The sequence below is a fragment of the Acinonyx jubatus genome, chromosome A1 (assembly GCF_027475565.1).
Source record: "Acinonyx jubatus isolate Ajub_Pintada_27869175 chromosome A1, VMU_Ajub_asm_v1.0, whole genome shotgun sequence".
Classification (NCBI taxonomy): domain Eukaryota; kingdom Metazoa; phylum Chordata; class Mammalia; order Carnivora; family Felidae; genus Acinonyx; species Acinonyx jubatus.
Genome location: NC_069380.1, coordinates 31376482 through 31448570, shown reverse-complemented (window position 1 = coordinate 31448570; position 72089 = coordinate 31376482). Strand labels below are relative to the sequence as shown.

The window sequence follows — 72089 nt, the reverse complement described above, 5'->3', positions numbered from 1 at the left end:
ATGAAATAATACTGATCATGTATCCATCCAAGGGAATAATTGCTATATAGTAAGACTACAGGTTCATTCCTGGACTTTAAATTGGCCCCAGATCATGTTGTTTAATGCCAGCAAGGTGGTACAAAATAGTCTATATTTGTATTTTCCTAATATTCAATAGGCCGGCTTTTTTACAGATATTTAAATCAACCTGCCATACACACACACACACACACACACACACACACATATATACAGTTCATATATATATGAACATATATATGAATTAGAACAATGAAGTCGGTGTATATGGATGTTAAATAAATATAAAATACTTTTCTCAAATACTTCAAGTCAATTCATTTACTTTATTAATTAAAATTAATTAGGTTAAAGATAGGCTACTGTAAAATTGAAAAGAAAAGAAAAGAGAGAGAGACCCAATAAAACAGGAGGTTAAAGAATAAAAAAGGCATGGGGCGCCTGGGTGGTGCAGTTGGTTAAGGGTCAGACTCTTGATTTTGGCTCAGGTCATGATCTCCTGGTTTTTAAGTTCGAGCCCCACGCCCAGCTCTGTGCTAAGAGTGTACAGCCTGCTTGGGATTCTCCATCTCTCCCTCTCTTTCTCTCTGCCCTTTCCTCTCTCCTCTCAAAATGAATAAATAAACTTAAAACAACAACAACAAAGGCTTTGTTACTGTTGTTTCTCTTTCAAACAATAGTCCTGAAATGTGCATTTTAAGTACAGAAAGCAGCTCCATTTCTGTTATACAGGATTGCTTCTAAAAAAGTAGTTGTTCCATTATCCCCTAAGAGATTTTAGTTCTCTGTCCTGGAAGGATGAGATTATCCAGGGCAAAGGCTTTCCTTTTAAGAAAGTAGATATGAAATACCACAGCAATTCTGCTTGAACTCCATTGGAAGTAAGCTAGTCACATGGTAACAGCAAGGGAAGACAAATGTAGCCTACACATGAGCAGTCATAACTCATAAAGAAAACAGCAATCAGTCATTCTTTCAAAATTACAGTGTTCATCTATTTTATGCTAACCTCTGTGCAGGACACTGTATTGGGTACTACATTATGGTGGAATATAAAAATACTTAAGAATTGGTTTCTGACCCACAGAAATGAGAGGATCAGATTTAACTGTAAGTGATGAATGATAGGGAGCTCTTATAAAGTATAGACATTTATTTCAGAGAAAGAAGGTCATATGGAACCTGAAGGATCAAGTAAGTTTTAGGAGTCTTAGAGGAAGACAAGGATTTATATAGATGGAAGTAGGAATGTGAAGCATTGAAAGCCATTCTTGTTAGGATGAGTAGAATGTGGGAAAATACAAATTTCCATTCTACAATTATATGCAATGCAATTATATTTTAGAAAGGATTCAGCTGAAAATTTAGAAAGTAGATATATAAAAGAAATAGAGTACTGAAAGCCAGAATATAAATTTGGGATGTTCTATAATAACTAGTACTAAAAAAATAAAAAGTAATAATCAAAATACCACCCATTTAAAATATGGCCTTTCCAAGAACCACGTATATTTTAACAAATAAAAGAAAAACAAACACAATCCAATTAAAGAAAATCTGCAAGAAAGAGAAAATTTTTGTGGCCAAAATAATGCCATAATAAAAAATAAATAAATAAAAGCAGTTTCCAGGAACGTATGTTTTCCGGTACTTAATTCAAATAACAAGCTATTAGAGCAGATACCCATGTTTCTCTGTGAAATTCTATATATCCAAGTGATAAAATATTGCCAGAGATTAAATCTGTCATATCATGCTACAGAATAACAGCAGGGTCCCTAGAACTTATTAGAAATACTAACTTGCTGCTATAGTAACCTAATGTGTCCCAGTTGTGAAACTCTTGATGAATTTGAAATTAACCCATGTCACTAAATAAAATGTCAGAAAATCACCAGTGACTTCAAATAAAATGGAAATAGCTGGTTACTTAAGTATAGAGCATCAAAATGTGTTTAATCACAGCTTTGTGGGGGGAAAAAGATAAAATCATTTAAGAACTTTCCCGTAATTGAAATGCAGCAACATGCCTCTATTCAACCTGATGATGGCCAACTGCAGTAACTGATGACCCAGGCAAAACATGAATATTATTTCACCTGAAACCTCTTGAATCCTCTCCTAAAATGCTTTGCTTCTTTAAGATGAACCTGACAGAATTTGACACTCACACAAAAGCCACGTATGGTAGGCTTGTACCAAGCATCACTGTGACATTCAGAGATATTCTGGTTTTGGCAACTGTTTGAGATTTGTGGCTCTCCTTTGACATTTACAAAGACTCTAAAACTATTTCCGAAAAGGGCTGGAGCATTTCACTAGATATGTGGTTTCTTCAAAGGCCACGTTCAGCTCAGATTAAAGTTTCTATGAAACTCTGGATGGAAATAATATGGGATCGGACTAGAAAAGTATTTATTTGAAAGGCAAAAGTAAACAGATGGCTGGTTCTACAAAAATCTAAATGACAGTGAAAAAATAAAAAGTCAACATTTCTTTAGTTGTTTTGTCTTTCTGATTGCTAAAGTTCCAACATGTTCTTGTTTGTCTTTTGTAGAATAACACTCATCATACAGAATAATTCTCAGGGCTCTTTGAGTATACTCACACTAATTAGTACATCTTTTCAGGACACTTTTTTTTTGGTACTATAACAAGCTTAAACTATTGTAGAAATTTATTTTGCTTTAATGGATGTTGAGGTTAAGTTAGAAATCTATAAACCTCCTTGTTGGGTGAACCACGTTTAGGAAATTTATGTGAGTAACGAGATTTAGAAATACAGCTAAAAATCCTGAGAGGATGTGAAATGCAGTGAGGGCAGTAGTAGGTTAGACTTTAAGCCACATTTTTGCTTCCTTCAGCTGTAATATTTTGATCTGTGTGAGTGTGATTTTGGTAACTAATAACTACCATGGAACATCTGCAAGGAAACAAGTATTTTTTATGTCAGAATTTAATAGGAAAGGCAGCTTTGAATAGTACTCAGAATTAGTTTTGGCAAGTGGAAAAACATCTCAAGTTTTTGCAGAAGAAAATATATATGTATATGTGTATATTCATAGTCATATTCATATTATGTATGTATGCACATATATCATGTATGCGTGTAAACTTGTACTGAAATGAAAGCTAGACAGGTATATATTTATGAAGGTGCTAATTTGGGTGTCTGTTGTTCTCCTCATAAAATTCACTGCCCTCTTTCTAGGAGAGATTGAACCTATGAATGCCTGGTGTTTAGCAAGGATACAGAGCCATATCAGAGACGAGTCGTGACTCACTCCATACCCAGGCCCCCCTCAAGCAGATGTTAGGTAGGGCTAGGGTTACACAGGGTCCACTTGGTAATAAATTTAATCTACATTAGGGCTTTCAAAGGTTGGTAATGGATTCTAGTAAGTCTCTACAGGGTAAGAGCCACACTGTATTTGAGAGAGGAGAGTTTTTCACAATATGATGCTGAGTTTTCTCTTTTATTCTATTATTTACACTAATGAATCATGATGTCGGGTTAAGGCTAGTTTCTTGGCTCAGGTACACTATATGTGGGCATGATTTGTGCATCTGAATTAGATGTATGTCCCTCCTCTCTTAGAATTTTCCACGTGTCCTTGAAAATACTCCTTCCTCTTGGCATCTGTTTGCTGTCAACACTGACCAGCTTTAGGATTTTAATGACTTTTACAATCTTCTAACTGAAGACTCTCCCATAATGAGGCCCATGAGACTCTCCCATGATAATAAAGTACCTAGTGCTCTTATATGAGTACCTATAAACAAAAAAAGTGAAAAAGGCAGCAGTTATAGTTCTTAATCCCCCAGACACAGACTATAAAGCAGGGTATTGGAGTGCAAGTAGTATATTTGGGAAGAGCTTCAGAGAACACCAGTTGAGAGGAGTGGAACGTAAAACAGGAAAGGAACACCAATCAGTAAAGGATGCTTTATCAAACACATTGCCACCATGGATAGCTGTAACTTAGCCCTGCTAGTTGCCAGTGAAGAATACAGCACAGGAAAAGTATCATGTATCATGGCCACAGCTGCAGTAAAATTACCTCAGTTCATTAATGCCTAACTAGATACACATATCTGTATGTATATATCTTTTATTTTCAAATCTCTTTCTATCTTGTCAATCATGTATCTACAACTATCTAATGTCATCTATCTATCTATCTATCTATCTATCTATCTATCTATCTATCTATCATCTAACTCCTTTATTTCTTTGCCAAAATACTGAAACAGCTTCCAGGATCAAGGGCAATACTGTCTCTTCCTGAAGAGGTAGATTTCAAACTTGTGACAGAAAATCTGGAGGAAAATTCTGTACTTTATGCAAAATCCTCCAAACTATATTATTTCATCAAAGGGAAGAAGATGTTGTTTCACTTTTAAAACTGCTGTCATTACTAGAACAAGTCACAAAAATGTAGCACCATAGCCAATGACCAGAACATAAAGATGAAATGGGGGGGGGGGGGAAGAGGGAGACATTCCATCCTTTCATCTAAATTTACAAACACATTATGTAAATTAAAAGAAAACAGTTAAGAATAAACGACCTAGGTCAAAAATACTACTTTGAAAATCACCTAATGTTATTTGAGAGAGACAGAAATGACATGTTTTTGAGGAGTACTGAGTGATGCAACTGTTTTAAAAAATGAATACCGTATCAGTTTGGCTGAATAAAAGTGGTATCTAAAAAACTGACCGTAGTTCTCTTTGTATTCACCACTGTTACCACATCTAGAACACTGGGTCTAGGAATGCGCATTCTTTTATTTGTTTTCACTCAAGGTATCTGTCCTTGTGAGGCCTATCCTTGTCACAAACCATGCCCCAGTAGAAATAAAAATATCTGGCTCTTAATCTGGCTTCTAGTATCTGTTCCCAACATCTTGGTTTTGACAAACCGTTCAGTCTCCTTTTTTATGAACTCTGGTTTTCCACCACATTAAAATTAATATCCCTGATTAATTTTAGTATCTTTCATACTTGGGATGAAAGATGTCTACTGTCTGCTCTGGCAAACAAGAACATTGTCTTTTGAGTCCACTTCATCTCTATTTTTATATAGATGAGAGTACATGGATATATTTGACTCGGAATCCAAGATGACCAGGACTTCTGCCCATTACTATAAGGAAAACAATGGGAAAAGAAGCAGTGAGGTATTATAGGATCACAACATGGGGTGACGCAGTCATATGATGGCCCTTTTTTGAGGCATCATGAATTAATACTACAGACTTGTCTGCTTCTTTTCTACAAATGCAATCTTATATAAAATCCCTGATTTGGGGGCAGGTCACATGATGAAGGCTGGCTCTTTAGCTGGAGTGTGTTATCAGAGTATGGCAGACAAATGGGATATTTCGCATTCTGAGGTACTAAGGAAATTTTCTTCTAGATCTTGAAGATGAGATCCTTGCCATTGGTAACTACACAAATTGCCCATGACTCCAAGTCTGCATTAAAAAATCAAGGAAGACTAATGGATTTTAATACAACAGAAAATGAAAAGTTCAGTTAAATCATTTTGATTCCACATTTGCAAGTAACCTTACCTTACCATTTGTCAAGTTTTGGTGTAGCATCAAAGCCACAGTTCTCTAGAAAATTTATTAAAAATTCTCTTTTTTTCTCTTTATATATACACACACATTTAAAAAAATGAATACAGTATCAGTTTGGCTGATGTACATATACATAGGGGGAGGAGAGTCAGATATTTAGGCACTTCATTCAAAATCACGTATCACAGCGACTAAAAGCAGAAGCAGTTGCGAGATGTTAAGGAGGTTCTGAAAAAAATGTTAATAACGCCACTCTTCTCACTCACTCAAAGACTTTTGGAGTCCTGACATTTGTTTTAATTATTGAAACAGACTTATTTTTAAAATATATTTTTATTTTATCATGTAATGGTTATTTTTTTGTGTTTAAAGAAATAAACATATAATTTCCTTTTAAATTTTCTTACTTTTATTCTCTAATACAAAGTGGCCTTGTTACTTAATGCTGGGTGATCTCTAATCTTCTCTAACATTACCCATTACCCAAGCAGAAATGGGGACACCTGCCTTGTTACCACTGGTAGAGACAAAGTTCCCGTCTCCCCATGTGGTCTGACACCAGGACACAGTGGGCTCCTGATCGCCAAGAGAAGATCTTGGTTCCCAACTCACATTTCTCCGGCATTGCTAGGGTGGAAATCTAGGTTTCCTCTCACCCTTTGCTAACTAGCTGTGACTGCAATGTTTTGCTCTGTTGTTTGGCAGTTACAGTCAAAAAGTTTTCTGTGTTGCTAAGTTGCACATTCCTGGTTCTTGGGCCAGAGAGAACATACTTCTCATGGAACTTGTTTTTTCTGTTTTTCTTTCTTTCCTTTTCTTTTTCTTTTCTTTTTTTTTTTTTTTTACTGTGCCCAATTTAATGTTTCTATACTGCTGACTTGCTGACTTTTCTAGCACTCAGTCCAGCATATGTGAAGACAAAAAGAAAACCCAGAGAACTTGCTACTGTGTCCTTCAACGTGTCCCAAGGTCCCTGGTTGGCCTACCTTCTCTCTGTATTTCAGAGTGTTCTTATATATCATTTCAGGGGGTTTCTGCTGTACTTAACAGGAAGAATAAGGAAAACTATGTCTATTCTATTTTCCCAGGAAAAGATATATTACAATTACTTTTTGAATTATCAACATATCAAAGCACATATGTCTTTTGGAGTCTTGACTGCTAATAAAACATCATGTCTTTGAAAATTATGTCCAATTGGTATGATGTAATAGGTTTATGATGCCTCATTGTGAGGCTCCCAGGAACCTATAACAGATCTGTTTTAAGTAATTTATTTATATTACAATAATATGAACAGCATGGATCACAAAGCAACCTTCTTTTGATTAGGTGACTTCATGGATACCAGCAATTATATAGAAAGATGTGGATATAGGACAGGGATCTGTCACAAACTATTTAGCCAGATCTTCAGCAGTATAATTCCCTGAATACAGGCATTGGTGATACCAAAATTCCTGGGCAAACCCACAGAAACTGAGAGAAAAATAGCACCATAAAGTGCTATTTAACAAGCTAGTCCTTACAGTATTTATTGAATGAAACAATTATTGGAAGGGAACAATCAGGTTTTAAAAGTTCAGGGATATGAAGAAAACCCTTTCAACAGAGTAAGCATTGCATTCAAAATTTTACAATATTTGGTAGAGAACTGAAATATATATTTAATCTTAAATTCTGTAAGAATATTCAAATTAAGTAGTAATAAAATGTTTAATTTCTTAATCTAACAAAGCATTGATATCTTATCTGTTTTTTTTCAGAATTCAAGTAGTAGAACCACATGAATTTCCATCAATTAAACATAAGGATTAGCAATGTTGAATAGATGCAGCTATATCCTGGTTTCTTCACAAGGAAATTGTTAAAAAATATTTCTAATGAACATTTTAATACAATTACATAATTATTTTGTTTGGAAAAATACCATTAAATTTAGAGCAAAGGCAAGATTTTTTTTTGATGTTATGGGAAGTTTACCATAGAAAAATTAATATGAAAATGTTTTCTAAAATATAAAATAACTTGCAAAATAAATATGGACAGCAATCTATAAAACATCAGATTTCTCTCAGATAACAATGGCTTTTCGGTCACACTGACATTCCATGTTAATAGTTTCATCAGCCAATAAGGAAATGCTCATTTTGATTTGTATTAGGATTTGGATACACATAACATTTATGGCAAACACACACACATTGCTGCTGGAAGGAAAATGGTCAAATTCTCTAAGTCTTATGATGATTTTGAGTGCAGATAATAAATTAATATTGACCCTTTTGTATATACTTACATATCCAGGTATTTCTATCAGTATTTGTTATGTTGCACTAATTATAGTTGAGTTTGGCCTTTAAGGTTCCTGGAAAAGTGTACTAAATCTCTGAACATAGATAGTTATAACTATTTTCTGAAACCAGTGTTTGTAAAAAAATTGGTGTATAGAATAAACATGCAAAATCAATAATATTAGTCATGTGGGGCTCAAAAATAATGGCCATTGGATGTGTCTTCAAGAGGACTTTCCATGATACGTTGAGATGTTAAGGGACAGTGAATAGTTTGAAATTAATGTGCCAAACAAAGGACTCATTTTATTCAAGGTATTTAAAAACTCAATCTCCTGGGGTTCCAGGGTGGCTCAGTCAGTTAAGCATCTGACTCTTGATTTTGGCTCAGGTCACGAGCTCATGGCTCATGGGATCTTGCCCAGTGTCAGTCACTGTGCTAACAGTGCAGAACCTGCTTAGGATTCTCTCTGTCTCTGTCTCTCTCTCTCTCTCTCTCTGTCTCTCCCTCTCCCTTGCTCACACTCTCTCTCTCAAAATAAATAAACCTAAAAAAATTCATCTTATTGTTATTGAGCAGTCACATCTATTGTAGCCAGAAAAAAAACACAGCAGTGAAAATAACACTATTTTGAACAAAAGACAGACTTCATTAGAACTGGCCCTAGAAATGGGAGAGTTGCGTAGGAGGTTTTGCATTAGTTTGGTTTAATTTTAATCTAACATACATCATTTTCATGATTATTGAACATTTATATGTAATATACACATATATATTTTTATATATTTATATATATTTATACATATATATATATATATATATATAATAGAGAAAATGTATACACATAAACTGTATAAAAATTGGAAGTCGCCCATAAATCCAACAGTGATAATTAGCCACAGTTAATAGATAGGGTTTACCTATTTGTTGCTTGTCTGTCCAGCTATCTAACATCTCTCCAAGTATACTCGTTTACTAAATTTATAGTTTTGAATTGGTTTCTTCTTGCTTTCTAATATTTAAGCATTTGTCCTCATTATTTTTTAAATATGAACCATATTTTCCTATCTATGGAATAGTGCCTGGTATTAGTTATGTACGGTCTTCTATAACTATGACTTTACTTTTGAATAAGGTAATTTCTAATATTTTGTTATGTAAAATAACACTGCAATATATTACATGTACATAAGCCTTTTGTTTCAACTTGATTACTTATTTAGCATGTATCCGTGAAGAGGAGTATATGATTGAGAGATTATTAAAACCTTCTAGTTTTCTCATACATATTTAAAAAAATTCAATCCTAAAATCTTTGTAACAAATTATTTTCCCATTAAAATTGGATGAGAGAATTTTTCCTTTGCACCCTCTTTGGCAATATGATGAGAAAAACTGTATAAAACTTTTGTATTTACCTAATTTCTGAAATATATATATTGAATAAATACTTTTTCTTTTCTTATAAGAGTTTTTACATAGTCAAAGGGGATTTATATTTTCTACAAATTACATATGCACCATTTTTTATAAGTTGTACAATATAATACTGACTTTCGTAAACTACAAATATGTTAATACATTAAGGATACTGAAAATTCAAAGTATTTGCCAGAGAGTATCTAGTTTGGGATTTACTACCTTTTTGACACAGGAATAGTTCAAAATGATCTTGACACTCAATATAGGCCAATCTATCTCTAAATGTTATGAATAAGGCTGAGGCAAACATCAAAAAACAAATAGCAGTTATAAAGAGAATATCCCTAGTCTAAGGAAACTTCACCAGCCACAAGTAATATAAGGAATATACTAATACTTAACAGGAGTAATATATCAGATGCTTGATTGACATCTGTGCCAAACATCAATTTGTGTGTTCCTTTAATACTCATAATACTGAAGCAGAGAGAAAAAAATGCCATCAAATAACACGAATGCTTTTTAAGCTGGCTTTAAATACGGCTTTAAATCTCATTAACAGCCACTGACAAGAGGTGCACTGAACCACGTTAATTGCAGATGTAACATATGAGACAAAAGGTCAGACATGTAGAGCTAAGCCCACAGTCTGGTTAAGAGATGAAACAGTGGCAGGCTGCTAACTTTGGCTTATTTCATTTCTTCAAAACCTGCATTCTAAGATAAGCAGAATTAAATCCAATTTGGGGTAACCTTATCTTTTGAAATGATTAAATATCTAGAATACTGAACAGCATTTACCTTTACCAAAAAATGGTGGTTTGGTTGTGGTGAGCTGTGTGTGTGTGTGTGTGTGTGTGTGTGTGTGTGTGTGTGCGCGCGCGCACGCGCGCATGCTGTTATCTGTATGTGTAAAATCTGCCTTTATGGTTATTATATTGTATAAATTTTATCTAGTCTACACAATTAAGTTATTTCAAAAACCTTCTGTTTCATACATAAAGCTAAAATGTTAGCTACTTAATGAACCATGTGAGAATGTGAAATTTCCCCTCTTCTAACTACAATGCTTTTCAATTGCCTGTCTGAAATAAAAGGGAAAAATAAAGAAAGCCAAGAGAAAAAGGTTAGTGTTTTTGATTCAAACAGTCTTGAAAGCACATACTCCTAAATTTAACTGAGTAAGAAAATAACAAACAAGTATATGTGAGCGATAGAAGTACAATAATTGATTTTAAAATGACAACTGCTTTATGTGAAGTTTGGAAGCTTAGAAATGCAAATACATCCAGTTTAAAACTCCTGAAACACTATAAATGGAAACCAAAGGAAGCAAGTGAAATATCATCAAACAGTTCAACACTTTTAAAAGGAAAAGAGAAAATATTTATTTTACTACTGAGTTGTATTTATTTCAATTGCTTTTTCAGTTGAGATAGTTTATTTTTACAGATAAATCTTGTTAAAAACTATAAGGCAAAGGAACAAATTACTTGATGCCATTATTCTTTCAACAATGTCCTCTAGTTATTTATTTTGGTCAATTTATGGATTCTTAGAAACATTTAGATGTTTCTATCTAAATTTATTGATACATTTTGTTAGAAAAAAAGGGCTTATTTAAAAACTCTATTGTACTCTATTCATACCAAATACATTACTGCAATTTCAGGACTTTTAGTTGGAATTTGCATTGTTAAAATCTGATAAATCAGTATGAGTCTGTAATAAAAGCAATGTTAAGTTTGTAATGATATATAGTTTAAGTATTGAATTTTCAGCGCAAAATACTTGGAGTTAACTAAAAACGATGTTGAGTCCAGTATACTAAAACTACAGATACTGCTGAGAAAAATAATGAAAATCTAAATAAATGGAGGGGCATGCCATATTTAACAAATTTGACACAAATGTGGTTAAGAAATCGATTCTCCCCAAATTGATCTACAGATTCAATTTAATCACAATAAAAATTCTGGCAGACATTTTTTCAATGTAGAAATTGACAAACTAAATATAAATTTCTATAGAAATGTACATAACCTAGAATAGACAAAGAACGTCTGAAGAAAAATGAGATGTGAAAGATTTATATAATGTGATTTCAAGAGTTATTATTACAAAGCTACACTGATCAAGCAAACATGGTATTGGCAAAAGGATAGACACTAGCAAAAGGAACAAAATAGATTCCAGAAAAAGACCCAATTATATGTTTTCAGGATTTTCCAGAAAAATACTAAAGAAATTAAATTGAAAAAGGGAAATCATTTCAAGAAACGATATTGAAATAAAATAGAATAAAATAAAGTAATATAAAATATAATAAAATAAAATAAAATAAAATAAAATAAAATAAAATAAAAATAAATTTAAAAAATTAAAAATGGGGGACCTGGGTGGCTCAGTCAACTGAGTGTCTGATTTCAGCTCAGGTCATGATGTCATGGTTCCTGGGTTCAAGTCCCGCATCAGGCTCTGCTCTGACAGCCTGTTCTGTGCAGAGCCTGGAGCCTGCTTCAGATTCTGTTTCCCTCTCTCTCTGCCCTCCTCAGCTCACACTGTCTCTCTCTCTCTCTCCCTCTTCTTCAAAAATAAACATTAAAAAAAAAAAAAGAAATGATACTGAACATCCAGGGAGAAGGAGAGAACATTAACACTTCACATCATTATACAACTATTAACTTTAAATCTCTAAATATATCCAAATTTAAAGGCTAAAACTGTACAATTTCTAGAAGAAAACATAGGAGAAAATCTCTGTGCTCTAGAGTAGACTCAATAATCCCAGGCTCCCTCCTTCTTAACAACAATCAAATGACTCGAAAATAAGATTTGGAGCTACTAAATGATAGTCCAAGAATGATCATTAATATCAAATCCATTAGTAGCCATACTGTAATGAAATAGAATGGCTCAGTAGCATGGAGAAATAAAAGGCCAAATTACAACTGATGTCATGTCCATCTTTCCTTTTGTTAAGCCCAGTGTTCAATAAATAGACTTTATTTTTAATGCCTGATGTTTAAAATACTTTTATTTAGCTGAGCTGTACCATTAGCTATGTGTTGTACAATACACACACACACACACACACACACACACACACACACACACACACATCTCTATCTAGTCAGCAAGTCTAGACAACATTTTTTAGTTTTCTTTGAGTCTCATTTTAAGAATCTATTACAGCAAGTGTTTATTGAATTTCTTCCACTCTTTCATAACTTAATACTTCAGGTAGAATAGGTATCTATCTCCTGAGCCCAATAGCATTCTGAGTATTCCTCTGTTAGAAAGTTCAGTTCAATATATTAAATTGTTATCTCAAGTGTCTGTCCCTCCACCTTGAATTACAAGACCATACTATATTGAATGCAATGCCTGAACACAGTGGTTAAAAGATTATGTACGTTCAATAAATATTTTTATTAGGGGAAATATTTATATTCTTAGCAATATTATATACTTATGTGTAATTTATAAATATTTTTCATTCTCTACTCTCAAATAGAAAATGTGTCTATAGAAATATATTTATTTTCCTAAAATCCCTAGTTACTTTCTTGGTTGTCTTAATTCTCCTTTTCCTTATTTGCTCTACCACTCATATATATTTTCATTCTTTTAGTAACCAGAAATTTCTGGAGGAAATAACTTTCTGTTGTCTCATATAAGCAAGAAGACTATGAGATTTTAAAAGTCAATATCAGAGAATAACAAATGTGAAAGATATTATTTCAGTTCCAAGCTTTGTATTGTGAATTGTACTCTAACATGCTAAGCAAAAAGGCAATGAACTATTTCTTGGATTTTGATCTATGAAAAGACCAATTAATAATAAGCTATGAATAAGATACAAGATTATCTTCCATAGTTTAAGAGATGAATAAGCATTGATCAGAAAAATACAACTTATATTTTTCCTTCAAACCTGTAATAAGATCCATATGCAAAACTGAAGAATTTAACATACACAAGGAAAACATCTATACGAACCTATTTTTAAATTTTTTTAATATTTATCATTGAGAGAGAGAGACAGAGCATGAGTGAGGGAGGAATAGAGCAAGAGAGGGACACAGAATCTGAAGCAGGTTCCAGGCTCTGAACTGTCAGCACAGAGCCTGACACGGGGCTCAAACTAGCAAGCCATGAGATCATGAGCTGAGCCAAAATCGGATGCTTAACTAAGCCATCCAGGCACCCCTATAAAAACCAATTTTTAAAACCTAGTAAATCAAGTAAATCTTTAAAATCTGGTAAACACACAAGAAGACATTTAGATACCACACATGTAATAAAATTGACTATTTTTAGTGAATGTGGAGAGATTAGCTAATTACGATAAACAGAAAAATGAATTTCAAAGTAAGGAAGAAGGCCCTTGACTATCATCACATTTAATTGAAATTGTTATAGAAAAAAACCAAACCATAAGAAGGAAATAGGATAAACAAGTACATTTAGTCTGATTTTTTTAAAACTCAATGATTTTTACTCTTTCTTCTATGAATTTAAGTATAGACTTGTTTAGGTTTAAGTTATATATATATATATATATATATATAACTTAAGGTCCAATCTAAGCAAAATATTAAGAAGAAAATATACTTCACTCGACATTTCAAGAGGAAGAACACAAGTTAACATAGGATCTCTCTCTGGCTTTTCTCTTACCATTCATTTTTACACAATAAAGGTGGAGAGCATTTATCCAATTGCTGAGTATGAGAAAGTAAGTTTCCAGTCATTTAAGGCTTTACTCCCTACTCCATTTCCCCCCTTATTAACTGGGACGTGAAAAGAGAAGACTTAGTTTTCACTGTCCATCATCTATGGCAGAAATAATATAAGAGGCAAATTCTGTTTCTGAAAATGGGGAATGGCTGACCCAATTCAATGTAGTTATTGGTGGATAATCCATCTTAGGGTGTTCACTTGGGTCTGTTTTCCCACAAATATAAACCATATTCTCTTTCAAAAACTTCACACATAATAAGTATGACGTGTTGCTCTTTACTTACCTACCTGGTTGAGTTGTTTCAGAACATAAGTGGGGAAATGTGTCACTATATTGGATGCCCTCACACCCACTAGATGTACATGAAGATGGTAGGGCCCCAGCCACACAGAATAATTCTAGAGACAGTAGGAATTAGAACTAATGTTTAAACCAATCTTATTATTTTACAAGTGAAGAATCTACTGTCTAAGGAGGTTAATTAGAATATTTAAGGGTTTACAGTTAATTCATGGCAGAACTATAAACTCCGATTTACTGACCATCAAGGTCATGTATTAAGGACTCCTTGCAACTTGCTATATTTGAATATCCTTGACCTACCAAGCCAGAAGCTCTCAATTCTATATCTAGTTCCTTTTCTTATTACTTATGCCATTCAGTTTTCTTTTCTGCAAAATGAAGCTCAAGTTCACAAAGTTATTATAGAGTAAAAAAGCATATATACATGAAGAGTACCCTGTAAATTGAACCATGGAGTAAATATCTAGTGCCTACATTATCTCACTATAACTTTTTGTTTCAACTAGAATCGAAATGAGTAAAATATGACTTCTTAATGAACGAATATTTTTAAATAATAGCAGTATTTCACAATGCTGCTTAAGATGACAAAGTATAACCAGATAATTTTAACTACATAAGATTTTAAAATAAGTCTGAAACATATAAAAATTAAAATATACTTCTATAATAATTGAGGAATTATAATTTTCTATATAAGATTAATTTAAGGGTATTCTAATATATTGCATAGATATTTTCCAAGCTTAACAAAAACACAAAAAAAATTCTCATTGACACTGCTATTCCCAAACCAGTTGCTCTAACTCTTGAATCCATCTTTCTTAGATACCCTGTTTATCATTTTCTACCCCTTTTCTTACCTTTCCAAACCAGATTCATATACATTGATTCAGTAGTACCTTCTATTTTTGTTACTATATTTGACAATCATTTTATTAATGAACACAGATCACAGAAAGTATTTCTCCTTAAATAAAAATATCCTAAAATGTTTTATCTTGCTCTTGATGAATAGTTTGAGAGAAGTAGACAGTTTCAAATGAAAAACTGCCATTTATTCACCCTTCTTTCCAGCTGTCAATCCTACCTGTGAGATGACTACCAATGGTGTCTCTGCATACATGATAATATCTCTAATCCCAATTTCCTTTTTTTTTTTTTTAAACCTCACACAAAACTAAAATGATGTGCTCTCAAAGAAAGGTCACAAAAGAAACTCAAGCTGAATATACTTAACTTTAAATAACTCTTTGCTTTAAAAACAACCTACTATTAAAAATATTTTTTTTTAATTCTGAAGGGTAGATTATAAACTTTACGGATTATTTTGTAAAGTACCCCCTTTAATTGTGATAATTTGCTGTAATTTTTAGAGTAGTCTCAGCAGCATTCTTTACTTAATGGTGAATCCCAAAGGAACACATGATAATTCTGTCTAGGACAAACAAAATCTAAAACTGGGTCTTGTCTAGTGAAATACAATTAAATATAATTTAAATTTCTTATGCTAACCTTAATTTTGTGATCACCCAAATCAACTGTACTTATTTCAAGGATACCAAATAATTTTTATTAATTCACTTTTTAATTCATTTTCAACAAGTATTTGTTGGATATTTGCTATGTTAGAAATTGACCTCTCCTGAATGGGTATAAGGTATAGCCTCACTGCTGCCATCACTATCCTGGATCATATGCACTGAGTTGGGAAAATTGCTGTTACAAGCTCACTAATCTATCAAAACAGCATATTATGCTGTGGCATATAGAGAGTTTCTTAAAATCCTAATATCCAAAAGTCAATTTATCTTTTTACCATTTGTCATCTGAGTTTGTTTCCTAAGTGACTTTTTATACCATCACAGTGGGTCAGAAATGGCTGCCACATGGAGTCAGTTCTGGTTCCACATAACTACCATGGAACTCACCCTGTATTTCTTCTCCTCTTGTGGCCTGAGTTGAGGTCAGAGATGAAGGCAAAGGTGAACAAACATAGTCGTCTAGGTCACTGTAAACAACAAAGACCTGAATTTAAGCATAGTAAAAAGTCGTTGACAGCTTTATACATGATTATGGGCTTGATTCTTATTGACATGTTTTAAATTATCAGTATTGTTAAAATTTAAATGTACATGATGTTTTCTACATGGATACGTTTATATGTCAGTGAGCAGGAGCAAAGGGCTATGTGTTGAAAATAAGCAAATTATTTTCAATTTATTTAATTTCAACAGATTTGCATTATAATATGTACCTTTTTTATTTCACACATAAATTATTTTCTGAAGCAACATTGGAATCCAGAGATCTTGCTTACCTTCTGCTATTTATTTGACTTTGGACAAACTGCTTCTCATATCAGAGCTCCTTTTTTAAAAAATTGTTTTTGGTGTAGGCATTAGCTTCCTAAAATGTTGGGCAGCAAAAACCACAGTGAGGGGTGTGATGAGTGAATAAGTAATGTGAAAAACGGGAGGGAGACAGTGTAGTTAGCAATAAAAAGAACAGTAGGTGGTCATGAAAGGAGAGAGGTGCCAAAGTAGCTGAACAAGAACTTGAGTCTGAGTCACTTTTATGTGTATTTTAGGAAGGGAGACACTTAACCATGCTTTAGTGATGATGTGAGGGAATCGGTTTCTAGTCAAGGTTTAAAATCATGAGGGAAAAAGCAGATAATATGGGGAGAAAAGCCTTGAATAAACTGTAGGGAACCTTTATCATATTAGTAGGAGGATCACATAAAATAAATAATATTCCCCAGAAATAATTAAGTTTTCTCTCCACCCATACTCATATAACACTATCATGACATTTACCAAGCTATATTTGTATATTTAGCATATATCTCAGGTTAAACTGTTAACTCTTTGAAATTTGAGAATTTATTTTACTAATCCTTTTTTCCCCTGGAACTTAATATCTTTTTATTACACTGACTAATGATGTGAAAGGGCTATGTGAAACTGTATGCATATAACTATTACAGCTATTACGGTTCAAATCAGTAAGTGATAAAATGCACATATAGTGCTTAAAGAATCCCTGTTGTTTTGCTACCTTTAGGACTGTATGTTTAGATTTGATGGTTACAGGAATCATCTTTGGCTCGACAATAAAAAGGAAAGCCACTTTTGAAAGACTGCTTCAAAACCTTTAGCATTTAACAGTTTCTCTTAATTTACCCCTTTAAAATAAGTTTTAAGGTAAAATATTCTAGCTTCTTTATTGAGATTCTACAGTGGAGACATTACCAGAATCTTCAACCAGTTCTGTGTCCTGAGCCCAATAAAGATCTTAAAATTCCTAGCTCTTAACTATCAAACAGGGGAGAAAAGGTTTTGTTTAACCTGGTATTCCCATCAGAGATTGAAGAATTGATTCCCCACTGCCAATCAGTTAGGCTTAAAATTTGTGTGTGGGCACTAGGTTTTAGGCATTATCACTGCTCTTTCAATAATACTCTGATAACGAAACTATCAGCAAAGAAGCACCAACCTTTCCATTCTTGATAACAAATTATAACACATCACTTTCAAACTCCAAAATTATCAAACTTAACTAGTTCCTTCTAGGCCTTTAGTATAATTATTTAGCTATTTTCCAATGTCCTAAAAGTTCTAAAAGTTGTAGGTTTCAGGTTTTGAAAGTTCTAAGAGTTAGAGATTTCATGTAAATGGAACTGAAAATAGTCCGTACACAGCAACAAATGAGCATTTTTTTTTCAATTACAAATATCACTTTACCAAACATACTTTTGTTTCCTAATATAGAAAATTATTAGTTTTCATAATTAGAGCTTTCCCAGCAGCATCTAAGACAAATCATAAATAAAAGATTTTAAATTTTGTTCACCTTTTCAAGTACTTAAAAAATATTTGTGATGATCACATCAACCAAGGTATCAAGAATTCAGTAAGAAACTGGGCTTTAAGGTTTAGATCTTGTAAGACAATTTTGTGGGTTTTTTTTTTCTTATAGAGAGGTCTGACTTAATATGACTCTCTCACTAAGCTTATAAGGAGCTTTATTCATATTCAAAAATGTATCAAATCATAGGAATTTCTTTGAACTTATGAAATTCAAAGGAAATGGCCCCCTGGAGAGAACAAGGTACCAACAATTTCTCATCAGTGGTTAATCAAGAAGGGGATCCAGCAGCAGTTCTAAGCGGCCCACACAATTACTTCTAGAATTTGCCTACAGTGAAATATCTTTCTATCTCGATTTCAAGTCTGTAATTGTCACTAAATAGATTGTTCAAAGTAGAATACCAAGTGCAGAACATTCCATTAAATGTTTCTTCATTTATGCTTTGGTATCACCCTCCCACTTTGTTTATGTTTTTACACTAACCATCTTATACACACCCTCAGGCAAATGTGCACATATCCGAGAATAGTAATACATAAAGTGATATAGTACACATAATTATTATACCAAAGCTTAAATTTATATTTTTAGAGTGTGCAAGAATATGTGAAAAATTCCTCTCCCACAGATGAAATGTACTTTGATATTCAGTTTTGAAAAGGTTATTAGCTTTAATAAAAACTTTAAAGCTAGAGAAACTTCTATAGAATATTCCAGTTAAATAGTGTTTGACAAACACATTTGGGAATGGATTCTAGAAATCCCAGGAAAAGAGGAAACCTTCTCAACATGAAAATGTACCACGCTGATGAGGTGGTATTTCACCTGGAAGCTATATTTAAACATTACATCACCATCATAGAACTACTAGCAGAATTTTGTGTTCATGTAGAAGATAGGACAAGTAACATTCCTAGAAAAGGGGTGTGAGATTCAAATTTGATTCAGAACCTCTAACAGAGAAAAGTGACTACACATATCCCATAACTTGTCTTATTTCCTTCCTACTTCCCTCTCAAGAGGGAAGAGGCACAAATTAAATAAGCAAGTGACAAACTGAAAAGAATAAAAATTACCTATTTTAAACTAAGTTGAGATGAGATTATTTTCACAATGAACAAATTATCCACTAAGCTCTTTGCAGTTTCAAGGTTCTTGTCTGGGCACCGAGATTCAAGGGATACAAGAAAAAAATGAAACATTTCCTGCTATGATCGATTTTTCTAGAATGCAGATACCTAAATGTTACCTTTGAATTTCAGGGTGCTTTATGAGCACTTAGTCTAACTTAGATTATGGAAGAGAGGAGGGTTGGAGGGATGCCTGGACAAGCAAAGGAATGATGCAACTTTACTTCTTAAATTACTCTTCCATCTGTTTGAACCTGGTTCAAATCATACTAAAAGCCTATATTCTTCCTTCTGTCACATTCTGCTTGTTTCTCTAAAATATTTTTCTCCCAATGTTTTCTCAAAACATTTTTTATATTAGCTAGATGTTTTATACACAATTATTAAATTGTGTATTTTTCTACAGAATGTGAAGCCACATTAATTGCATATCTATGACATGTAGGAATAGTAGTAGACAACATTCAGACCTCTGTAGCCATCCCCTTTCCCACAGGAAACCTCATGTATTGGGCAATAAATAACGTGTCCTATGGTCCCTTCTATCCAACATCCCAATCCCCTTTGCAAATGGAATAAAAGAAAAGCCATCTTCATGGAGTAGTATCAGAGAGTGTCAATAAATATGTAATAACTAAATCCTTAAATAAGAAATTGGCAAAATTTTAGGATCTCCTGTAGTTTTTCTAGGCCTTAAATTGAGTCTACTGAGGGAATCATCCTAATCCAAATCTGCCTCAGTCCTTGAAACATCACTTACTCATTCAGTCCCTCTAATCTCCAGAGTTCGGATTAAGATGTTGTCCTGTCACTGGGTCACAAACTCGGGAGTTCTCCGGGTGAAACCTGAAACTGGCCCCCATACATGGAGTGAAAGAAAGAGGCAGACCAGATTGGTTGGTGGCAGTTTTCACACACAATGGAACTTACATACTAGACTTGTCTTGAGCAGCCACAAGATGAGTAGTAGTTCTCTGCACTGTCCCCAGAATCTTAACAGTTTACATAGAAGCCTTAACTTGGTTCAGTCATATGGGCTCAATAACATCTTACTCTCTCAAAGCTGTGTCCTTAAAGTAGTTTCAAGTATGGGGACAGTGGGTAAAATGTACATTCCAAGGACAGGGAAAGAGGTGAGGAGCCTCCAAATGGGTGAGGCCAGCTCATGAGCCAACCAGTGGTCACATCCTCTAGACGTCATCAACATCGGCTGATCAAAACTGAGATCAGGAACGAAGATCTCAGAAATGATTCTTGGGCTCCTGGAAGTTTCTTGAGTCACAGGACACACAATTGTCAGTGTAATTTTTTCCTTCAGATTTAGCTTTCTGCCCTAATCCCACCTCCATGGACTGACTAGTTACCTGCGTTATCCCATCTTCCATATTCCAACCTCTTTTTGAACCCTGCGCTGCCTCACATCCTTTGCCCATCCTGACACACTCATGCGTGCAGACACAAACGTAGACACATGTTAGGGCATGACAATTTTAATTAGAACCATTAAGAAGTGCTAGATCTTCTTGCTCTTATTTTTCTCCCCATTCTACTCTGCACATATTGTTATGGATCCATGTATGAAATAACTTATTTATCAGAACCCCATTTCATCAACGTCCCTGTCCCCTTACCTTGCACTGTAAATCCTTGTGTAGCTATGAACCACCTCTAGGGAGCCCTGTATTACTCTTTGTGCACATTTAATTTTCATTTGTCATTTGTATAATCTTAATTAACATGATTTACTAAATGCTTTCTATATGCCAGGGATTTCTAAAGATTTTATATCCATCATTTTTTCCTTTAGTATATCCTTGTCAGATAGGATAGTATCAAATACATATGCTTAATTAATATTTGCATATTATGAAATTACCCCAATTGGAAGGACTAAAATTAACTTAGATTACACAGCCTGACTAAGATGCAGAAAACTCTTCTCTTAGCTGCCTATTCAAAACTAGTCTTTGTAGCTGCTGTTGTTATCCAGTTCCCTACGTCGACTACTCTTGCATTGTTCTTTTGTTTTCTGTGTTCAGCTTCACATCATGACAATATCTTTCCTTTTTCTCAGACTTTACAATTAAACCTATCAGGAATGTAATTATTTAACTGCACAGAGCCATGCGTGTTCCTTGTGAGCCAGGATATTGTTTTAAAATATTATCTAATATATTTTCCTTCTCAATAACTTTAGCTGCATTTTTACCATTGAAACTAATTTATCCAACTATAAATGTACTTTTTTTTTTTTTTTTTGCAATTCACTACATAGAAATTATAGGTCAGTTAAAAAGAACAAGCTGAGGGACATTACCCTAGAGAAGAGCATAAAAAGAAACTAGAAAAGAACCAAGACTCAAACTTATGGTTTTGAGTTCCAAAAGAAGTTTAAGAAACTGATTAAATTAAGCTAATAAAATAAAATATAATAATTGATAAGCAGGAGTATGCTTTTAAAATAAATGATTCTCAATTACTTCCCTTTATATAATGATTTATCATTTATAATTTTTCATATATTATTACATAGAATCATATCATCTGAGCTCTTTAAGGATATGTGTGTATGTGTGTATGTATATACATTTGGGGAATTTTGTACATATTTTTAAATTATTTATTAAAAAATGAAATTTCATTGAAAGATAAAAAATAAGTTTATCAAAGAATTCTAAAGAAAATACGATTGTTTATGTACTTTTTTCACTTATACTAATTAAAGTGCTCAATAACTCCAGTAGACCAGTCATTTTGTTTTCATGTGTTAATTAATTCACTGGTTGTATACATTCTAAGCACACATTAAGTCCTGAAAAATGTTTATCATAATGCGTGTTTATAAGCTTCATTGTCCAAATTCAGAGTCAGCATGTTTCTTTGGGGGCCTAGAAATCTGAATTTTCAACAAGTACCAGAGATGACTCTGATGTATATCATGCAAGTGTCACATTTGTGAAATATGGAATAGTTAGAAGGGCCCTTGACAAGGAAAGAGAAAGCCCAACTTACAGATCTTACTTTAACTTCACTACTCTTGTGATCATGACAGATCCTTTTTTGATTATTGATGAGAAAAACCTTTATTGATTTATTCTTACTATATTCTCTTTACCTGTAATATGAAAATAAATTGAATTAAATTGAATTTAAATTAAAACTGAATTTAAATATGAAAGTAAATCTGAATTTAAATTGAATTTAAATTTAAAACTGAATTTTAATGTCTATAACATCACAATTTTAATCAATGTATAATATCACATCATTTATTAAATCCAAAATTAAGCATACCTTTTTTCTCTCATCATCCTCTATATGACAAAGATTGATAATTCAAATTGTATTTAATTTATAAAAAAATAGGTCTCTGGATTTCAACATTGAGACCATAAGGTTTATGCATTCATGGTCTTGTGATCTGAGGAGATTCAAAGTGATGATAAGAGAAATTCTTTGAATTATTAAGTAAAAATAGTTACTTCAAAAGTTGTAAATCATATAGTACAGACACTTTCTGAATTGCCCAGATTCCGCTTAGTGAAATGCAATTATATACCCCCACCCTCTGCTTTTTTTTTTTTTTTTAACAAGGGTGATAGAAACATCAAAGAAAACAATGTGTAAGCTAAAAGAGGTAAGGCTATTAGGCTTCCTTAATTTGTTCGAGACAGTGTTCATTCAAAGCCAACTCCTACACTCATATCTGCAAAATGACTCTAAGATAGTATGTATAAAGTACAATGATCCAGAGGCACATTAGGACCTTATTTATAAAAGACAGCTCGACTTTGACCACAATACTCTATGATGGAGGAAAGCTTACTAATACTTGTAAACAATTCCCAAGTCATAAAGGCAAAAACAAAGGATGGTCATATCAACTCCTAAGTTTAGCTGAAAAATAAAAGTAAGTGAACAGAATTCTGGTAGGTTAAGTATTACTAATAATATCAAACATTTTTTGTGTCCTCTACAGTTTAAAAATATGTTTACAGTATGTCAGTACTATAATTAGAGAAGCTGTCAACATGACAGTGTTTATGTCCTTGCAGAGATCTCACATTTAATAAATATCAGATCCATTTCCAGAATCCAGGGCTTTCTTTTATAAACCATGCTCCCAGATTAAGTCTCTAAGAGTTAAGAAGAGATTTTTTTTAAATCACTAAGGGAGCCCTCTTTTAATCACATTCTCTCCAATCATCTTCATTTCCTTCATGGTACATATCATCACCTGTAACTTTTTTTTTTAAGTTTGTTTATTTTGCAATAGGGAGGGGGAGGGGCAGAGAGAGAAGAGAGAGAAAATCCCAAGCAGACTCTGAACTGTCAGCACAGATCCCAAAAGGGAGTCAATCTCACAAACCACGAGATCATGACCTGATCCAAAATCAAGAGTCGGACGCTTAACCGACTGAGCCACCCAGATGCTCACCTGTAATTTTTTTAATGTATAACTAGAAAGTCACTCCATAAATGTGGTACCATGCCCACTCTGTTCTCTATTTTCTTGAAGAGTCCATAGTATGAAGGAGACACTTTTTGGATTTGAATGATTAAATAACAAATGAAAAGTCATTTTTAAATTTTTTTCTATTCTCTTTCCTCTTTTTTTTTCTTTTCTTTGTTCTTTTAGCAAAAAAAAAAAAAAAAACTAGCATATTTCTATTCTCAACTTAGTTTTACTTCTAGAAAAAGAAGTCATGAGAAGACATATATTTTGGTGTAGTAGAGGAGATCCTGGGAATACATCTGTTTATAGTTGTCAGGAACTGTGAGGGGTCTGAGATTTTACCCTACACTCAAGCTAACAATTTAGCCTGCCACTGTTTCACAGATACTAATAGAAGCTACAAGATTCCTGCATCAGAGGCAAAGGAACGTATTACTCCTGGCACAGCAGGCAACATGAGCTTCAAGATCACATCAGTTCTCCTTATTGTCCAAGACCTGATACATAAAGGTCTAAATAATTCTGTACACACAGTGATGTGTGTCATAGCAGAGGAACCAGAAGCTTAGGAAAACCCAATCTTACAAAGGAGAGGTTGATGGCAAATTTTGCATCAGTGGCAAACATTACCATTGGTTTCTTCTTTAGAAAATAAATTTGCTATCTTCCCCGGAAAGAGATTCTAACTCTATCATCTGAGGCTGTTTGCTATACAAACATCCTGGGGAAAATAGTCCAGAACAAAATTAACAATGTCAGGCATAAATCAAAGAGATCCAAGGAGAACTATTCCCAATAGCCAAAACAAGCTAAAATATTACAGATTTATATGTCCTTTTATTTTACCCAGGATTCTTTTCCTCTTGATTAGCATGAGTTGGTATGCATTTAAATTATAATAGGTACACCCCAATTTGATAAAGTTCTTATAATTTTAGACACTACAAAATGAATGTTTCAAAATGCTTATGTCTCTTTATATTTTTTCTGTTCTCCACTGTGTGAAACTAACCATTACAGCTTTTTAAACCTAGTGAGTAGTCTCTTTAGCAATTTTCCAACAGAGACTATGTCACTTACTATGTTTTATATTCAGATATCTATGAATAAATAACCTTAGTAAGACACACTTCCAAAGTCAGCGTTGGTAAAATGCTTATAGATGAAAAATTGTTGATTGTCGCTGTGCCAAATGCTCAATGTGCCTCATCCCCGTTGTGATGATCTTACCAAACAAATGAAACAAGAGAGGAACTTCAAATAAATTTCATTTGATCAGAGTGAGTGAGAATGGGAATGGAGGTAGGGAATAAACTGACCACATATGAGTGGAAAGACAAAGTATTGGTAATACATATTCACTAGATTCAGCAATAAAAAATTTGCAGTATCATAATTATCAAACTACCAGTTATAATACAATGAAAGGAGCTGTATTTAAAAGTCAAAGAACTTAGGGGTGCCTGGGTGGTTCAGTCAGTTAAGCGTCCAACTTCGGCTCAGGTCATGACCTCATGGCTCATGAGTTCAAGCCCTGCATCAGGCTCTGTGCTGACTGATAGCTCAGAGCCTGGAGCCTGTTTTGGATTTCTGTGTGTGTGTCTCTCTCCCCCTACTCCACTCATGCTCTGTCACTCTCACTCTCTCTTTCAAAAATAAATAAACATTAAAAAGAAATTAAACGTCAAAGAACTTAAATATTTGTGATGCAGATATTGATGCATATAATGGTATCAAAGAGAGCATGGCACATCCTTTGAGAATATTGTGTCAAAGTGTCTGCTAATACTTTTTAAGAGACTATAGCTTTCCTGCACTGGAGAATCCATTTTGTCCAGAAAGGAAGTAGTTTAACTGATTTAGTAAGAATAATACGAACATATGATCATGAATGAATTAAACAAAAAAACGTTTTAAAGAGTAAGCGATGACAGGCACTTCTAAAGTAAGTAAAACGGAAATGAGGAAAAGTCTAAAGAGTTTTAACCTCTGGCCTACCTCAAACCCTTTAAGATCAAATTAAACTGGCACAATAAGCAGTGGATGAAGCAGAGGGACTTAATATAAGATCTCAAGTAACCATAATATGAAGAAGGAAAAAAGAATGCTTTAAGAGAAGGAAATATATTAGTAAATGGAAGAGGTTCTATTTTTTTATGTTAACAAGGAAAAAAAGAAACAAAGTTTACAAACCAAAACTTCGTCACCTGATATAACTGCACATTAGGCAATGAATTAGTAAATGGGAATTTATGGAACTAGGAGATCTATACAATAATCGGTTCATTACCAACGTACCTTTTAGTCAGAAAGTTTCAAATGGAGACAACTTCAGAGTACAAACAAAAGTGTTAACTACAGCACCATGAGTTGTTCCTGTAGTTGTTTTGTCTTGTTTTTCCTTAGTAAATGACACGAATGCAGCTATACACTAGTAAAATAGACTTGCTGTTCACTATGTAACTGCAGCAATTGTTACAACCAACTCTTTAGTGAATAAGTGACTCCTTTTTAAGGATAAATTTACATTAAAACATTCCCATTGCCAAGGAAATGACTGTCACTATGCTTTCAGATGATGAAACCTAATGAAAATAATGACTGATTCCCCTATTCACATCGCAGCCAAGGATGAATATAAGCCTAGAATCCTAGCCAAGTCTAGATACATAAAAGTTTTTCTAAACTGTAAAACAGAAAGGTTAGGCTAGGTAATATCGAACTTTACTTCATGCTAAAAAATAAACCCAGCATGTGACAATTCATAGTCAGATCAGTAGTTATAACTAAATAGCAAGATATGAACAAGATATAGTAATAACTGGCAGAAAAAATGCAGGTATTCTACAGCTAGAAAAAGTAGAGTAGACACAAGTTTTTATATGGTCATATCATCCTCTAATTCTCCTTTTATAAGAAATATAATGCTTTCAATTATTGTTAAATGATTCTCTTCTATAAATTCATTAAAGGCAAGGACTATCCCTGTTCTTTCCATTGCTATGCAACAAATAACTGACATTTTATAGAATTTTAGTCATTTTTTTTATTTGTTCACTTTGTTTTTGGCCAACAGTGAGATGCACATATGTAAAGTGTAAAGCTCAACAAGTTTTGACCAGTGTGTTCAACCATGCAATGCACACCTCTAAATAGAAATGACAAATTTCTATAGAGTTCCCTCATTTATCTTTCTAATCAGTCCTTTCCTTTTATTCTGACTTTTTTGAATTATCTTTATATATTTTTGTGATTTTTAGACTCCATATTTGAAAAGGGTCCCAAGAGTTAGTACATATTTATGTACTGCTTCTTTAACTCAGCATAATGTCTCAGCAACTGAACCATGATTTTGCATGCATCACAAGTGCACTTATCTTTGTTTTTCACTAGTATTCCATTAGATAGGTATTTCGGTATTTAGCAATCTCTGTTTGATAGGTTTATTAAATATATATTGGTACATAACAAATTATAACAAATATGGTGGTTTCAAACAACACACCTTTACTCTCTCTTAGTTTCAATGGGTCAGGAATTCCGTCATGGCTTAACTGGGTCCTCTGCTTTTGGGTCTCTCACAAGTCAGAATTTAAGGAACCAAGCAGGACTGAGGCTTCATTTGAAGGTTCCACTGGGGAAAGAAATGCTTCCATGTTCACATGGTTACTGGCACATTTCAGTTCCTCACAGGTTGTTGGGACTGTGGGCCTCAGTCCCTTGTTGGTCAGAGGCCATTCTCAGTTTCTTGCTTGCGGACCTCTCCAACATGATGAAGTTTTCTTCGTCAAATCCAGTAAGTGAGAGAGTCTGCGATGATGTAAGCCATAGTCTTACAGAGTCTAATCATGGTAGTGACATCCCATTACCCTTGTTACATTTCTTTGGTTAGAAGGAATCCTCAGCTTGGCTCACATAAGAAAGAGACTATATAAGGAACGAATACCAAAACACAGGAATTGTTAGGGTTCATTTTAAAGTCTGCCTGCCACAGTGAATATGGAGGTTATTTTCAGATAATGATTAGTGGTTAGTTACAGAGAAGAAAAGTCTTTATTTCACCATTACTTTAACATATGTACAATGTAATATATAATAGTAAATGTATAAAACACATATATAAAATATATAGTATTTTTAATATATTACATAACCATATTAATTAGATTTACATATTTTTAATAAATCTTACTCCAGATGAATTAAAATAATTTATTTAAAAATTAAGAAAAAAGGAATACAATACCCAATAAATGTTACACAATTCCAAAAAGTATAGTAGGACTTTTATTGGAATACCAGGAGTAAAGAAAGAGACTAGAACAAAAGAAATAACTGATATAACAGTAACTAAGAACTTTATCAAGGCAAGACACCAAACCATTGATCCAGAAAGCTCATAGAACACCAAGCAGGGTAAATATCAAAAAATGACACCTAGACATGGAACTCAAGTTGGAGGAAACTAAATTAAGAGGAAATCTTTAAACCTCCAGTTTCAAATTCCATACATAATAAGCTTGGAGGTTGCCATTTTATACTAACGTAAGTAAAATGCTTAGTAGACTGAAAAATAAACACACTTCTTAGATCCTCAAGTAAGGAGAAGACATGGGGCAAACCACTGCCTCTAAATTTGGAGACAGAAATACAAAGACAGCACAGAGGACTTTTAGGGCAATGAAAGTACTTTGTATGATATTGTAATGATATATGTCATTATACATTTGTCCAAATCCATAGAATGATTACCAAAAATGAACCCTAAGATAAATTATGGACTTTGGGTAATTATGATATGTCAACGTAGGTTCATTTTGGTAAAAACTCACCATTCGGGTGAGTGATGCTGATAATGGTGAAGGATATGCATGTGTGAGGGCAAGAAGTATACAGAAAATCTCTGTATCTCCCTCTTAACTTTGTTGTAAACCTAAAACTGCTCTAAAAACAGCCTTAAAAATAAGGAAATCACCAAAAGAAATCATTAAAGATGCCAAATAAAAACAAATAGTTACACTAGTTTAAGACAAAGAAGATATCCAAACAAGGAAAACTACTAGAGATAAAGAGGAGAATTACAAAATGATAAAGAAGTCAGTTCTCACAGAATAGCTAACAATTTCAAATGTTTATGCACCTAACAACAGAGCATCAAAATCTGAGACAAAAACTGAGAACTGAGAAGAAAAAATAGACAAAAACATTAATAGTAGGAGACTTCATACCTATCCGCCAGTAATTGATAGAGTAAGAACATTAAAAAAAAAATCAATAAAGAAAAGGTTAGTGTGATCAGCACTAACAAACATAATCTAATTAATATCTATAGAATACTCCATCTAATAAGAGACTACACATTCAAGATTTGACAAACATTTACCAAAATAGACCAAATTTCAAGGCATAAAGTGCATTTGAACAAATTGAATGGAAATCACAGAAAGCATGTTCTCAGGTCATAATAAATTAAATTTAGAATTCAGTAACAGAAATACAGTATAAGCTGAAAAAAGTCATTTTCTCTGAAGTACACATTATGACAAGGGAGAGTGGGGGAAGACCAACTGTATAGTGGAGACATCTGACAAACACTACCTTAGCCAGATCAAGGTTAACATCAATCATGATAAGTCCTATTTATAATATGTACCTTTGGTATTATGTGATAAAAATGGAATTCTACCTTTGTATCCTTCCTCCCAAAACATCATAGCCCTAGTCTAATCATAAGAAAAACCACAAATACCAATCAATTCATATTCTACAAACACCTTACGCTTCAAATCTCTCAAGTCTTCAAAAACAAAGTAAATCCAGAAAACGGTCATGGCCCAAAGGAGTCTAGTAAGAAATGGCAATTAAGGGTAGTGTGTTGTCCTGGAGAGAATCCTGGAGCAGAGTGAATTGGTAGCTGCAATTTTATATTTTAAAGAAACTACCAAAAAACAAATTTGTAATCATATTTTACATTTCAAGTAATAACATGTGAGGTTTATAGTTGCTCCATATCCTCTCCAGCACTTAAAGTTGTCAGTCTCTTTTATTTTAGCAATCTAATAGACTAATCATATGACTAATGATGTTGCACATCTTTTGCCTATTTGTTTAAATTGAGTTTCATTTTCTTGTTATTCATTTTTAATAAGGTATAACTGACATATTAGTTTGAAGTGTACAACATAATGATTCAGTATTTGCACATACTGTGATATGATCATCATGATAAATCTAGCTAAGATCCATCACCATATATAGTTATAAAAACTTATTTCTTATAATGAGAACTTTTAAGATTTACTCTTTTAGAAACTTCTAAGTACACGTTAGAGTATTATTAACTATAGTCACCATACTGCACATTACATCCCCATGACTTATTTATTTTGTAACTGCAATGTTGTACATTTTGACCACCTTCATGACCACTTTGCCCACCCACCAGTCCCTGCCTCTGGCAACCACCAAGCTGTTCTCTGTATCTAAGGATTTTTTTTTCCTCATCACTGTAACACTCGAAATTATAATGGGTAATAGTTTCCTGTCTTAAATCTCTATTATTATTTAATTATCCTATTGGAAAACAGAAGACTTTCCTATCAACTCCATCTCATATGAAACAATAAATATGATTGGAAGTCATCAGAGACAATTTTTGCTGGATCAAATTCTTTGAATCTACACTCTGAAATGTCAGGTTTCCTGTTTTGCTTGAACACATAGAGAAGAAAAAGAATTTTCTTTACAAGCATAAAACTGAAATAATATAATCAGAGGGCTAAAGCCACCAAAGTAATATCTAAATACGGTTTGTACTTTTTTCACATGACGTTAGTCTCTTTGTTGGTGTTCTGAAATTTCTGTTTTTTTTAATAATAAAAAAATTAGGCTATGTCTAGTAAAGAATATATAGTGTGACTATTGGCAGTAACCCATTATTACTATATTTAAATAAGAAAAATAATTTTAAGATATTCCAGATATTATATGAAATCGCAGATATATGGGCAATGAAAAAATGAAGCAGATTTTACTACTGTGAATGAATATGGTATTCGAGGCTACGTGCATCCTCCAAATCAAAAACTTCCTTAAATTTTTAGCCAAGTTCTTCTTATGGACATAGGACTTCCAGTGTTAAATTGGCTGACCAATTTTCAATGTGACAATTATCATAAAATAAAAATTCTGTTCCATTAGGATGGAGACCTATGATTGTATCTTTTTCTTTTATATTTGAACTTCAAAGATTCTCATCACAAACTCATTGAGAAAAAAATCAGTTTATTTTTTTAATTATTTAAAAAAAAAACTAGCTCAAATGATTTTACCAAAAGATATCATTGTACATCACTGCATTCTTTATCTTTTCTAAATATACACAGCATGTTCTTGTACTTGAGTGTAATTAACATAACTAGTAACTTTCTTGGTAATTAAACCTTTGTTTTTCTTTAAAATGTTGATAGGTATGGTACATTGTGCCCCCACTTTTAATTTCTCCCTTTTATTTTTGGCAGTAGGCAAGGTGTCTTGCTGTCTCTGTAATATTAATGGTTGAACATTTCTTGCAAAGAATAGAATACAGTGTGCTGTAGGAATTGCATAAAAAATCTTCAGTGAATGGAAAAAAGATCCTGGGACCTTGGATGTCAGTTCCAGGAGAGACAAATTTATAGGTATAACAATCTATCTTTTAAAACTGATGTCTAAGGTCCTAGAGGCCGTTCCCCTATCACTAAGAATTTTTCATGCATTTCCTACAATACAAAAAACTGTGAGTATAACATTTAGACATTTTTGCTGCACATAAAAGGAACCTTGTCAGTTCTATTCTAGGTCCATACATAAAATAAATTTTAATATTAGATTAAAACTTTATTTAAAAAAATCACACTTTACACCACTGCAAAAAAGAAATCTTAAAAGCTTGCTCAGCAATTTCATATTTCACCAGGAACCAATAATAAAGCAGCCATCTGCCCTTGTAGTTTAGCAGGCATACCACGTGAGGTATGTTCTCTTTGGGGCTCGCTTGAAGAGGTGTGGTATCACTCAGACCTGCAGCAGGAATACAAATGACTTGCACTACTGGCCTGAAGGGCTAAGTGAGCTCTTCAAAGTGACATTTGCCATGAAGTGCCTAGGGCATTGAAAAAACACTGCCGCTCAAGAAGGCTAAAATACTGGACAACACAGTACTAGGGGAATTATGTTAAAACTGCTTGAAACAGCAGCATTGAAGTATTGAACAATCAATAGGGCCATGTAGGCAAAAGAATTGATTCCACCTACAGAGTAATAATTTCTTCTCAAATATTCATTTCTGTTTATGACCAAAGTGACATTACTTTGTCAGATTCAAGCAAAAGAGTACAACAATTTGGATTCCACCAATCCATGAGCATAGTATATATCATTATTTATTTAGTCTTACTTTTGTTTTTACAGGCAATATTTTATACTTTTCAGTGTACAGGTCTTGTGCATATTTAATTGTATTTACCACCAAATATTTCATGCTTTGGATATTGTTATGTATTTTTAAATTTTAATTTCATCTTTTATTTCTAGTAGAAGTAATGTATCATTAACAGTGGTGTTGTTTACCCATAAATACATACTTTTCATAACTCAGTGACCTGTGCACTTAAAAATAGTGAATTTTACTATATGTAAATTGTGTCTATAAAGTTAGTTCAAGAATAGTTCTGATAATGTACTTCTTTACAGGATTTTGCAGACAAATGAAAAGATTCCTATAACATGCTTGTTATAGCTCTAAAAAAATTGGCTATTATCATTTAAGAATTCTGTATTTATACATATTTTCTTTACCATAAGTTAAAGGTTCATTACAATATACATACTGGGAATTCATACAGAATATTATCTGCATATATTAGCATAATATATTATTAGACATTTAAAAAAAATTTTAGCTTTATTGACCTAAGATCGTGTAAAGACCGGAAATGTAATTCTTTGGTTTAAATCCTCCAATCTGAGCCCTCTGAAATCATTCTTAGTTGTGTGCTGTTAATATTCCTGCTCACAACTCATTCTTACTTGCCCAGAATTCAACTGTTTCACTTATTTTATTTTATTTTTTTTTTGGAGAGAGCAAGAGGGGGGGAAAGGGCAAAGAGAGATAGAGACAGAGAGAGAGAGAGAGAGAGAGGGAGAGAGAGAGAGAGAGAGAGAATATCCCAAGCAGGCTCTACACTCAGCAGGGAGCCCAATGTGGAGCTCAATTCCATGACTCTGGGATCATGACCTGAGCCAAAATCGAGTCATATGCTCAACTGACTAATCCACCCAGGCGCCCTAACTCTGTTTCACTTCTAACTTTGTAATAGTTATGCTCAGAAATTTTCACTTGTGTGCTTTGCTCACATTTTTCCTTAAAGTTTTTTGCTGACACAAAATACATACCTCCTAGTCCTAATTATTTAATTTTTTTTTTAAGTTTATTTATTTTTGAGACAGAGAGAGTGTGAGTAGAGGAGGGGCAGAGAGAAAGGGAGCCATAGAATCTGAGGCAGGCTCCAGGCTCTGAGCTGTCAGCACAGAGCCTGACACGAGGCTCGAAACCATGAACCACGAGATCATAACCTGAGCCGAAGTTGGATACTCAACTGAGCCACCCAGGTGCCACCCCTCCCTCAGTCTTAATCTTAGAATAGAGTGATTGTGTGGTATTAGATACCAAGTTTTGTTGTGTTCGTGTGCTTCACCATTTATTATTATTAGATCAACTATCTTTTCTTCCATCTACCACATTCCTGGCAATAGATATTCAAATCCATCTGGAGTAGATTTATCAATATGTAACATTATAGTAATTTATAATAGTAATAATAATAATAATAATAATAGTAATTAGATATTTTATGTACTACATAGAAGGCAGCTGTAAGTGTTTTCTACATGTAGACCATTTAATCCCTAAGACATGAATGAACTGGGTACTAATTATACTCTTATTTGCAGAGTTGGTAGGACAGAGTGATTAAATAGCTTTCTAATTTCCCATAACCTTTAACGAACTTCAAAACAAGGGAGTCTGAATTCAGTAGCCAAGATCTCAAACGTTATATTCTTTTACATACCACTCAAAATTCTCTTTTTGAATAAGATGAGTACCTTTAGTTACAATGAATTAAGGGTCTTAAATGATCCATGGTTAAATACAATGCATTTTATATCCTCAAGCTAAAACATAATGATGGGCATCGATCTTATATTTTTAATATTTAAGTTCAAGGTGACTATGTATTCAAAACTCACTTTCAAAGTTATACGATGTAGCTTTCACAATCTACCTTTAAAATGTTAGTCCTCCTTGGGCAATTAACTTGGTTTCCAAGTAAGAATGCATGACATTTTGTTTTCATAAAACAGGATATGTCCCTGTGCTTCAATTAACTTGTATCTTAAAGATATGCATTAACTCTAGGTTCTTAGATGCCTTTAAGAAGTTTTGGCCACATAAATTTTGAAGGTATTTCTGAGTAAGTTGCTTAAACATAATAAATACACAATGAATAATATTATACAATTTGAAATAATGAAGACATTATTTTTGCCTGTATTACTCTTGCTTCTTCAACTAATGGCTCTGATATTGCATTTAATTAGCCTTGAACTCAGTGAAACATATATACACATGTTTGTGTGTGTGTGTGTGTGTGTGTGTGTGTGTGTGTGTATGCTCTCTCTATATATTGGATGCAGATCTTCTTAGCTTATAAAACTGAAACATGACTGTCAGAAAGACACAAAGATCACAGTTGCTCAGATCAATCTTCATTTTAGATGAATACTTTGATCCAAGTAAAATCCTGTTAAGAAGCTCATGTGTAATTTCTACTTAGGGTGATGAAATGAAATCTAGTTTGATTCAATATTATATTTGGATTCCTTGAAAAGATATAGGTATTTGATTAGTGGCCTATTTGTGCTCAGTTTTATGACATTCTTTATTCACAAAATGAGTTTTGATACAGCTTTTAAAAATCAGTGGTGATATGGATCTGTCTTCATCATCACATCCTGGGCTATGCAATATGTGTCTTCTACAGTTTGATGCTGCTTAGTTTTAGGTGTTTTTGAAAATAAGGCCACTGGCAACAGCTTCCAGCAAAGAATGTGGTGTAGTAAACACCTATTTTACATTTATTCTTCATTTTTTTAAACTTTTTTAAACATTTATTTATTTTTGAGAAACAGAGACGCAGCATAAGCAGGGGAGGGGTAGCAAGAGAGGGAGACACAGAATCAAAGCAGCTCCAGGCTCTGTGCTCTGAGCACAGAGCCCAACGTGGGGCTCAAACTCACAGACTATGAGATCATGACCTGAGTCAAAGTCGGATGCTTAACTGACTGAGCCACCCAGGCACCCCACGTTCATTCTTCACTTTAATTTTGTTGCTGAGGACTACTAAAAACAGGCAAAGAAAAGATATTTTTTGGCCTAATATTTTTAAAAATTCAGTGGCCCTTGTTATCTATTACACTACAGAAAATATACATAAAGCTTGGAGTAAATTTACAAAAACAGTAAAACTGAGATAAATGGATTCTGTTATTTGGACTTCTACCTTCTTGAAATGAATCATATTTGATATGGATGATGATGACAACAACAATAATACAACAATAGCAGCAACAGCAATAAGCCACTAAAAGTATGATTGAAAAGAAAAATTAAAAGAATTATAAAGGCCAGGTCAGTAAGTAGATCTGAAAATGACAGTATTAGAAATCAAAATCAGTAAATATCACTTGGTTAAATATTTTCCAAGTAACAGAACAGGACAAAGGGAAAACAGAAGAGAGTTAATTTTATTTATTTTTGAGACAGAGAGAGACAGAGCATGAACGGGGGAGGGGCAGAGAGAGAGGGAGACACAGAATCGGAAACAGGCTCCAGGCTCCGAGCCATCAGCCCAGAGCCTGACGCGGGGCTCGAACTCACGGACCGCGACGTGACCTGGCTGAAGTCGGACGCTTAACCGACTGTACCACCCAGGCGCCCCGAGAGTTAATTTTAAAATATCTATGCAATAATACAAAGATGGTAAATATGATGGCAGTGTGTTTCTACTTGAATTATCGTCAAATTTGTTCAGATCTTTCCTTACTGTAACCTGAAGGAAGCCCTTGCAATCTTAGCAGCCATTTTGAGACTGTTCCTCTTAACCACTTTCTTCTGTCTCAGTTCAAATGTTAGGAGCCATACAGTCTTAGCCTTTAATTGGGACCTTAATTGGGCCTTTGGTGCCCTAATTATGAATAAGGTAATTATAGTAATTATAGGTGAATTAGAGTAATAATTAGTAATTATAAAAAAGTCAACCTAAAGTACATTTGATATATACTTTCAAAATAGATGTTTAAAGTGATAGCTCTCACCTCAAACATCATGATATAGTCTACTTGGTGTATTTCATTATACATGGACTTGGAGTTCAGGAAATCAAAAAATAAAATAATATATATATACATATGCATATGTTATAAATGTAATTAAAAATATATATACTTCTTGTAATGAGTTTAATTCTTAGACTATCCCCCATGCTTCAAAGAAAAATAGTATATGTTTGCTCTTTTGGAACAGATAAAGATTTTTTTTCCCTAAATTATATGAATAAGTCCCATAAATTAGTAGTGATCAGTACATTTGCCTTGTCAGATGTATGAAAATGTGTACACAGGTCTGATGACATATTCTGGAGACAATAATTTCGATTTATTTTGTGGGTGCCTGGGTGGCTCAGTTGGTTAAGCATCCGACTCATGATTTAGGCTCAGGTCATGATCTCATGGTTCGTGAGTTCCAGCCCCACATCGAGCTCTGCACTGGCTGTGTTGAGCCTACATTGGATTTTGTCTCCCTCTCTGCCTGTCCCCCACGTGTGATCACTCACTCTCTCTCTCTCTCTGTCTCTCTCTCAAAAACAAATAAATAAACATTTAAGATATAAAGTCTCTGGTCATAAAAACTTTTAAGAGTCCACCATACAATTTCTCTTAAGTCATAAGGTTATAACAATTGACTAAGAAGAAACAAGTCTGGATTAGGTGATTTACATGCATCCCATTTAATCTGATAACAAACCTACAGTGGTTGGGATGGGGATGATATTATGCCTTTAAAAAAAAAAAAAGTTTTTATTTGAGTACAAGTGACACACAATGTTACATAAGTTTAAGGTATACAAAATAGGGATTCAACATCTCTATATGTTATGCTATATTCACCACAAGTGCAGGCACCATCTGTTATCATACGCTGTTACAATACATTGACTATATTCCTTATGCTGTACCTTTATTTCCGTGCCTTATTCATTCCATAACTGCAAGCATGTATCTCCCACTCCCCTGCACCTATCTTGCCCATCCCTCCAATCCCTTTCCCTCTGGCAATCATCAGTTTGTTCTCCGTATTTACAGGCCTGATTCTGCATTTTGTTTATTCCTTTGCTTTGTTTTTAGATTCCACGTATGAGTGAAATCATATATTTGTCTTTCTTAGTCTAATTTCACTTAGCATAATACCCTCTGGTCCATCCATTTACTCATCCACGGACACTCAGTTTCCTTCCATATGCTGGCTATTGTAAATATGCTGCAACAAGCACAAACAAGGTGCATATATATTTTTGAATTGGTATTTTTTTTTTGCTTTGAGTAAATATCCAGCAGTGATATTAGATCATAGCGTATTCCTATTTTCAATTTTTTGAGAAAACTCTGTACTGTTTTCCACCAACAGTGCATGACAGTTCCTCTTTCTCCACATCCTCACCAACACTTGTTATTTCTTGTCTTTTTGATTCTATCCATTCTTACAGATGTAAGGTGATATCTCATTGTGGTTTTGATTTGCAGTTCCCTGATAATTAGTAATGTTGAACATCTTTTCATGTGTCTGCTGGCCATCTGTATGTCTTCTTTGGGAAAATGTCTATTCAGGTCTTCCTCCTAATTTTAATCTGATTGTTGGTTTGTTGGGTGCTGAGTTGTATAGTTTATGTATTTTGGATACTAATCCCTTATCAGATTTACAATTTGCAAATATCTTCTCCCATTCAGTAGATTGCCTTCTTGTTTTATGGATAGTTTCATTCACTCTTCAAAAGCTTTTTATTTTGATGTAGTTTCAATAGTTTATTTTTACTTTTGTTTTCCTTGCCTTAGGATATTATGCCCATTTTAAAAATGTTTAAATAATTAGCCTAATACCATACAGCTAAACAATAAATGAAAGTGTTGGGAACTGAGCACAGATTCAATTCTAAAACCCACGCTCTTTTCAAAATGCAAGGCCATCATTTTTGTAGGTGAATCACTAAAAATATAAACGAATGTATTATTAGCTTGAATTTCTAGATATTTTAGAAAATTAATTTTTTTTCTACCAATTTACGTTAAAGGATCAAATGATACACTTTACTGCATCATTAAAGTGACTCCTTCTAGTATCAGAACTACTTTCTTTAGAGATGTCCCACTTATTTTCTTTTTGCCTGTTGCTCACATTTCTTAAAAATCTTCCCTCATCATCCCCTTCCCATAATGATATATTCTTTTCTAATGAAATAGAATACAATTAGCGCATTTTAATTTTAACCAAATCTATGGTGCTGATTCAGCATAACAGACACACAGCCAATGCATTTGTTACAAATGCCTTGACTAGAACTTTGGCAAAAACAGTGATAAAATTAACTAACCTAATGTAGTTTATCACTTAGACCACTTTCATCTTGTTGCTGCTTTACAGGATTGTTAGGGAAATAGTTATCAAACTCTCAGACAACTATCAAATCCTAGCCCAGCCACTTGCAGCTATGTGATACTGAGCTGTAGTACTCTTCTGAAAAATGAAGATATAAAATCTATTTTTCATATTTGTTGAGAGTTAATATAAAAACTACCTGACTTTATGTCCAGCCACATAATAGGAATGGATGGTAATAAATTGTAGCCATAATTATGAAAAGACCCTAAAGAAGTTTTGATGAAAATGCATCCTAATGATTATTTATAGCCAAGAAATCCACTCCCAGTAAAGTTAAACTACATATTCCTCTGTATATTGCCAAGGTCGACAATATGCTGATTTAATTGAGCTTCAGGGAAACTACTTTTTTCAAACATGCTTCAGCTCATATCCTAGAAGTAATAGTACTTCATTTCATTTAAAACAATATGTCAACAAGAAAATGTTTGTGATTTCTTATTAGAATCACTATTGACATTACGACTGGAGATATCAAAGAGAGTGAAAATGCCAAAGATCTATGCCAGCTTATCTCAAAGTTTTAAATGTAAAAACTATAATTTTTATTTTTTTGTTGACCTATCTTCAAAACCACAGAAAAATTCCTCAGGTCTGTCCCCGGTACAGATAAGCACATCAAAGGCATTCTTTATTTCTTTTACTGTTTTTTCTGGTTTCTATCATTTTAAAATTCTTTTTGTTAATTTCCATTTTGTCCACTTTTCCCATCAGAACCTCTAAAATATTTATCAGAGTTATCTCAAATTTGTCTGATCTTTCCAACATCAGTATCACATCTGAGTCTAACTTTTAGATTTGCTTTGTCTCTTCAGACTGTTTTTTCTTTATCTTTCTGTGTAACTTGTAATTTTTGGCTGAATGTTAAAAATATTGTTTAGTATAGATGACTAAGGGTTGTTTACTTATTTATTTATGTAAATGGTTATGTAATTGGAGTATGAACACAATATCATCAATTATTTGAAATTTGTTAAGCTCATTTTTATGGCTTAGCATACAGGTCAATTTTTATAAATGTCCTATGTGTACTTCAAAGTATATATTTTAGTGGACATATGTCCAGGTATAAAGTTTGTAAGTGATATTCTCTATGTTATATACAGCAGACATTTTTTGCTATTTTTGTTTTGAGCATCTATCAATACCTTATGAAGGTATTTTTAAGTCTCTCCTTATATGTTGGTATATTTATCAATTTCTTAAAGAAAAGACCTATAAAATATGCTTTACAACTTTGGGGGTGTTGTTCTTTTTTTTTTTTTTTTTTTAAGAGAGAACACAAGTGGGGGAAGGGCAGGAGAAAGGGACAGAGGATCCAAAACAGGTTCTGTGCTAACAGCAGAGAGTCCCATGCAGGGCTCAAACTCATGAACCATAAGATCATGACCTGAGCCAAATGCTCAACTGAGCCACGCACACACCCCAGAGGGTGTTATTGTTACATGCATTCTTAGAGCTATTATAGCTCCCTTATACATTGAGCAACTTTTCATATGCCTCACTCACATTTTTTAACCTCAGAATGCTTTTCCTTTAAAATCTGTCTGAAATTGTATAATTATATCACTTTTATTTGCTTGTATTTGTAGGGTAATTCTAATTTGTATTTTATAATTTCAACATAAATCAGTCTTTAAAATGTATGTGTGTGACTTAGAAGCAGAATATAATTAATTTTGTGTTTTGCTGAGATTACACATTTCACTGATTTTAAAAAAGATAATTCAAGGGGCACCTGGGTGGCTCAGTCGTCTAAGAATCTGACTCTTGATTTCAGCTCAGGTCATGATCTCACAGTTCGGTTCTTGGGATCAAGCCCCATGTCACCATGTCAAGCTCTGCACTGATGGGCACAGAGCCTACTTGGGACTCTCTCTCTCCCTCTCTCTCTGTCCCTCCCCCACTAAACTCTCTTTCAAAATAAATAAATATCTTTAAAATAAATGAATACAAATAAAACATTTAATGTGTTCAATATTTCCATTATGTGCTTTCTTTCAACTTTCTCTTTAAATGTTTTATATCTTCCATTCTGGGTTTGATTTAAAACAAGTTTTTTTCTTCTTTTCCTTATTCCATTTGTTCCCTTCAACTTCTTTAAACATTATAATGATTCTTTTTAGTGATTAGCATAGCTACTTAAATACACAGATTCAATCCTGTCTAGTTATTCAATATCTTTACCTCATTCTAAAATACACAAGGATCTTAAAATGCTTAAACTCTGAAAACTTATTCTCCAATTGTATGTCCATTGTATTCCAGCATTTTAGCTCTATCTTGGTTTTCCTCAAATATTAGAATTTGTATGGTTTTTTTATGGAGTCAAGGTTTATTTCCACTTATCCACCTATTTTGCAATGTGTCCACTTAATATTAACCCTTCAACTCTAAATTTCCACCTGTAATCACTTTTCTCATATCTGAAGTACATCTGAGAAAAGCTACTGTATTAAAAATATAGAAAGAATAACATAGAATAACATAGAATAACAAAGAATAACATAGAAAGAATCTCTATGTTTTTCCTCACTTCATCTGAAAATACATTTACTTAAATTTTGTTAATTAAACATAGGATAGTTTAGGGGCACCTGGGTAGCTCAGTCAGTTAAGTGTCTGACTTTGGTTCAAGTCATCATCTCATAGGCTCGTGAGTTTAAGCACCATGTCAGGCTCTGTGCTGACAGCTCAGAGCCTGGAGCCTGCTTCAGATTCTATCTCCCTCTCTCTGCCCCTCTGCCACTCGCACTTTGCCCGCCTCTCTCTCTCTCTCTCTCTCTCAAAAATAAACATTAAAAAAAAAAGGTAGGATAGTTTAACCATCTATAAAATTAAAAACTGGAGACTATTTTCTCTCAGAACTTCAAACATATTATTTTTATGTCTCTGGCCTCCATCATGCTGTTCAAAACCTGTTCTCATTCTAATTGCAAACTCATTGTAGATTATTTTTCCCTAATTTTTTTTATATTTCTTCATATTATTTAGTTTCCAATGATTATCTATGTGTCAATTAACTATTTTTTATTCTGTTGGAATTTGCTAAAATTCTTGATCTGAGAAAAGATACCTTTGAATAATCCTATAAAAATTGTTATCCATTATATCTTCAGATAGTTTGGCTTCCTTTTTCTCATTTTTATACTTACATAACTTTGTTAACTTTTCTGTTGGATCTTATCATTCACATTAGCATTCATATTGACAACTCTTTCTTCCCTCTCTGAGGGACATATTGAGTCAGGTCTTCAGATTTCCCTGCTTTCCCAGTCCTACTTGTGGTCCACCAGTTTACTATTCATTTTGTCCAATTTACTATGTATAATATAACCTAACCTTTGTATCTTTTTATTTTAACTTAGTATTTAATTTCATGATTTAATTTTAACTAATCCACCAACTGTAGAGTCAACAATTATATATTTTTTAATTCTTCAGATTCTTCCTAATTATTTGACCCATGTGTAGTTTTTTCATCCTTGCTTAAAATATAAAACTAATATTAACCTAATGCTATTTTTAGCATTACATATATTAAAATGAGTTTTATGTTGTGTATATAATTATTGTAATATCTAAAAATTTGTTATGTCTCATCCTACTTCCTTTTTTTCTCACCTTCACTTTTGGTACATTATTTTCTACATGTTTAGGATATCTCTTTTTAAATTTCAAGTAATTTTTTTCTTGGAACTTTGTAGAAGTACTGTGACACTGAGCTGAAATTACATTCTTTCAGAGAGTATTTGTTTTTATACCTGTTGATTACTCAAGAATAGTACTGACTTAGAAGGCTATTTAAATTCTCACTTTGAAGAGATGGGTTATTTTTAAAATTTTCTTTGGTTTGTTGAATTTTTCTTTGTTTGTATATTTTTGCTCCAAAGTGGTTTGAACTACAAAAATAATAAGAGGTCCATTAGATGTCACATATTCATAAGGGAAACTAATTTCTTCCCTCTCTTGAGTACTAAAACATCAAGATAGTCAGGTTTCATTATTGCCCCCTTTTTTCAGGAGAGTTTATTTCTTGTTCACATTTACATTGATTGTATGGCCCAAACTGATCACAGTGTTGAGCATGTGTGCACAGGATGTTGTGGGAGCAAGAGGATCTTTTGTTAGATTCCATCTTGGACAGAACCTAGGCTTTCTCTTGGTTCACTGCACCCCAGACAGCCATTGTGGGAGAAGCTCATGTTCTCCCAGGAGTCCTCCTTTAATTTCCATTTTTAGACACTATCTGATCTTTACTTCTGTGACTTCTCAGCAATTAATATAACAAAGTTTAGTTTTTCCAAACTACAGTTATTCCAAGATACCTAGTTTTATAAACAATTAGCAAGAGAAGTTACTAACGAGTTTTTAACTAAACGAGTACTTAAAACTGAAAAATTTTGTAACAGAGTTACTCTTAAAAGAGCAAGATTGCTTCAGTAGCTTAGACTAACTTCAAAGTGAAAATCAGTTTAGGAACTAATTTGTAAGAGTAAAATATCCAACTATCACTTCTTTATTTACACCCTATTTTTTAAAAAATCTAATCGCCTAATGAAAAAACTTGAAAATATGAGTTTTCTACTTTTAAAAGCTTTAATTGCTGAGGGTAATGACTCTGAAAAGAGATTATATTTTTATTGCCTGGGATGTTCTTCCGTAGCAGAATCTGTTCATCATAGCAGAGTGCAAGTCTTAGGGGATTGCGTTAATGGACCGTGCTGCCACCAATAAACACCTTGAATTGGTAGTTATTTTAGAGAAAAAGAAAGTCACTCTTTCATAGATTGGGTCTTCTAAATGCACTGTGAAATAAAGCTTAAGAGTAATTATTCCCATTATGCATACTTTTAGGACTCAAGACAGTGAGATAACAAGGAAAATAAATGTAAAATAAGCATGCATAGAAAGTTCATCAAGGATGAGATTCTCAATGAATGTATCAGATGAAGAAATGTGCACACATAATACATTTATAAATTTTTTAAATCAATCATCTCATGATATAAACAGACAAAAATATTGTATTAATGGGTACTTAATGACAGTAAGTGACAAAGCTGTTTCTTATGGCACATTATATACCATGGTTGGGGGAGCATTACTCTTTTACATCCGATGTGTAAGTTCTATTCAGGAAACTAAGAAAATCGGAATTTTTTTTAAGTTTGTTTGTTTGTTTGTTTAGAGAGACAAAGAGAGTGTGAGCAGGGAAGGGGCAAAGGGAGAGGGAGAGCGAGAATCCCAAGCAGGCCCTGCATTGTCAGCACAGAGTCTGACCTGGGGCTTGAACTCATGATCTGTGAAATCATGACCTGAGCTAAAATCAGGAGTTGGACGCTTAACTAAGCCACCCAGGGGCCCCAAGAAAATCAGAATTTTTTAGTGAAAGTAAGTCTCTACTATCTAAAGGTAAAATAACAAGTTATCAAGACTTGATATCAAAGTAAAGTCTCACAGAAACCATTTTCTGGATAATTTGATCATCCCCTACTATGTCGCCTCCTCACAAGAACTTTTTAAATAAAGATAAATACTGCCACCATGTTCAGTTACATGGGATGTCTGGAACACATAAAAATTAAGAATATTCTTGTCCTTGAATTACATACTTTCCAATATACTGCAAGTTGAAATCTAGGTTGGGAGATTTCCATGAATGTGCACGTCACCTTTGCACAAGGGCCGTGGTGGTCTTCTATGCGTCTTTCCAATCTTAGTGCACGTGCTACCAAAGTGAGCACTGGGTGCAAATATTTTTCAATATAAAATTATTTAATATTGAACAGAAGTGAGGAAAAGTGTTTAGTTTATTTGAACAAAGTTCATTGACAACCTACGTATTTCAAAACTATCAATATATTTAAGCCATCAAATATACACGGAACCATCATATTAGATAACTCTTAATTTCTCACAATTCTCGTCATCATTCAGGGGTTCTCTTTTAATGAGTACTCGACATTGAAGAAAACATTTTATATTGTGAGTCCTGGACTACTAAGCTTTTATTTATGACCACAGTCAGCTGTTAATTTAGTAGTTATTACCAGGATAGCAAAAGTGTATGTTATGTAAACAGTGAAGAGAGAGCCTTAACATAGATTTCCCTGGGGAATTAGGAGCAGTTAAAGATCACCGGGTTACAAATGAGCTTAGTCTTAAAGGAAGAATTAGAGAAACATCAGTGAAAATGCTGGAGAATCATTCCGGAAAGAGCAATTAGAACATGCAAAATCATGAAGACATAAAAATATACAATTTCTTAAAAGAATTTTAGAAGGAGTGATATGTCCTCCTGAATCGGGTGAGTTTTTGATGATGTGGCAGGAGTCTGAGGCTAGAGAGTAAATCTGGGGCCAAAATACTGAAGGCTTTGGGGAGCTGAGTGTAAACACAGAAGTGACAAAGTTTTTTATGTTTTACAAATATCTTAGGGTCTCTAGGATGGAGTACAATGACAGGGGAACATACAGGAAGATGGTGCAACAATACAGATGAAAAAACTGAATTAAAAGAGGTAACCATCAATATAACAAGGAGAGGGCTGATTTGAAGATACTAAAGGAATAACAGATATTAATGTCCATTTTATGTGTCTAGCAAATAAAACAAAATTTGTCTCAAACTACACTGTCTAATAACATGTCCTCTAGCCTCATATGACTATACACATTTAAATTTATGTCAGTTAATGTTAAGAAAATTTTAAAGTTCAGTTCCTCAGTAGCATTAGCCACATTTCAAGTGTTCAACAGTCGTATGTGGTTTGTGCTACCATATTAGAAAGTATTAATATTGGACAGTGCCAGTGTAGAGTTAATCCCAGATATTTAATGTGAACTACTTGTGATTAAGAGTAAGTACTCAATATTAGCAGTCATTCTGAGTGGGGATGTAACGCTGCAATTGTACTTTCAGGTAATACCAGCATATCCTGCAGACCCAGATGTAAACTAGACCCCAGTGTTTTATTTCCAGTCAACTGGTTGTATGCAGTTGTTACACACAGCAATGGGTGTGGACTGATGGAAAGGAGGCAATGAAGAAGAAATCAGTTTCAAAAAAGACTGAGACATTTGCTTATGCAACTTACTTGTATATTCCAGCCTTGCCAAAACCCATTTTTTATATATTATTTCTACTTGATGATAGATTGTTGCTACACATGTCCAACTTTTTATAAATAAATGGATCAGACATGGAAAACTTGGGCCTCATGGTTATCTGATATCCAGGAGGGACGACCCTCCCTTTCAATCAAGGTGCTCTATGTCGGTGACCTGGCTTTAGTCTAGCACTGGGTATAAGGCCATGATTTTGCACTGTACTGACTCAAGTCTTTTTTTTTTTTGGCCACCAGATCTAGAAGGCTTTTTTTTTTCTCTCACTTTTATATTAGTCATGCAATATTCGAGTATGCTCTCCATCTATTTGATTTCTTGGGAGATCAAGATTAATGAGATGTTTGGTCCCTGTGGGCCAAGTAAGTCCTTGCTGTTCTTTACAATAAATTGTCAGAAGACATTCTCCATGAATATTTTCATGCTTTCCCATAATCCTTACTTAATTCTAAGTAAAGAGGATGTTTGAATAAGAAAGGCTTTTGAAGCTAGATATAATGTAGCACTCTGAAGAAATTTACAGAATTGTCTCCCTGGGGTCATTTCTTTACATTCATGTTAAGATGTGACTCTATTCATGGGTCAAGTAGCAAGAAGAATTAGTATCCCCTTGAAAGTGTCTGCCCCAGAAAGATTAACAGAGGTGTTAAGCAAAGGAAGGTTCATTTCCTCAGGTACCAGTGGTCAGGTTACTTAAATGGCATAGGGAAGCTTAGAGTTATTACAGGTTCAAGTTGTCAGTTTCTTCTAAGCCCAACCTGTTCACAGGGTTAAGCTCCAGTTTAATAAAACAGGAAATGAGATGAGAGGCAGTTAATTGATAACTGCCACAGAGTAGGATCGATTTTTTTGAAAAAGGAGCAAATGCAAACAATTTCCACAGATGTAAATGTTTGAATAAGATGGTGCCAGGAAAACAAGTAGGTTATTTGACTCAGAAGTAGTCAATATTTTACTCTACTCCTCACTGCTGGTGAAACACAATTTATCAATACATTCTCCATCCTTGAACCCTATTGAGATACACATACCATCATTCTCAACAAAATAACATTAAGCCCAATTATCACTTCATGCCTAAATTAAAACCTCCATTTGGAGACATTTTTTAAAATTTTTTTTAATTATTTATTTTGAGAGACACAATGAGAGTACAAGTAGGGGAGGGGCAGAGAGAGAGGGAGAGATAGAATCTCAAGTAAGTTCTCAGCTGCCAGCACAGAGGCTGACATGGGGCTTGAACTCACGAAACCGTGAGATCGTGACCTGAGCTGGAACCAAGAGTCAGATGCTTAACCAACTGAGCCACCCAGGCTCCCCCACTTTGAGATAATTTAATATAGTAAAATATATTTTAATGGAGATTGATGGCATTTGCTTGCATTTAATAAACGCTCTCATTAAAATACTCATAATAAAGTATGAAGATGGATAGTACATCTAACACTATTTACTTTTTGCAGAAATTGAGGAACACAAAAATTAAGTGATCCCCAAACTAATGAATGAGTTAAGAATTAAATTTTCATCTGATGATTCATTGTTGACCAGCATGTATTACTTATTTTATGACAACAGCTAGTTTTGTGAATTGTTTTCCTTTTTTTTTTCATGCAGGGCAATGGACACTAATCATCACATGACTGTGTTACATATTATATGATGTGTTACAGATTATATGATCTCTGTTTCAAAGTCCAAGGGAAAATATATTCCACAGTGTAAGGGGAAGCAGATATATGTCTTTTAGGTAATAGGCTTGCCAAAGTTAGGAGAAAATGAGATAAATAATCAGTAATTTTTTCTTATGTCAATTGAAAATAAAAGGTAAAAACTTGCCAGTTCTTCCATTTATTCCACCTGCTATTTTCATGCTTTATCGCTTCAAATGTTTCACTCCTTCTCAGCCATTTTTACTTACAAAAAATTATCCATGTTCTTCTGAATTCACCTAAGAACCCCTGGCACGTGGACTGCTTCAGTGCTTACCCAGTAGTATAAAAACTTCCCACAAATTCTGTCTGTAGACTATTCTGCCCTTGATTCATGCGTGACACTCGTCTGTTATGCTGAGAGATACTCGTCCATTCACTGCTGTGGGTACTCTAAGACTTCTTCACCTTGACGTTATCAAGCAAAGTGACCTAGCTGTTTTGTATCCCTCCAGGTTCCTTTTGTGTCTTTCATTCTGTAAATATTCTACCAACATCCGAGTATCCTAATGAGTTAAAATGTGATTAAAATAAATATTCATTGTGACTACTATGCTATTTATATTATATTGCTTATGGACTACTTAGAAACCAACATGACTAGTAGTCACAGTCATGACAATAATTTGTGAAAAGGAATAAAAAAAAAAAAAAAGAAAAAGGATGGTTTTCTTAGAGCTTTTGCTGTTAGCTATGATCACATGCTTATCCCAATGGGTATTTCCTGACAGCTACATGTGGATAAATGAGGGAAAACTATAGCCTGTGGTGAGAATTTTGTAACACCTATACAAATACAGTTTATCTTTCTACCTATATTCTGGGATTTAGGTTTAGGGGAAACATGAGCCAGAGTATAAAATGGTTCTTCACCTCAAGCTCCTATTTATTATCCAGGAACCAATAACAGTGTTAATCCAAATTGACTTAGAATGTAATTTTCCATATTAATCTGACCATTGGAAGGCAATTTTCTAATTTTAGTTAAACTTAAATATAAGAAAAATAATGATAATAATAACAATAATAGTATTAATTATAAACAGGTAATAAAGCTCTATGCCAAGTGTTTTCTAAGTTATTTCATTGATACTCATTATTGTGTTATTTATCAAGCGTGTGAGAATTAGATGTATTAAATAATTTGCCAATAAGACACCAAGAAGTTAAAAAGGCCAATTAAATACCAAGCTCACCGAAGTGAGCCACCAAATAAAGACAGGCCCTAATAGACTTTGAATCCTCTGCCTTTATAGAAGAAACAAATCAGACTACTTTCTCTGACTTGCTAAATTTGATTAAGTATCTCTACTTTGGGACAAGAATTTGCAGAAAAATACAGTTCTACTCCACCACTATATTAATATGCTGTATCTTTTATGTGCAAGTATATTAAGGAACTTCAACTGGTACAAGGTTCTTAGTGTGGCTCATGGCTATCTCAGAACCTATTAGTAAACAATCCTGTGTTTTCTATTCACTGCTTTAAACATAATAATAGCAATATGTCAACCATTGCACTAAGAGCTTAACATCTATTTACATATATTTTCATATTCAATTCTCAGAACAGCCACAAAAGGTAAGTTTCATTATCACCATTTGGAGGTAAGAAAACTTATGTTCTGTGAAGTTAAATAATCCAAGATCTCAGAGCTAGTATGTACCAACCCACGATTTGAACCAAATTATTTCTCTGAAAGTCTTTGATCTTAATAACCACTATATAACATTTACTGTTTTGAAGCACATTATTGTTATTCTGACAAACACATATTTGTCAAAATTATGTACCGTGTTCTCTACATACCAGTAGTCACATGCATAAATATAATTAATAACATATATTACTATAGAAATTTAGCTACTTTTAAAAGCAAAAGTTATATTGTATTGATAGTCCCTATAGTTCCTAGGTTAGCATGAACTCTCAATAAATATTAAATCACAACAGATCGTTTAAAATATTCAGTATTATGCATTTAAAAACCAAAACAGTAGAATTCACTTTAATCTTGCTATACACAAACATGCTCTCTCTACTTTGGTTCTGATCCATACACATGTTGCTCTACAAACAGAAGGACAGATGTTGCAAGATAATTCACCTTTTTAGGTAGATTTAATTCACACCATGCTGCAGTGAAAATGTTTGACGGAGCTCTTTAATTTTTCTGCTATATAGGAATATAATAATCAGAAAAAAAATCCTATCTTTAAGTGACAGGTCTTTGCATAGTCTCATCTAGAATACCTGCAGGGGGTGGGAGTGATCTGACCTGCTTTATAATATTGTAGTGATGTGTGATGCACGTTTGAAAAAAACAGAGTTTACACGTGAGGTTCCCCAGTCAGTAAAGACAAAGCTTGTCTCCGGTATAAAAACACTTGGTCCCTGTGTCAAGAGAAAGAACTCCACACTGCTTTGAAGCACCCCTGGCAATTGATAATGGAGAGCTGTTGGCAATGATAATGGAGGCAGATGCTTACCTGTTCTCCTACAGTGTACAATCTTGGCTCGATGACAAGGTGAGAAGAAGGAGAAGCTGTCACAGAATGGGGGCAACTGGCAGCTGGAACCCTAGCGGGGAAGGGTAAACTGGTCACCCAGGGCTGCTTGCTTGACTGTAGCAGATCTCATCAATCATGCCAACATATGCAGCTGCCTGAAAATAAACAGGCTTCTCAGACAGGAGACAAAACGAGGCAAATTAAAAGACCAATAATTTAAACAAATCTGTTTCCAGTTTCACAGCAAAGATGGATGGATGAATTCTGCTGATAGACCCAGATTTCTGGTTGATAAAAGTCACTGATACATACTAATGCAATAAGTTTATTAAACATGCCGTTCTGAAACAGAATCCTTTTATAAATTATTTAAAAGTCTTTTTTTTATACAGGTATGACATAGTTTTTAAAAATATATCAATTATTATCTTCTAGATTTTTCTAAAATTATTAGTGAAATAAACGTTGTGACTGTAAGAAGGCTACTGAAACACCTTCTTCTTGTTCTGTTCAAAGCCCCAAATAAAACCAGTGGGGTTGTAATGATGACTGTGTAAGATAATCCTTTTTATGTTCATTTCATTTTCTTTTATCTTATTAGTGTATTAGCTGATCTTGAAAACACTGATGACAATATTGCTTCCATCTATTACTTCTTCATCACATTCTCTCATTTACTTCTTTTATTCTGATCAAGTTAATATTATGTTTACTCCTTCCTACATATGTATATACATTATTTATTTTCTGAACATTCTTTTCTAATTCCTCATAGTCCTACAGCAATCTTCTATTTCACATCAAGAAAACAAATTACTTGCAGTCCTTCCTTTTTTGGCTTATAACAGACCACTACTGGGAGCTCTTGACTAATAACTACAGATTCCCTAAGGTTAAAAGATGATGAACTCCACCATTAGTTTTTACTCCTTGTTATCACATTTCTTTCTTGAGTCTATCCTTTATCCATCTGATTTAGATTAAAAGACCCAAAGAGCTCCTGTCCTTTGTAGTGATGTGTTTTGCACTTATATGCTTATGATTGCTACCCAGTGCCCTACAGAGAGCACTGAGGGGTCTGATGATACAATATCAGAACGTGGTGATTTTCTTTTTCAAATCTGACAGGGGTGCAGAAATTAGAGAAAGACAAAACTAGCCTGAGGTCAATGTAATTCTCTCGTCTCTCAGGCTCATCTCCTTACACAGGTGGTGTTACAGCTGCTGTTATGTCTGCAGGGGAATAACAGTCGCTGGCAGCCCCTTACACAGCTGGCAGCCGGATGCAGGGACATGAGAATCAGGTTCGACATTGCTAAATGGGAAGCATCCACCTTGCCTTCCAAATGTCTGATTTTCTTTAATCTGCACTACAAGACAGGTTGCTGCTGTTGTTGTTTCTATCGTGGCTGAGAGTTCAAATTTCTCCTCGCCTACCAGATTGATGAGTGACTTGCGAGCTCATTTCAGTAGCTATCTCCACCTTAGACACTCTCGCAAATAAATCTGCTAAATATTTTTAATAATTATTTTAAGCTAATAGTTCTTTTTAACCTTTCTTTAGAATTAGTAATAGTGTAGGATGTTCCATAATAATATATCCTGCCAAAACAATAAGACAATAAGTTGGATTTTAGTACAGTGTTGTTTTGCAGTAGCAACCACTGTAAAAAAAAAAAAAAGAAAAAGAAAAAGAAACTATGGAAAACACGGTATTTGGAGGGAGAAAAGAGAAAATATGAATTCAGTAACTAAAACATTAACAGTGACATTTTGCACATCCACCGGTAATATTCAGACATCTGGGTACTCGAATTTTATTTATTGTTTTGGACATCTTCCTACTTCATATACATCACAGATTCTTTACTGCTTACACTGGATTTCACCTCTCTGTCAGATGGTTACTGCTGTCATTTTAGAATCCCTGGGACTATTTTCCAGAAGTGCATTGACATCCATGACTTTTTTCAGCCCTCTAAATCAGTAATAGTGGTAACCTGGGTTCCACAAATCTGTCCTTTATCACAATTTTCCTTTGACTTCAAAGAATGTCTATGGTACATGTACACTCCGAGCTTCATTAGCTCTGATAGCCATGCCATATGTTTACAAAAAAAACACAAGATTATGTGCAGAACAGTCCAAGCACAGGTTAAAATAATCACAAAGAACTGCCTTGCACATCACCTCATATCTCAAGACACCTCAACAGAAGCATTTTTGCCACAGTTGTGTGACATCACACAAAAAAGCATCCTAAGAGCATCATGAATTGGGTCTAAGGTACTGTGTGTGAAGCCCCACTATAATTAATTAGTGTTGTTATAGCAACATTTTTTATGATATTGCTTGACACCCAAAAACTGCAGTGGCATGGGGTAAACCATCTAAAGAATAATCCTGTCAATCTCATCTTCAACCACTCTTATGCTACTACCTTTCTTTTCCCCTTTTTATTTTAATCCTTTTTGCCCTAAATTGTACCTCTCTTTTTTGAAGAAACTGAGTGTCAAAGCAAGGCACAGGATCAAGTATTAATATAAGTTTGCCTGCATGAATACTGAGAAGCTAGCACTAGTTTTCTTTCATGCAAAATGCACATAGTATTCATTTTAGCTAAAATTATTATTTTTTGTAGTTAGCATGATTGCATACAGCATAGAAACTGCATGCTACATTTGACCACTAGTAATCATTGCCCTGCATCTATAATATACCATTAGGAACAAAATAGTATTTTTTTTTCTTATAACAAAATCTATGGGGCTAGCTATGCTTATTAGCATATTTACAAAAACAAAAAACAAAAAACAAAAAAAACCACCTGCCTTGGAAAGGGATTTATAGGCCATTTAGTATAGCCCCTCCAATTTATAGGTTCAGAGACAGGAAGAAATACCCAGAGGTCTTATGAGTAGTTAACCAGAACTGAGTTATGAACCAAGATCTCCATGTTCCCTACTCAGTATACTTTATATCAAATTACAAGCTGCTTCCTGTTACACAGTTGTAACACACACAGCATCCTTATTTAAGATATAAAATAAATTTAAGGAAAGCTGTATACAAAAGCTGGCTTCAGTGGAGGACAGTCTTGCTTGTAGAAAGGCCATACTAATGAGTCAAAGCACCAGATTTCTGTCTATATGCCAAGTCAGGATTAATTTCAAGTAAAGCTGAGTATAAGAGAAGAGAAAATCTGAATGGGCAGGAAATTTTCAGTATTGGGAGAATGTGGCTATAAGCGAAGAGTAGAAGTCTTGGGATATTAGGAGCAAGTGGAGCAAGTGGGATATTAGCAGAAGTGGGTGCTGGCAAAGCTCCAAGTCAAGGAATCTGGGAAGATGCAACACACTGTGTGTCAGTCAAGAGTCATTACCAAGGAGCTAAGAGAACAAACAATAGAATCCTGGGAATTGGGATTTAGAGAGGCAAGCCACAAAAGCAAAACCCTAACAAATGTCCTTGTAATATCAGGACCTGGTAAAATGTCAGAGCTCTGTACAGGGCTGACAGAACCAGCTATATAATTTGGGGGGATTAACAAAAAATGAAAGTATGGGCTCCTTATTAAATCATTACTAAGAATTTCAAGAGGGCAACAGCAGAATATTGACCCAAATGTGGGGTCCTTCTAACTGTCAGGAGGTTTGGAAGCTGAAATATGCATTTTATGTAATTTCTGGAAGCTCTAATTCTGGAGGTGACGTTGGTTTGGCCAGTTAGATGTATTCATAATTGATTAAAAAGGCAGAAGCAGGCCAAGGTTTTTGGCTATGGCTACTAGGAAGCTATTTGACATGAGCTCCTTGAACTAAAAGAATGGATCTCCGTTCTCCAACTTCCTTGATATTAAAATGGAAGTGTTATAATGGTGAAGCTTTTGCTTTAGTCATAACCTAAGAGGTTGCCTCAGAGTATTAGCTCCCTCAGTAGATTATTATTGAATTACACTAGGAGGTATTCAAGGTGGTTCTAGAGACTAGAACCTGCTGCCTCAACCCTCCTAACAGTTTTATGAGCATCTAAAGCCCCTGTTAATCTCTTCCTGCTTAAAACATCTAATATGGTTTCCATTTTCCACTGAATTTTGTCTGATCCAATGGAATCCACTTGATTCTAAAGGTAGTGGTTAAGACTCCCCAGCAATATTTTTGTAACAGAGATTCTGGTAAGCTTTTCTAATGTACAAGTGACACGACTTCAATTTACATTCAATGAAATGTATTTGTGGCCAGTGGAAGATGGACAAAGAAATTTTAAAAAGAAGTACTGATCTATCATTCATGACAAGTGGCTTAGTTTCCTTGGGCGGCCGTAACAAACTACTACAAACTCGGTAGCTTAAAACAACAGAAATATATCCTCTCACAGAAGTTTGCCCAAGGTGTCTATAGAGTTGAATCCTTTTGGAGGCTCTGAGGGAGAATCTATTCATGCCTCTCTCCTAATGTCTGATGACTATTGTCAATCTTTGACATTCCTCCATTCATAGATGCATCATTCCATTAGCTACCTTCATATTCACATGAACTTCTCCCCTGTGTGTCTGTGTCTGCTCCTTTTCTATCTCTTATAAGGACACTCATCATTTTGTTTAGGGCCCACCCAAATTCAGGATGATTTCTTCTCAAGATCCTTACCTTAATTATATCTGTAAAGACGCTTACAGCAAATAGGTCACATTCTAAGCTCCCAGATTGACATATCTTTTGAAGGGACATTATTCAACTCACTATAATAAGAAAGTAATGAAATTAAGCTTATGAAATGTTGTTTGTTTCTTACTGTTTCATTTGTAATAGGAAATAATATAAATTTAATACATGGAAATGGTCATTTTGAAAGGAAGACTTAAGCAAAATATATTTAGAAAAGGGCAAGTCCAGGCTTTAAAAGGATTGGTTCTTGAAATAAAAAAAAAAAAAAAAAAAACACAATGTGTTTTTAAGTCTAAAAAATTGCACAATTATCAAGATTTTCAATTTTACCATAGAAAACCAACAATCTTTTCACTGTTTATCTTCAGATATCAGTATTGCAAATGTCAGAGATAACATTGTTTTCCTAGAGTTCAATAACTTCTAGAAAATATTCAAGATTTCATTAATTTTTAACTAGTGTTAGAGGTGATAACGATCTCCCCCCCCCCACACACACTTGTACATTCATCTGTGACATGTTTACGCACATTGAGGAGGACAATATTTTTCTTCAAAAATTCTTACTGATTTTCAACTTCTATTTTTATTCTAAATGTGAAAATGTCATTAAAAACTATCTTAATTTCAGCAAAACATAGCAGTAACTTAGAGTTACAACAATAAAACGGTTAGATAATGCAAAATAAAGAGGTTTTGAAAATTATTGTTTTCACATCTTCTTTGACTTAGTAGCTGATCAAAAGTAGTAGTAGTAACAGTATTGGCTACTACCAATGTAAAATCCTAAGCTGAATTGAATGGAACCCATGTATTTATTCCATATATACAATACCTATAAAATAAACACATAATAAGTAAGTATCCATAACACTGATGTTCATGAAATTAGAGAAAACCATTCAATTTTCAAAATTTGTTTCAATTTTCTGGCAAACAAACTTTAATTTTGACAAAATAGCATTGTTGACGACTTCAAGGTAAACTGCATAGTTAGAACCTCAAATTCTGTCTATTCTGTCCATCTAATTTAAAGTTTAAAATAAGTAGCTAATGTAATACATACTGGGAAAAGAGGAGGGCAATCAATTCATTGATCAGTATTATTGCAAAGTGTATTAAAGAGTATATGGAAATATTTGTCATCATTAATTTCATAACCATTCCATACTAAAGTAAAAATATAAAAATAAGCTTTCTTTGTACTTTATGTGAAAATTATTTGAACGCCTGATTTTGGACTAATGGGGAAATACATTTGTTAGGCTTTTGTAGATGTTGGTTTTCTTTTAACTTGCTAGGTTTCATTTCAAAGACAAAGAGGTTAATGGCTTAATAATGTCAAAACTCAGGATTTAACTAGGAGCGCCTATTGTTCAGCATTATAAAAGACATAAATAATCTTCCTATCACTTAGCTATTTAGAACTACAGGGGTACCTGGATGACTCAGTCAGTATCTGAATGCTGACTGAGTCAGCATTCCACTCTTCATCTCAGGGTTGTGAGTTCGAGCTCCACATTGTGTGTAGAGACCACTTAAAAATAAACTCTTTAAAAAAAAACAACAACTAAGAATTAGACTGAAAATTCCACATATTTTATATTGATCTGTTTGATAAAGAGAAATACTGGGCTGTACAAATTATTTTGTCTCTACATATATATTTAATGATGTTATTTTATTTTTATCTTTATCCTTACTTAAAAAATTTTTGTGTGTAATATTTTATTTGTGTTGCACTCTTTTAACACAGAGACAAAACTCCTATTGGTGGTCAAAATTTGAGTGAATTTGAGCTTAGTTTTAGTTTTGCAGAGAAAAGAAAGTATATTGATGAAGGGAAGACCCTAGGGATCGTGGTGAAAGAGTGGATATTAAGTCCCACCTCTTGTTAGCCCTAAAACCTAGAGGAAACCAGTCAATCTTGCCATGCCGTTCTTATTTGGCAAAGCAAGACTATAATTATTCTCTTTAAAAGATGTAAGAGCCTATGTTTTGAAACATAAAAATACCACAACCAACTGCCAATGATTATATTTATTACTATTCTAATGCTCACAACACTCTTTTCAGTACTAAATAGTAATTATAGTTTATTTTCCAAATCCAATATGGAAAAAAGAATCTAAACCTGAGGCAGAGGAGAGACACACCGTGAAAAAAGTCAGAGACAGGGCGGTACCTAAAACCTATTTAGCAACCCCCCTTCACAAGCTTTCATTCAAGTATAGTTTTCTCTGCAGGCTCTAACATATGAACCAGTCCCACAGTGTTCTCAGAATATCGGGTACATGTCCTTCTTGAAGCCCATAAACTTACATGTGTTGCCAGTCTAGCTGTTTCCACTCCTAGACCATGAATAAATTACAAGTAGGAATAGTAGTTAAACTATCCATTTATCTTTCACTGATCCCTCTCTACCTCCCTCCCTTCCTCCCTTCTTTCATATCTTTCTATTTAAGTATATTCAGTTATTAATATAATATTTAGCTCTGGGACAGTAGTTCTGAAACTTAATGTGTTTGTTCTATAGAACCATCTGGAGGCAATTTTAACAAGCACATAATGCTGGGCCCATCCTCAGAGTTTTCCATTCAACAGGTCTAGAGTTGTATACCTGTGGGTTTATCAGTTTGAATAAGTTTCCAGGTGATGCTGATGCTGCCCTTATGGGAACTGCATACTGAAAACACAGTTCTAGCATTTAGAACATGGCCAACAAGTATCTGCTGAGTAAAAATGAGATTCCTATACTAGTGAGTCTGTCATTGCAATTTTTTTCCATTGCTCATGAAGGTTTTGATCAGTTTCATGATCAGTTCTAATAACTGCTCTTAACAATTTATTGTGATAGGCATTGAATTAAAAACATCTGTCCTTTATTGGGATTTCACTGAACCTACTAATATCAGACCTAAGAGAAATAGGTTTATGTACAAGTTTGAAGGCAAATTATGAAATTATCCTCAAAAGATATGAATTTCTTGAAAACTAGCCACAAAAGATAATAAATTCGAATTATAGTTTCCACACATTTGCTTTCACTAATGTGTTTCTAAATTGTTCCCCTATGATACTCGAATATCAGGCTGGCAATAACACCTGCTATAAGTCTGTTGATTCTTGTTTACTAAGCAAAACTCTAGATCTCTGCCTTTTGAAAAGCTCATTCAGTAAGCACAGAAGGGAAACGTGAGTTTTATTAGAGCAGGGCTGATATATTCACTGCTAACAAAGCCAAGAAAATAAATCACATTTCAAATTCTTCATTGAGAAGCCAATTGCTAAACACTCATTTCCATGAGTTTTAAATTTTGTACATTTACATATGAATAGTAAAACTGGCCATTGATAATTATGTGTAACCTGACCCAATGATTGAAGTCATGGTAGTCAGTAAGCACTGAATATCATATGAAATCCAAAACTCAAATTACCATCATGAATTTCATTACAATTATTAGTTCATTCTAAAAACTTCACAAAAAATAAACACATTTTTGGAATTTCTGAAGGATTTTTCATGAAAAATAATGATAAACTCACTTTTTTTCACTCTGCTTTTATTTTGTTTTCTGTAAACTCAATTTTGCATTCAAAATGAGCTATCCATTGGTTCTTACTATTTGAGAATAGCTAACTTTTCTTGTTAAAACTGATTTATTATGTAGTTCTCAAATTGCACTGCATCATAATCACCTGGAAGACTTATTAAGACACATTGCTGGGGCCCAGGACCAAATTCTAATTCAGTAGGTCTGGGGTCCTTGAATTCTAACAAGTTCTTACATGATGCTGACTATGCTGGAAGAGTGGCTACAATTTGACAAACATTCACTGGTTAAATATAAATGAGGGCACTTCTTATTTCTCATCTTTGTACAAATCAATCTATTTTAAAAACAAAATAAAATATAATCTGTTCCTTTCCAATTATTTAAATTAAATATGTGATGCCAAACCACAATTTTTAATTGAAATTACAATTGTGAGTTTCAAATTTATTAGTAATGATTCTATAATTCTTTAATACCTGATGAAAGGGAAAACGTACACCTATAAAAATAACACTATATTCTAACAATGTTATGGATAAATGCAAATGTAGTTATATAAACATAAGTTACTTTTAGATTTGATATCTTACATTTAAAAACACTAACTTTTTTGGGGTGCCTGGGTGGCTTACTCTGTTAAGCGTCATGGGCTTAGGTCATGATCTCAAAGTTTCATGACTTCAAGCCCCGTGTAGGGGACTGGCCTGCACTAACCACATGGAGCCTAGTTGGAATTCTCCCTCTCTCTCTGCTCCTCTCCCACTTTCACTCTCTCTAAAAAATAAATAAATAAACTTTCAAAAAAAAAAAAAGCACTAAATTTTTGAATTATATTTTTAATCCATTTAATGGCAGGGTGGCCATAAAAAAGCAGAACTCTAAAAATAGCACTAATTTAAAAACATAATTCAAAATTACATGGTACATTTTATAACAAATATGTTCTTGCTAGATCCCATTTAAGTTTAAAGAGATGGGGAAATTAAGAGGGCTAGTATTTCAAACTCGGAAGGAGTTACTCCAATCAAGCTGGTAGGAAGTCCATTCCAACATAAAGCACTGTTTCTGGGCATGGTAAATGTCAACAGCCGTGCCACTACCATCTTAGACTTTCACCAATAGGTATAGATTTTGGAATTCCTCACACAGAAATATTTTAACATTATTTTAAAATTTATTTTAGAGAGAGAGTGTGAGTGGGGTAGAGGGGCAGAGGGAGGGAGGGAAGGAGAGGGAAGAAGAGAGGGGGAGAGAGAGAGAGAGAGAGAAGGAGGGAAAAATAGAGGGAGGGGGAGAGAGAGAGGGAGGGGGAGAGAGAGAGGAAGAGAGGAAGAGAGGAAGAGAGGGAGAGAGGAAGAGAGGGAAAGAGGGAGAGAGAGAATCTCAAGCAGGTTCTATGCTCAGCCCGCAGCAAGGCTTGATCCCACAACCCTGGGATCATAACCTGAAATCAAGAGTCAGACGCTCAAGCAATTGGGCGACCCAGGTGCCCCAGAAATATTTGAAATACAAACTAGAAAATTGTAATCTTAGGGGTAGCTGAAGCAAGAGGATGTGAATTGAATCCTTAACAAATTAGCTAGAACGATTCAGAGATTCAGTCCCAGAGATGTGGAAAGGCAAATAATCAAAAAAAGAACACAGTTACAGGGAAACATTTATTAGTCCTGGAGAACCAAAGGGGAATTGGTTTTAAAATCAAAGAAAATTCTCAATAGCAAAAATGGTCCTTTAATCAAAAGTTATAGTAGAAAATATACTTATTTGTGAGTCCCAATTTTGTTTTTTCATCTCTTAAACCAGTATTGGCCTTAGAAATGGGCCTGACTTAGATCTTCAAGGTAAAAGCTAAATGAATCCAACTGTTACAAGATGGGGACTTCAAGATCTGAAAACCAACTGGACCCTATACAGCAGTATCTGTTTTTAAAATATTTATTCTTGGGGCGCCTGGGTGGCGCAGTCGGTTAAGCGTCCGACTTCAGCCAGGTCACGATCTCGCGGTCTGTGGGTTCGAGCCCCGCGTCGGGCTCTGGGCTGATGGCTCAGAGCCTGGAGCTTGTTTCTGATTCTGTGTCTGCCCCTCCCCCGTTCATGCTCTGTCTCTCTCTGTCCCAAAAATAAATAAACATTGAAAAAAAAAAATTTAAAAAAAAATAAATAAAATATTTATTCTTTCACTATTAGACAATTTCTAAAACTAATTTTCCATTTCAAGAAGCTTAGATCAAGATTTTTCTAAGCAATGAAGGGGAATTGTGAAAATAAATGTGAAACAAAACATTTGTGCTATTTCAGGGAAATTATCAGTTGACTTTTCTGGCTTACAAAGAGATTAAAGGTACCAAAAGATAAAATTAACAGAAAAATCATTTAGAGCACCTTGTACAAATATTGGCAACCTACTATTAGTAGTGTCTGTTTTTGAGATACTACTTGAGAGTGAAAATACAATTCCTAACATCTCACAGGACTATTGGAGAAATAATACCAAAATCTGAGTAAATAAAGTATTTTTCTATTTCTTCTATTTAAACAATGATTGTTTAATAGTACAGATATAAAAGCTTTAAGTATTTATGCCATCAAATAATACTGGCTATTGGGGTGCCTGGGCAGCTCAGTCAGTTAAGTTTCCAACTCTTGATTTCAGTTCAGGTCATGATCTCATGGTTTTTAGATGGATAGATAGATAGATAGATAGATAGATAGATAGATAGGGATACAGATAGATAGAGATGGATAAGTTATTTACAGTAAACTAGAAACTCTCTAAGAGTTAGAAAACCTGATTTTTCTCCCTAGCTTTTTACTAACATACTACTTAAGCCCACTTCAAATCACTTAACAATTTCTGAGCCTCAGTTTTCCTCCTCTTTAAATGATACATCGATACACTCAGAGCCATTGTAGTTCTTAAATTGTGTGGTCTTTATTAGTTACTAATAAATAATCCATCAACTAAGGGAGTTACTACTTTCTAAAAAATATAACATGTTCAGAAATACTGAATTCAAACCTAACATGAGTAACACCAGAAGTAAAGCAGAGGAATTTCAGCTTAATTTCACATCTGCAGAATGATCAATAATCTAAAGCTCTGAGAGGCCAGCTACAGAAAGACAGCATGAGGGCATGGCAGAGTCTGCATGAGTCCTAATAAAAAGGAGTTTAAAGCAAAAGAGAGTAAGTAGCTGAGTGGGTAAACAGGGGTAGTGACTAGCAGAGGAGGAGGCAGTTTAAAAGAGAGAGAAAAACAGATCAATCAAAAGTTAGCTTAACAATCAGGGAGCAGCTATAGTAAAGGAGGTTCTGAGGGAGTTCAAAGAAATTCAAGTAGTTTATGTCCTTGACATTTATAAGATCCTATATATGAGGCAGCTTACGTAAAGGAAGCTAGAGAGAAACTAACAGAAGTCAGAAACAAAACTGGAGAGGTATGAAAGGTACTCAAAAGAACGATTCCTGTAGAAAAGTAGCACACAAAATGTTTATTTTTATTTGTTTAATAAAAGACAATTGAGAGGGGAAATAAAAGCAAGATCATGTCCATTCTAGAGGATAAAACTGAAGATGAAACTACTTTTAATATCAGGAACTTGAGAAGAATCTGCTGGAGGGGGAAAAAAGCAAGGGTGTTTGCATCTGGAAGTGGACCATTCTGTGGAACCAGCCTGTGAATAGCTCATCCATATTACCATTTGTTAAACCTCTCAAGAGTGATTTCCTTCCTGGAGAACATATTGCTAATTAGTGTAAGATCAATGATTTCCTTCATCAGAACGATTTGTATTCATGGTTTAGATTTCTTGGTGTGTAACCATGTGCTTTGATAATAGAATGTTTCCTAAGGTCCCATGCTTTAGAGAAGTTTATGCTTGTGGAATGAGTACAATGTATGTATCAGTTCATTTTGCCCCTGTTTGTGTAGGAAAGTACCTTCCTACTTAAGTATGAATATTAAAAATTAACATTAACTAGTTGTTTATTACAAAAGAGATTTATAAAAGACTGCAGGGTCATTTACTCCTCTGGGAGGATTTTAAATGATTATCAGTGGGTAAAAAACAGAGTTCCCTAGCCAAATGAGGGTAACAATTTTATTCATCTACGGAAACACCTTGTAATATACAGTACTTACACTGAAAGCTAAAGTGGTAAAACTGCATGGAAGAAGTACCTATTCTTTTTTCAATTCAATAGGCATTAATTGATGTCCTAAGATTAATAATAAATATTTGTTAAAAACAATAGATAGGAGGTACTATAAGAGGGGGAAAAAAAGGGGGATGAACAAATTATAGATGATACTTTTGGCAAAGTTGCTAAGCATGAGCTGCAGACACGACAACCAGGTAGAAAAGTCCAAAAATACAAATGGAAATGGAGAGTTAAAATTCAAGACAGTTGAAGCACTAACATATATGGTTTTGTTTTCTGTTTGTTTTAAGTTAGATCTAGAGAATTTCTCCAAAACAAATGTATAAAACAATCACCTGTTCAAGGATCAAAATGTTTTTTGGATGGTGGATCATATGATATTTGAGAGCAACAAAATATAACAGAATATAATTAAATCTGTTTGCCAAAGGATTTAATATCCACTCCCTTCACCGTGTGTGTGTGTGTGTGTGTGTGTGTGTGTGTGTGTGTGTGTGTGTAATTTCAGCTTTATTTTGTAGGCAATGGAGAGTCACAAAAATGTCATTAGCAAACTTAACAACATCATGATGACTACTTCTTAAAAGAGGTTAAAGCACTGATTCTCAAACTGTGGTTCCTGGACCAGTGGCATCAGCATCACTTGGGAACGTTTTGGAAATGCCTACTCTTGGGCATTGGTACAAACCTACTGAATCAAAACTCTAAAAGTGGAGCCCAGCATTCACATAAAGGTAGAGCCTTTATGTGGTAGAGCCCACATAAAGGTAGAGCCCACCATTCACATAATTCTGATGCTCACTCAAGTTTGAAAGCCATTGGATTAATCAAAAGAGATGCATTGAGGATAATCTTAAATTGTCTGAACTGTTTTTTGGGAAGGTACTGATTTTATTAATTTGACATAGGACATATAGTAGACAGAACAAATTTGGGGAAGGAAAACTTAAAAAAATAGTAGTATACATTGTTTAACCTTAGGTAATAGTGTGATATCCACATGGAGATGGCCAGGAACATATTGGAAGAGAGAATCTGAAAGTCAAAATAGGATCAAATTTTAAAATATAGGAGTCTACACATATATTTAGAAGTGAACAGCTATCCATCAGTTTATATAAATTTGCTACAGAATATTATAAAGAAAACAGAAAAGCTAAGTGGAGACTGAGGAATATCTATATATCATGGCTTGGCAGAAGAGGTAAATGTAATGGAAGTAAGAATTTCTATGTCATCTTTAAAGGTTAGAGGAGATGAAGAAATGCTGGGTAAAAATGTAAGATACACTGGATGCACGAGAAGAAAGTGATTTTTTTGACTGAGAAATTATAAGCTCGAAGTAAAATGAGTGGAAAAATTAGGATCATTTATTTTTAAAGAAAACTACTGTATGGGCTGGAGAACATGAGTTTGGAGTAGATTCAATTGTCACTCATCAATTTTTCTAGAAATACCAAGCAAACCTGGTTATCAATCCACGAGATTGAGAGGGTGAGTTGGTAAAATCAAATGCTCAGAAAACCTACTGTTTGACCCAAACCTAAAATTTCAGACTTCCCAATACTCTTATATATCTTGGACTGAAATCAACTAAAAATGAATCAAGGACACTTCAGTTTGGTTTCACATGAACACTTGAAATTCTTCTTACGTCTCTTAAGATAATAGCCTCCACTGTGTTCACTGTATGTTCATACATTAACACCTTGCTGTAGCACTTATTTTTACCTGGCACCTTTCCTTTAGACTTGATGGTAACATTTCACTTTTTCAATATACACCTGAAACATACTTTCTAAGGATCTGCCTGTTGTACTTATCTTCACATTCTCTCTGCTATTTTCAATAGAAATGTGCATTATCTTTAGCACCAAAGATATAAATCCCTGGAACTGAGAGACCTATCACAGGGACAATTCCTTCATTAAGGATGCCTATAATAACACTGTTCATTATTTATAACATAGGAATGGAAGCAAGTCAAGTGAAGAGAAATCCTAATTACAAAAGAGTTATATAATTGTGATTGTTGTTGAAGTCAAATGACAATTTAGTCAATTTTAAAAATTAATATTTTGGGCACCTGGGTGGCTCAGTTGGTTAAGCATCCAACTTAGGCTCAGGTCATGATTTCAGTTTGTGAGTTCAAGCCCCATGCCGGGCTCTGTGCTGACAGTTTGGGGCCTGGAGCCTGCTTCAGATTCTGTCTCTCTCTCTCTCTCTCTCTACCCCTCCTCACTCACCCTCTGTCTTCTCTCTCAAAAATAAATAAAACAGTTAAAAAATTAAGATTTATACTTTGAAGAGAGAAAGGTTTTGGCCACAGTTGAGTATAGTAGGAGAGTAATAACTCTGAAAATAAAGTTTAGTAAGGGCAGCACAAGAACATTTACTAATCCTTAAGTTCCAAAAAGATGATAACACAGAGATAGAGAATGTAATTGTCAGCTGTATAGTACTTAAATGTACCAGAGCATATGAAGAAGTGTCTTACAGATAAGTGGATAATGACAGTGAGGTAGGCGAGAGATTGGCATGTCCCATGTTAAGTATTTTGCAGAAAGAGTAATTATTAGGAAAGAGCGATGGAACAGTGGCTTGGTTATAAGTAGTGAAAAAAGAGTCACTCCTGTAAATTTCTGATACCCAGGATCTTGAGGATGACATCTTGCTACAAAAGAGGAAAGTGACAGGCATGGATTCACCACCTTCCACTCTATTTTCCATATTTGAATAATTCCAATTTACTCTTCAAGTCTTAACATATTTTGGCTCTCCCTGGAAGGCTCCCTGTTCACTACCTCCCTCAGAAACATCCAACTAATTTAGGTCTTCTTCTCTGTTTCTTCCTCTTTTCTTTTAAAGTTTATGTATTTATGAGAGAGAGAGAGAGAGAGAGCAGGGGAAGGGCCGAGAGAGAGAGACACACACAGAATCCAAAGCAGGATCCAGGTTCTGAGTCATCAACACAGAACCCCACATGGGACTGGAACTCACAAACCACAAGATCATGACCTGTGCCGAAATCAAGTCAGACACTTAACAGACTGAGTCACCCAGGCACGCCATCTTCTCTGTATATTCTTTTTTTTTTTTAATTTTTTTTAATGTTTATTTATTTTTGAGACAGAGACAGAGCATGAGCAGGAAAGGGGCAGAGAGAGAGGGAGACACAGAATGTGAAGCAGGCTCCAGGCTCTGAGCTGTCAGCACAGAGCCCGACGCGGGGCTCGAACTCACGGAGTGTGAGATCATGACCGGAGCCAAAGTCGGATGCTCAACCGACTGAGCCACCCAGGCGCCCCTTCTCTGTATATTCTTGACAACTTATGTTGTCTACAGCAACGGTGTCCCTGGCATCTAGTCTAGGTTTGGAACATGGTATATAATAAATAAATATTTGTTAAATTATTGAAATAATTTTTCACTGTAAGTCTCTTTATCAGATTTCAAAATGGTTTAGTAATGCAAAACCTGCAGAAAAAGGATATATGTAAATAAAGTCAATCAATTTTGTTCTGTAGTTTAAAAATTACTTTGCATTTTTTGGCACACTATAAGACGATAGGAAGGAACAATAAGTATTGGCCTAATGATTTAATTATATGAAATCACACAAACATATTGCTTTTCCTAAATCTGATTTCATTTTTTTAAAAAATTTGTGATAAACAGTAAGATACATTCTCTTCAAAGATAAACAGATATACTGTACACAACAAAGTAAATGTAACTGGATAAGAAAGTGTCTACTGTTAGAAATGTATTTCTATATTTGAGAAGAAAAGGAAAATCAGAATTAAAACATTTGTGTATAGCTAAGGCCTAAGTGGGGTACTCTAATACATAGGATTTCAAATACATTAATTCACTGCACTTGGCAATGATGGAAACATAAGATGTGCTGGAAAAAAATTCTTCACTGTATATCAAAAATCACATAAACATGATGACACTTCAAAAAAACTGCTTAGATGCTTTTCCAGAATAATAAAAGTACTTAAAGTAAGAATATAAAATATATAAGTCAAAGGAAAATTCTCAATGAAAATTGCCTGCAAACCTGACAAAGGCAGATAGAAATAGTTTACAAAAACAGTTGGAGTTAATAGATCGCTGATTTTTCTTCATGATTCAGAAATACAGTCAATGCAGAATTTTTTAGGCTTTTAAAAGAATTTTACTTTAGGGGCACCTGGGTGGTTCAGTCGGTTAAGCAACTCACTCTTGATCTCAGCTCAGGTCATGATCTCACAGTTCATGAGATAGAGCCCCAGCATTGAGCTGTGTGCTGACAGTGTGGAGCCTGCTTGGGATTCTCTCCCTCCCTCTCTCTCTGTCCCTCCCCCGTTGCATGCATTTGTGTGCTCCCTCTCAAAATAAATAAACACTTAAAATTTTTATAATAATCAAAAATAAAATAATGACACTTTGTTAATTTTGCTGTCATTTTAGATCAAATTTCCTTGATGTCAATTCTGCCATGGCTTCTGAAGGTTTTCTTGTCAAAAGTGAGAATACTTATAAGGTAAAATAAATATGGTACAAAAAATTAGAATGATTCATTCACAAAACTGTAGAATCTTGGATCTGAACATAATCTTGATCACCCAGTTTATACATATCATTTTAAAAGTGAAGAGGCTTAAGAACCAATAATGTGTAGAGCTGTGTTCGTGACAAATACTCAGGTATTGAACTGCTGGTAAAATTGGATTAGGACCTCATTTTCCTAACTTTCATGGTAGTGCTTCTTCTGTTATAGCATGCTTTCTATTACTTATAAATATAACACAGTAGATAAATATTGTATCTAAATTAACAAATAGAAAATAAAATGTAAGAGATTCCCATGAAAACTAATACCCCAAATTGTTATATAAAGTATTTTAAATAAAGTTTTAAAAGTATCTCTGAAAAAAGAAAGAAATGTTGTCTAGCATACACATAAGTTTTGAAGGTATACAGTAGAAATACATTCTGACAAATTGCTAAAAAATAATCTAGAAAAATGGGCATAAAGCCACCTTTTTGACTTTGATATTTTTGTCTTCATTTGATACTTAATTTTGAAGTGCATTAATTCCATCAAAGTTTACACAACCGTAAATAAGAAAGTGCTAAGTTAAAAATACAGTCAAGAAATAGGAAAAAAGTTTCAACTTAGTGCATCACTAGTAGTTCATCAAATAGGGAATAATTCAAAAAGCATTCACTGAGAGATAAAAACCAAAACAATAATAGTATCAGTAATGACAACAGCCCCTACCACTTCTAGGATGGTAAAGTAGATATACTTTTTACTACTCCCTCTTGCTAAATACAACTGTGAACAACAGTGATTATACTAAAACAAAACAAAACAACTCTTGAAAGTGGAAAGAATAAAGCAGACCATCAAGGCAGCCTGAGACAGAGTAGCTATGTGATTGTGAGTTTGTGGGGATTTCTTTCTGTGTCACATACGCAAAGCTAGGAGCCGAAGAAGCCACAACCCAGAAATGACAACGAGTACAGACCTACACACAAGCAACACAGGCCTGCTCTCTCTAGGTTGAAACAAAAACAAAAACAAACAAACAAAACAAACAAACAAACAAGGAAGAGTACAGCCTAACAAGGCAGAAAACTAGAAAAGGAAAAAAAAATCTGGTGAAAGTCATCACCTTGCTTATAGGGGGAAAACCATTAGAAATACTGTGGCTATTATTCATAAGAAAAAATGGAAGTCAACAGGAAGTGGCGCAAGAGTTTTCAAGTGCTCAGAGAATTGTCAGCCCAGAATCCTACACCCAGTGAAAATATCTCTCGGCATGCTTCAGGAACAGAAGCCTATCTTTAAAATCACCAGGCAAAATTTTATCTCAAAAAAGCATTACCTGGTTAACTTGTAGGGTTAATTTCCTCGTAATCCAGCACGTTCATTGTGCCACCTGACCTATGGCAGCTGATAGCCGAACGTGAGGCTCCAGGCGCGCGACAGAGCCACACCCCTGGCGTCTTCCCGGGGAGCCGTATGCGAGTTGGCAAGCGGCCAGGAGCTCCAGGAGGCCTGGCGGGTAGTCACGTGGCTGCCGCCGCCGCGCAAGGGACGCCGGGGAAGTCCCAGCCAGTCCCCTGGCTTTAAGCTTTACGGCAGCTGAGGGTGGGGGCTGGAAGGGGGAACAGAGGAGCTGATGAAGGGAGGGGCTTCCAGTAGAGGGCGCCCCGCCCGCCTACCCCCATTGGTCCTGTCTGTCCCCTCCCTTCCTATTTTCCTCCCGCCTGACCAGGGAGGACTTCCCGCGGGAGGCCTCAGCAGCCTCACATTCCCGCCAGAGCCTGAGGCTCTTTGCCCGCTTCCCGCGCACAATGCTGCCCTGGGTCCAGCCATGTTCCTCAGTCGCCAAGCACTGGGAACTCACAACGTGACTGTTTATGGCACTGCTGCAGGTTCTGTTCACAGGCTAAGCCCCAACGGAAGGAAGAATAGCCCCCACCCCACCCCCTTCCACCCGTCTGTACGGGCTCCTTGGCCTACAACAGGAGTTAGGGAAGACAAGGAGTGGCAATGCGTCAGCCTCTCTGGGACATTGTCAACCCACACCGTGGTTGACTGTGAGCAAGCTCTTGGGAACTTGAGGGGAAGGGAGTGAGCACGTCTGCGCCAGCCTCAGCGCCACTTAGCATTCCTGATCACCTGCTAGAAAGGACCACTGGGCAATGTCCTATGCCTCCCTCCCTTTGAATGTCCTTCTGCCCCCTAGCTCCCTCCCAACACCTTAACTCTGCACTCCATGCCCAATCCGTCCTGCACCACTCTAAGTGTAGGTACCCCCCTCACAGGCGGAAAAAAAAAAACAAAAACCAAAAACAGAAAAACCAGGTGCACAGCCCCATCTTGGTCCCCTGACATTCAATTCACAAACAGGAGAGAACAAAAAAAAAAGACACAGAGTGTTTAATCCTCCATTAGATTGTAAATTTTATATTTGGTCTGCACATGTGTGTGCTCTGTAAGAGTTTATGTTCTGTATCAACAAAACCTGGCAATGTGCCTGTCACCTATTAGGAGCTCAATGAACATTAGTTGAACAAGAACTTATTTAGATATGCTTTTGTCTCAACAGAACTTCACATTTAAACGATGGGTATAAACCACAGGTATTTTCATTGCCACTGGGACTGACACCTAAAACTGTCTGCCATCAAGAGGGTTGTTTGTTCCAAAGGATGCTGCAAATGTTTGTTACCTGTTACTTTATAACCTGCATACTTTATATGCATAATATTGGAGTTTCAAAATTATCTTTCCAGATAAATTAGTCCATTAGATAACTAAACTGAGTAACAACAACTGTGACAGGCATTCTGCTGGGGGTTGAGTTACAGCGAGAATTAGAGTCACAGTGGGAATTAAAATAACACTACCCTTGCCTTCATGGAGATGATGACCTTCTTCTGACAGGGATAGAATGAATCTGAGTTTCACAAACAATAAAATATGTGCGGTCTCAGACTTCTCATGTCTTTGTATCATTGTATTCAATGCATTACCTCTTTTAGTATTATTCCTTAGAGTAGAAATAACCATATTTGAAATTTGATTTTCATTGTATTTTCATTGTATAGAGTTTAGGATGCCTTGCATCTCTTGTGCTCACTATCGTCCATCCTCCCTTATTTTATGACTAGGACTTGTTCAGTATGGTGTCTTTGAAATTATACAGAAACACTGCCAAGTACAGAAGACTTAGCAGAGCATTTACCCATCATCCCTAAATTGTTTTTCAGAATAATAATTACTATGTATATCATAAATGCTGAAAAATCATAGTCTAACCTTTTACCCTGAAATTATCAGTGCGAAGTTTTAAATGGTAAACCCCTGACTCAAGTATACATTGATCAATGGAGAAAATCTCTTCAAAAACACATATGCCTTTAATGATTGTGTAGACTTTGCCGGTATTTCAGATTTAAGATTTTGGTCTGTTTGCCTGGACTCAGGCAACTTCATCTACAGCATGTTAGTGAGATAATTACACATCTTTGGAGCTTCTCCCATTCTACTTTGCATTTATTATTACTTACAGTACTCCGTGTTGAAACATCATAGTTCTAAAGGGGTGGGTCTGAGAATTACACTAGCCTGGATTTAGATTCAGGTTACATGATTTAGTAATTTGCAAAAATTGCTGAAAAAAACCTTAACTTCCCTTTCTCTAATCTTCATTTCCCTCATCTAGAAAGATAGTAGTTGTTATATTTCATTTAATCTAAAACACCATTTGTTGCAAGGGATGCTTTACTTATCATCAAAAAAGAATAGATGCTAACAAATAAATGTGACAAAGGAACAGTTGGTAAGATAGATTCTAATTTCAGAGATGTGCTTCCAAAAAAATTGCAACATCAGACATTTCACATGTTTGTTAAATAATACAATATAATATATGTAAAATATATAACATGTTTCCTTAGAACTTTTGAAAGTTTCTTTTCTGATTCACCTTCAGTGGGGCTCTTATTATAGTGGTTTAGGTGATCAAATTAAATGTAGTTTATAAGCAAAGGGTCCTACAAATCCATGGTCAATTCTCTTGCTTATTGTTGCATTATACGATCAGAATCTATATTTACTCAAGCACTGCTATTAATCTGTCTTGTGATTTTAGAGAAGTAACTTAATTTTCTTGACTCAATTTATTAATTAGTAAAATGGCAATACAAGCTTGTAAACATATTAAGTTTAAAATATACAGTAGATTCTAAAATAATTTCCAAATATAATATGTTAAGTAGTAGTGGAAAGAATGCCTAAAGCAAATGAAATCTATGTAGCATTGTTAATTCAAAAAACATTTTGCCTGTGTAAGTGCCACTGAATGAGGAATCCTCTCAAGAGAAAGACAAAGCAAAGAGCTTGAAAAATCCTCTCATTCTTTATAGGTAAAATCTCCAGAGCAGTGGTTTGGGCAGATGGGAAATTTTTACTCCCTGTGCTCTATCTGTTCAGTTGATAAAAAGAGGACTTTGATCTCTGAGACTGTCAATCCAGCTCTTTTTATGAAAAAATTTGCTTAAAGTAAACAGTAAAAGTAGCAAAGCAGTTATTAAAATTCCACCCCAATTGGCTATGCTCCCAGTTCCAAAACCCAAAACATAATGCCCACTGATTATTCAGATTATGTTTAAAGCTTTGTGTGTGTGTTAAAAAAAAAATACGCTACTATAAATAACTGATCTAGTTGAGAAAATTACAAATCTTCTCTTTCAAATTCTAATCATATTAGATGAGTTAAAGTAAGATCCAGTAAAAATCCTTTCAGTGACATTTCTATTGATACAAGCTCTAAGTACTAAATTCTGAGCTGCATCCAGCCACTAGAGTTTTGTGCATAACACTATGAAGTATTACACTTGAGCTTAAAATCACTGGCTGTCAATCACCTGAAAAGCACAGTGATCTGTATAATTCATATATATATATGAATATATATATATGAATATATATATATTTAAATTTCATATGTTAATCTATTCACTGAGGCAGTTTTTTCCTTTTAGTCTCCTTCAGACCTATTTCATTTTTTGCTGCTGTTGATGTTGTTTTAAGAGATGCCCACTGGGATTTTTTAAAAAAAATTGCCAATATATAATGAAATAAAACCTCCACCTAAGACATCTGTTTGACAACCTTGTTAGAAATAACTATGTAC

General features: G+C 34.3%; 1 long non-coding RNA gene across 1 annotated transcript; it reads right to left on the bottom strand.

Moving 5' to 3' along the window:
- Positions 1-14343: 14343 nt before the first annotated feature.
- LOC128314273 (uncharacterized) lies at positions 14344-68524 on the bottom strand. Its single transcript, XR_008295758.1, has 4 exons — positions 68268-68524; positions 49980-50155; positions 16308-16387; positions 14344-14471 (listed from the first exon to the last, which is right to left on the bottom strand). It is a non-coding gene; the product is annotated as an uncharacterized LOC128314273 (long non-coding RNA).
- Between the last annotated feature and the right edge of the window lie 3565 nt (positions 68525-72089).